Genomic DNA, 72,089 nt, shown 5'->3' on the forward strand with positions numbered 1-72,089 from the left:
TCTTCAGGGACAGCTCTTCACACTGTATCCATATCTTGATGTAGAGGGCCCTGCCTCTGCCCCTCCTTCCTCACCTGTCCCTTCTGAACAGCCTGCAGCCATCGATAGCCACATTCCAGTCATGGGATTTGTCCCACCAAGTTTAAGTAACAGCAGTCCGTCATAGCACTCTAACAGCACCATAGCTTCCAACTCCTCCTGTTTGTTTTCCATGCTGTATGTGTTTGAGTAGAGATATTTCAGCAGGGCTGTGGGCCATGTTGCCTTCTTAGTGGGACACCTCTTCTTTCCCTTGAGGTGTTTCACAGAAGTTTCCTTGTTGGTTCCTACTACCTCAGAAGCCCACAGCTCATCTCCTCAAGGCTTTGGCTGTGCTGCAGTTTCGCCAGCACACCTCTGGGCAACAGGTCGAGGGCTCATACTAGCAGCCCATCCATCTAAGCCTTATGTATCATCCCACAGCTTGTCACAGGCAAGCCTGATATGTTCTCCCTCCTGCTTCGCCTCTAGTTTAAAGCCCTGTCAATGAGTCCCACAAGCTCCTGAGCAAAGATCCTTTTCCCCCCTCTGTCATGGTTTTAGCTGGGATAGAGTTAATTTTCTTCACTGTAGCTGGCAGAGTGCTGTGCTTTGGACTTAGTATGAAAACAGTATTGATAACACACAGAATTTTGAATTCTCTGTTACTGATCTCTGTCATGCCAGGGAGCCCAGCCCTGGACACAGTACACCATCTGTGTCTCACCAGTGCTGAGTAGGGTGTCACCTCCTTTGGCTTGTTACTGTATTTCAGTACAACTCTAGGATTACATCATATCAATACATCAAATTCTCATGGTAGAATAATTCACTAAATGCTATCACATTTAAAATTAATTTTTAATTGTTCAGTTATGTATAGACTGTTCTGAATACCAGGGTCACGTATATCATGTGTTTTCCTCAGTTTTGACTTCAGCAGAAGGTATTGTACCTGGAAGCTCTTTCAGCCCCCAGGCTTCAGAAATTCAATTTTGAAGGGAGTGGCCCTTCCAAGACAGAAATCATGGCCCTCTGGTATCTGGTTAGTACAACTTGGGCTAGAGTGTTCATGCAAAGATTACTTTCAGGTAATTCAAAGAGAGAAACTCCTGTACTTTTTGATGCCACTTATTTACCAGCTCAGACAGTAGTTTATATAACTTGAGTATCACCTACTTAATCTTCATCTAGTATACACAGAGGGGAAAAAATACCTCTGAGAGTAAATATTTGCCTATACAGCCAGTAAAAAAGTTCATATCCAACAAACCAAGAAATACATGAAACAACCTCTCCTCAAATTACAACGTTTTGTTCTTTTCTTTCTTATGAAACTGAGTCAGAATCAATGTTATGTACAAAACTTTAATCTATAGGGAGGCTACCAGAGTATTGTAGAGCAATAATTGTTACACTTCAAATAGAACTGAAATACATTCAAGGTTATACATCTGGCACTTGCTGATTCTCAGGTCCCCTGTTATCAAACTGCAAGTCTAGCATTGGTTAATGCCCTTTTCCTGAAAATGAATGGGCTGGATCTGCATATTTTGTAAAATTTTCATTAAAGCATATAAATATATAAAAATATTTTATCAGTACAGCGCTGTCCCTCATCATCTCTAAAACAAGTACCAAATAATTTGGACTGTGTATTAACAAGTGAATATCTGGAATACTTATATAAAAAATCAAAATACTTAACTAGATTGCATAGAATTATCTCAAACTGCTTTAAGATATATAGCTTTTTGTACTTAATTAATTGAACCTGATTCCTGAGGATGTTTTTTCTGTGAATTTCCAAGGAGATAATGAATTATTCTTCATATCTAGGGAGACTCAATTCTACTTCAGGTTCACTTTAAACATCTCACATAGGTCTCAAAGTGCCCATGCTCAGGAGGCCAGACTCCATGTTTGGCCCAGGAAGAGGTGTAGGATGTTGCAGGGAGCAGTTCAGAGTGATAGAATCATAGAATCATTAAAGTTGGAAGAGACCTCTGGATCACCAAGTCCCACCATCAACCCAACAATCCTGTCTCCTAAACCATGTCCTGAAGTGCCATGTCTACATGTTTTTTGAACTCCTCCAGGGATGGTGACTCCACTGCCTCTCTGTTCCAATGCCTGACCACTCTTTCAGTGAAGAAATTTTTCCTAATATCCAATCAAACCTCCCCTGATGCAACCTGAGGCCATTTCCTCTCATCCTATCATTAGTAACTTGGGAGAAGAAACCGACACCCACCTCACTAGAACCTTCTTTCAGGTAGTTGTAGAGAGCAATAAGGTCTCCCCTCAGCCTCCTCTTCTCCAGGATAAACAACCCCAGTTCCCTCAACCTTTGTTCATAAAACCTGCTTTCCAGGCCCTTCACCTTCTTTGTTGCCCTTCTCTGGACACACTCCAGCACCTCGATGTCCTTCTTGTAATGAGGGGCCCAAAACTGAACACAGTACTCGAGGTGCGGCCTCACCAGTGCCTAGTACAGGGGCACGATCACCTCCCTGCTCCTGCTGGCCACGCTATTCCTGATACAAGCCAGGATGCCATTGGCCTTCTTGGCCACCCGGGCACACTGCTGGCTCATGTTCAGCCGGCTGTCAACCAACACCCCGAGGTATTTTCCTCCAGGCAGCTCGCCAGCCACTCCTCCCCAAGCCTGTAGTGTTGCATGGGGTTGTTGTGACCCAGGTGCAGGACCAGGCACTCGGCCTTGTTGAATATCACACCGTTGGCTCTGGCCCAATGATCCACCCTGTCCAGGTCCCTCTGTAGGGTCTTCCTGCCCTCCAGCAGATCGACATGCCCACCCAATTTGGTGTTGTCTGCACAATCAATGTTAGATGCCCCAGGTTAGACAATGCGTCTACACTACCTTGTTATTCACTCAAAATACTGACATAGGGAGTATGGATGTGGTCTCTTTTGACCATAGGCCAGAATTTTTTGTTGACAAATGTAGCAACGTACTGAAATGAGTACAACTGAATATATTTCTCCACCAGGGAATGTATCCTATCTGCTCTACAGATGAGAATCTTCTAAAAAAATAATTTACAGCATGATTCCCTAGGGATAAAGGCAGACCAAGGATTTTCATTATTATAAAGAGGAGTTTGTCTTGTAAAAATAAGCAAGAAGTACTGATCCTGCTAAGCTACTTGAGATGTCTGCCATGCCAACATCTGTGTCTGAGTTTAGGTATGTAGATTCAATCTATAGTCAGTAGGAAAATGCAAGCATTTGAGTATTTAGTTCACTTAGAAAATTTTGAACGTCTACTTTCATCCATGAGATGAATCGTGATTCTTCTTGAAACATAATGGAAGTTTAGGATGTTATATACATTCAGGTGAATTCCTCCTTAGCAATAGTCCATGTTTCTAGGACAAGTGTTTCCTAATCATTACACCTGTAAAGCTGATAAAACAACCTTCAAATTAGATTGGTGGGTGCAAGAAAAAATAAGAGTATCTGCAAATATTTCTTACAGTCTTGTGTTCCTGTTAGACCAACTACTCATGTTGAGTAATATATTCAGTGCAACATTGCAACTGGATAGGTCTCTTGGTCTTTTCTAATTGCCTTTATAAATAACAACTTCTTGTTACTGCCAGATTACACTAACAAAGGCATTTGTAACCTCAAAACTGACAGGAACATAACACTTCCACCACTGGGAAACCACTGGTATGTGAATTCCTTATTTATACAAATGCAACTGGTTAAGTTATGTGTTTCTCAGATTAAAAATGGCAGCTAATGTAGTTAAAGTAGAAATTTACAGTTTTTTATTACAAATCTAAAAAGCAATAAAAAAGTGCACTTCATCAAAGTGATTGCCACAGGAAGATAGTAAAATATAACCTCGAACGTAAAGGCTGAGATGATCTTTTTGGGGTTTGTTTGGTTTTGGGTTTTTTGATTTTTTTTTTGTCCCTGCTGTTATTTAGGAAAAAAAAAAGGTAAAACTTTACATTAATAAGATTGAGTAGATTTTGTCATTCCTCACCTTTCACACTCATAGCCCTCTCTCTGCCTGTCTCTTCCACACAAAAATAATTTGTGAGATAATATGCAACAAAGAAAGGAAGAATAACACATTTGGAAGAATAAAGTGAAGCTTTTATATGAGTTATGAGGTATAACAAGCCTTGTGTATTTTAAAACATAATGGTCTCATTTCTGGATCATTGTGGAGATGCCTTATTTTGCAAGGGCGGCATAAGAGTTTTACAATAAATACAGGATTGGACTCTGAATATTAAGCAAATGTATATGTGTGTATTGTGTGCTTATGTCTATTGGTGCTTTGAATTAAGAAATTGAGGGAGAAAATTCTATTTTAAAATCATTCTTTTGTTTCTTTCTCCTTGTTTAATAAGACCTCTGATTACAAATCATTTATACATACTTTGAGAGGTACCTTTGATAACTGATCAAAGTGAGATTAAAGAAAATAACAAATTTCTATTATCTGACTGCAATAATGTTCAGTTAATGATAATGACATGACACTTTTGAAATTGTATGATAAACAGAAAAAAAATCATGAAATGAAAATAAGTTGGGTCAGTGAGGATAATTATATTCATCTTATCCAGTTCAATTTGTCTTTCAAAAGAGCTTATAAATGGTCTGATATTTTGTTTCCAGTCACCATGTCTTTGAGCCAATATAAACTAAGGGCAAACTGGGTTACAATCTCCCCCTTCTCCCTGCTGTTTATCAAAAGCTTACCTGACTGAAAGATTCCAAGCCCTCAGACACCTTTTTGGGTCCTGTTCATATTGCCGTTTCCATCAAAAGGTAAAGGTGTCAGTGTTAAGGGAACAAGGGAGCTTCTGTCTGAGGGGAAATGATACCCCAAGAGGAATAAATGCCTTCTGGTTCCAAAGACTGTCTGAGATGCAGGCAATACGCAAGGTACAAAGTGTGTTCCTTGACACAGCTTTTGAACATGCTGTTAATTTTTAATGTTCATCATTTTCCTTTCTAATTGCCGTAAGGCTAAAACAGTAATTTGTGTCCACAAAATACATTTCAATAATTTTCTCCATTTCATTCAAAGTAAAATGGATTAGATTAGTTTAAATGTCAGGACTCATCTCATCTCTATCTGAGGTATGGTCCAGGAGTGGTGGTACCCATCCTGTTACAAAAACAATCTCATTTAGGCACCATAATTACAATAATGACTAACATCCGCTGCTGCTTAATTGTAAGCTCCTGAAAAATTATTTGGAAATTAGCTAAGTTTCAGGGTTTTTTTTCACCTTTCTTAATAAGGTGTCATAACTTTGTAAGATTATTTTTATTCTTCTAAAGTTTGAGTGATCACGTACTGTCAGCTCAGAAGTGTGCTTTCTCATTTCCTTCACTATGTCTTTATATTTTAAATCATATTAAGATCTGTTCAATAAAGATGGCACCCACTGCAGTAACTTCTAACATCTCCTAAGTCGGTTTTTTTGGTACAACTAATTCTATGTGATTCATAAACTATCTGATTTAGGTAATATAAATATCACAGTTATACCACCAGAATCAGAACTGTACTGAACATAATAAAAGAATTGGGGAATTCCAGCATCTGCTTTAAGGTAACACTCTCCCAAATACATCAACACCCAACTCGCACTTCTGACCAATCTTATTTTATGCATCTTTCTAGTAAAGGTTTATGCAAAACTATACACATATAATGCTTCTTGAATCAGTACCGGATTTAATAAACATTAGATTTCATGATGCAACTTCCCAGGAACATTGAATAGATATTAAATCAGCTGGGGAAAAATACCAGCAATCTGGGTGGAGAATGGATTGGATTTGTGCAATACCTCATACAGTGGAATAGTAATTTTGAAACATTTAACTTAATCTGTAATACATAATAGGCAGTGCTTTGATTTTTATTCTATTTATGAATAGAAGTTTAAAAAGATATTAAAAACAGAAGTAACACAGGTTTACTAATAACATCAAAGTTGCATTATTATAAGGAATAGTATGAGCACCTATTTTCTTGTCAGACTAAAAATATGAACTGAAGGGATGTTTATTATATATGTTTTATTCATATATTAATTATTTATGAACTATATGAAGGTTCATTTTACATATAAAATGTGACTGTCAATAAATTCTGACAGCAACTGGAAGAAATTTAAATGTCTCTCCTAGAAAGCATAGTCATAAAATGCAAAATGTGGGCCTTTTCTTACCTGTGTCTCTAGAAACAGTAGTTTTTCATTGCTGACATGTCTGCTATACTTTATTTTGTTTTCTTTTTTCAAATTCATAATAATTTTCGGTAGTAAGGTCTTTTCTTAATAAGTACTGCTTGACATTTACCTTTACATACATGACAGATATTTGAAAATTAACATCTATCAATGTTATGGTGTCAAATTTAAACTTATTACTCATGCAAATAACATGGCCTACAGATTTCATCAGCACCTTTTAAAATTTTCAGACAAAAAAAATTTAAAAACCCTAGCAGAACTAAGCCAAACCAGTTCTCCCCCTTGGCAGCATTAAAGAATTGCCAGTTAGAAATTTGCACACTTATTGCTATGACACTAAAGATAATTAAAAAAGGATGTTTAAAGGTTCTGATTATATTAATTCACCTTTTCTTCTTATGAATTTAAATTTAAATTTTAATTTATAACAATGGATTAAAGAATGGATGTTAGCTGTTAGACATGTAGTTTGATCAAAATCCGATGATGCTATTTAAAGGACAAAGTGAATTAATCTTTATCCAAGTGTTTTAATGTTACGTATTTTGTCTAACACTCAGAAAAGATACCTCAGAGAAAGTATTAATTTTGCAAGTTGGGGCTTTTTCTGCATTAAAGATTTTCTTTTTCTTGAATTTGAACAAATCTGAAAGGGAGCAGACAAACATTTCTTAAAACATCTGTCACTTGGGAAACAAAAATATTCAGATGTATTTTATTTCTCTTTTATTACATTATATTTGAGGTTTCTAAATATTCACAAGCATTTAATTTACAAACCTTTTGTGGAGTGGGGACACAAGGAGAAATATTAAAGAATTTAAATTTTAGGGTTTGATTCAGTTTCTTTTTGAAGCACACAACTAATTGTCCAAAAATTGTTACATGAAGTTGAATCAGTGGTAGTATTTGGAATGATGAAAGCTATCCACATATGGGGCTGCATTAATTAAAATGTAGCCAAGAGTTTGAAGGATTTCCCTTAAAGTATTTATTTCTATTTGGCACTAAGGAGATTGCATCTGGAGAATGTACATAGTTTTAGGCTCCGTAATACAAGAGGGGAACTGCTGTACTGGAGCAAGTCCAGCAAAGGGTCACTGAAATTATTAGGGAGCCAGAGCACATATGAAAGGAAGCTTGGAAAGTTTGCTCAGTTTGGAGAAGGAAAAGATATGTTGTTTGTGTTGCTGTCTTCAACTACCTAATGGAAAATATTGGAGAAGGTAAAGCCAGACTCTTCCAGGAGATGAATAATAAAAAGGTAAAAGGCAACAGACACCAGTTGTTTGAAGGGAAATTTGCATTAGACATTAGGAAAACAGAATTTATACTAAAGTTGTCAAACACTGGAAAGAAATTTCCAAGAAGGCTTAAAGAATCTCCAGTATTTGAGAAAGTCTTCCTGAGGAAGACTGACTATAAATCTTACAACCTAGAGGAACATTAGAAGAATGGATATAAAACTGATGAAAAGACAGAGATACTAGGAAGTTTATATATTACAAATTTAGCTGTATTTTAGTGAGAATTTTCTGTTTATTTTTACTATTAAGCTTTTAAAACATTAGTTAGATTAACAATAATTTTTTGGCTGCATATATATAGTGTGTTCCCTTTTGCCCATAATAAAAATAACACTGGGCTAGCATATTAAGAATACATATACCAAAAGGGTTTCCATTCAGCTCTCTGCTTGAGTCATCAATTTTAATATATATATAAAAAATGTTTTATTAACCTGACCTTAAAACCCATGCTTTTCCACTGGGAATTTATACTGCATTTTTAAGCAGCATTGTACAAGTGAAAATTCACACAGCTGAGCAACAAAAAATAGAGAGGAAAAAGGCAAAGAATGGTAATCGAGATGTTCTTGATACGGTTTTCCAATACTTAACCATGCTGTTTCCCTTGCCCCACTGTTCTGACTAGAAATCTACTAAAAATTACTGCATTTGTAGTGACTAAGAGAATCAAGTACCACTTGCTAAAGGGTAAAAGTATAACTGCCACTACAGACCTTCAGTAAACAGATCTACATCTTTACTCTTATAATTTTACCTCACTTCTAGTACTAAGATTAGGAAGTACTACAACCAGTCACCTGTGACAAATGAGACTGCATCACTTCACGAGAAAGAAAGAAAATAAGAAGCCAGAGAGTAATGTAATGTTTATTTTCCAACAGATTCAGGTAAACTGACTGCTTTGTGTGTAGCAACAACCCACTTATAAACAAGTCATATGATTTGTACCAAATTTTATACCTATTAATATACAGAGTAATTAAATTCTTTCATGTGGGAAACACTTTGGAACTTATTAGCAGGTAAAACAGTTATTGTTTTACAGGTTGGTGACAGTGGCTATCATTCATTTGTCTGAGATTTCCTGAAGAGAAAAAAAACATCACTGTGTGCTGAAATCCATTTAATCAGTATAGGTTCAGTGTATCCAGTATTTTCAAGTTACATGAGTTTCAGGTTTTTTATATACCTGTATCACCTCTACAGAGTGCACAGGATAGGCCACATTCCTGTTCAAATGGGGAGAATGACTATGTGTGAAAAGACCCTTCTGAATAAGAAATGCTTCTACCTTAGTAAGTATTGCACCTATTGAACAAACTGATGCTTATTGACTGTGAACCTACCTGGTACCTCTGGGTCTACAAGTTGCTTGTTCTGAGCTACTGTGTAGTACCAACCAAACTGATACGGCTGCCAGACATCTGGAAATATTAGACAAATATAAAAAATGCCCAAAAGCCAACTCAATTTATGTCTTAGAGAAAGAAACCTCTCTGAGAATATCCAGGTATGAAATGGCATCACCAGTAACAGACCAATGTGGTACTATTAAAGCCAGGGAAATATAAACATTTTAGTGTTATTTTCAGCACAGAACAGGACTGAAGAGTTGAAACATTGCAAATTTATGCATAATAAAATAAAAAATAATCCAGTTTAATGAAATAATTTTCAGATACTTCTAAGGTAAGAATAACTATATTTCTTTTCAGTTCTGCATTTCTTAGCGTTACCTCCATTTCCCATTTTGATACCAGTATTAACTCTATTCTTACATGGTTGCCAGAAAGCATGACACAAGTTCAAGGAGAAAATAAGATAGATCAAAGGTAAATTTAGGAGGAAAATGGATGAAAGTTGAGGATGAAAAAATTGATACAATGAAAAATCACTGAAAAACATGAGGATTACTCCCATGAGCTAAAACAGAACTTGTAGTAGCCTGTAGACGTCATAGAATCATAGAATCCTAGAACAGTTCGGGTTGTAAAGGACCTTTAAAGTTCATCTAGTCCAACCCCCTGCAGTGAGCAGGGATATCTTCAACCAGACCAGGTTGTTCAGAGCCCTGTCCGACTTGACATTGAATGTTTCCAGGCATGGGGCATACCTCTCTGGGCAACCCACTCCAGGACTTCACCACCCTCACTGTAAAATATTTCTTCCTTATAACCAGTCTAAATCTACCCTCCTTTAGTTTAAAACCATTACCCCTTGTCCTACTGCAATAAACCTTTATCAAAAGTTTGTTCCCATCTTTCTTATAGCCCCACTTTAAGTATTGAAAGACCGCAATAAGGTCTCCTTGGAGCCTTCTTTTCTCCAGGCTGAATAATCCCAACTCCCTCAGCCTGTCCTCACAGCAGAGGTATTCCACCATGCTGATCATTTTTGTGGCCCTCCTCTGGACCCTCTCCAACAGGTCCATGTCCTTCATATGTTGAGGGTTCCAGAGCTGGATGCATTACTGCAGGTGGGGTCTCAGCAGAGCAGAGTAGAGGGGCAGAATCACCTCCCTTAACCTGCTGGTCACGCTTCTTTTCATGCAGCCCAGGATATTGTTGTCCTTCTGGGCTGCGAGCTCACTTTGCTAGATCATGTCCAGCTTTTCATACCCCAAGCCTTTCTCTGCAGGGCTGCTCTCAATCCCTTCATACCCCAGCCTGTATTGATACTGGGGGTTGCCCTGACCCAGGTTCAGGACCTTGCACTTGGCGTTGTTGAACCTCATGAGGTTCTGACAGGCCCAGTTCTCCATCAGTCAAAAAAGGAAATATTTTGAATTAAGTTATAGAACCCAAACCAAGTTACTCTGTAACTATTTTCCTGCTGGTAATATGAAAATAATATTCAAGAAATCTACAAATTTTATCCAACTAAAATAAATTTCTCCAGATGATAAAGAATACCTGAACTTTTTACAATGTATGGAAATACTTACTAGGCCCAGTCAGTAGTTGGGGTTCCACAGCTGAAAAGACATCTCTGTCCCAAGGAGCTTACAACTTTTTACATGAGAGATGATAAATACAAAGAAATGTCAAAAGCATATGATAGGAGATGGTGGAAGTCTGAGATTTAAAAAATATCTGTTTGTAGGGTACAAAATGTCCCATTAGAAGTTTCCATCAGTACTGCCAGAAGTTTCCATCAATATCACCACTGTCTTTTCTTTCATCCCCTCATCCCATCCATTTTCTACTCTCTCATGGTCATTTTACATGCCTCAGCTTTTCCTTTCTTGTTCTTTTATGTTCCCATCTTTTTGGCTGGTGTCCTTGCATTGGTTGTAGTTTGCCTTCTCTGCTTTGCTATCTTTGAAATCCTTCACAAATATTTCTACTTGTTACCATAAAAAAGCAGTGTGTGGTTGTACAGAAAGCAGGTTATAAGACTGAAGAATAAAGGAGAGTGAAGGAAGAGGAGGATAGTATTTCATACTTCTTTTTACTTACAGCTCTGCTATGCTTACACTGACTTGTTTTAGTCATGCCAAATGTAGGCATACTATGGAAGTATGAAAGAGATGTTTGTACAGGACAATGCATAGCTCCAAGCAGCCTGAACCCTGGGGAGGGAAAGCAGGATGTCACCTCTACCTCTCTCCCTCTTTAGAAAACTTCTTACATTTCGTGAACTCAGAAGCTAGTGGGAAGAACAGCTTTAAGCTGTTGAACTGCTGGAAGCATTACAAATTCCAAAGAGATCTTCTAGGGTCCTACCCCTCTATGTGTTGGCCAAAATGTTGAGAACACAACGTGTTTTTCCGTTTGTACAGCCAGGGCAGTTACTGCTGCTTATTATGTTCCCAGAGCTCTCCTGCTGACATTACACCTCACATAGGTAGAATATTTCTCACCACTGCCAGGCCTGCAAAGGTGGTTGCCAATTCACACACTCAGCACAAACACCTTGGCAGCCTGTGCCACAATTTACTACTTGTGTGGAAATAATATGTCTGTATAGAAAGTCCACCTTTTCTCGTGTGAGTGGAACTGTTATTTATTCAGTTGAGTAAGCAGCATTTGTATGCAGCCTTCATCATGAACATTTTGGAGACTGGCATCAGGCACTAAGTACAATCCTGTCAAATAGCTGGCAGTGGATTAACTCCGACACCTAGAAACACGCCAAATTCTGACAGAATAAGAACTCGTTGTATACCCAATGTCAATCATTCACTGAGTGTCACTCTAAATGCTTATCCTGTTAGTGATGACTTCAATCTGCATTGGCATTCAAAATCCTGCTGCCCTTTGAATATAGAATGGAAAGCAATGGACAAAACCCCAAAGTGCATGCATTTTAGCAACTACCTGTCCTTCCTTAAGAGCTGGTGATCACCCCTGATGTGGAGATGCTGCTTTATTAATGGGCCAGTCAATTTACACAGCTGTTTAAAAGAAAAAAAGGTATCTTTACAGTATGGTTAATCTATTGCTCTACAGTCAGGCGCACTGCAACCAGTCAAAGTAATTTCCGTCATGCACTAAGACTTCACAGAGCTATTTAGGTCTGATTCTAGTTACATCCCGAGTTGTAAAAATCTACTCACAGTAACACCTAAAAACATATCACAAGGTTCACACATACTTTTTATATGCTAGCCTGGCTAGCACTCACTTTGTAAGTGAGAGAAGATACCAGGGTTCAACCTGAGGGATTTAAAAACTATAACCACTAGATGTTTAGTTTTCAATTTATTTGATCTTGCTTTGTCTTCATAAATCCTGTATTTCTGCTTGCACAGTGACCCAACCCAAGAGTAACTTTCTATTATCTTTTTCCCATTTTTTCTCTGTCTTGTTCTATATAATCCACCAGAGTGAACAGGACCTTTTGAAGCAGGAGAGGAAGCTGAAAAGGAAATTTAATATATCTATTTCCTAGGCAAGTGTTCTAACTATTAAACTGTTCAAAAGAGGAGTAGCTCTGCACCAGTACTGACAGATTAAAAAGTAGGCTATGTTTAGTTAAGTCCTTGCCCTTAGGAATGGACTCCACTAACCGGATCATACCTGTCTAGAGATCATTAACAAGTTTCAGGCAAGTTCTTAAGCTCTTAAAAAAGGCTAAACATTCAGTGAGGATATCTGTCTTATCCTTCATCTTGCAAAGTTACTCGCAGTGGGGGGTGTGTGTGGGGAGGAAATACTCCTAAGGCTTAACTATAGCTGGAAATATGCTTTCCAACATGTATTCCTGTTAGCCATTAGCTTGTTCAGCATGGAGCAACCACGAGTAATTCTTTGGAGACATGTCCCTCTTGACAGAAGACTTGGTGTTTGATCACCTGAAAAAATAATCTCAGACCCTGCAGCTGGTTTTTGTCTTTCAGAAACATAAAGTGGGAATTCATTTTAGAGAGCTTACTTGTAGAATCAGACCATTAAATATTCTTATGAAACAGTCTATCACAAAGAGGAGGAACTGGATCTCTGTGCCCAATCAGAAGGGTATGACATCACAGGAGTAACTGAAACATGGTGGGACAACTCAAATCACTGGGGGATCGCAATGGACAGTTACAGGCTCTTTCGTAAAGACAGGCAGGGTAGAAGAGGTGGAAGAGTTGCACTCTACATCAGGAAACACCTTGAATGTATCGAAGTCAACTATGATGACTGTGACTGCTCTATCAAATGCCTCTGGGTTAAAGTCAAAGGGGTCATCTCCAAGCAGGACCTCACAGTGGGCATCTGCTATCGACCTCCTAACCACGGTGACAAAGCCGACAAAGCAATATTTAGGGCACTAAAGCAAGCTTCTGGCCAACAGAACCTGGTCCTGATGGGTATCTTCAACTACCCAGACATCTCCTGGAAAAACAATACAGCAGCTCGCATGTCATCCACCAAGTTCCTGGAATGCATAGAGGACTGTTTCCTGATACAAATGTTAGATGTGCCAACCAGGACTGAGGCACTGCCGGACTTGCTATTCACAAACCAAGAACACCTGGTTTGTAATATCTTGGTTAGTGATAGCCTTGGCTGCAGTGACCACAATATCGTGGAGTTCGGGGTCCTGCTGAGCGTGCTGAAGGTCAGCTCTAAGACAAGGGTTCTGGATTTTAGAAGAGCAAACTTCAGTTCACTCAGGGCTCAGTTGGGAGGGATTCGGTGGGAAGTTTCCATGGAAGACAAAGGAGCTAGTGAGTGCTGGGAGTTCTTCAACAACTCTCTATTGGAATCACAAAGCCAATTTATCCCCTACAAAGGAAAGGGAAGTCAGCAGAGCAAGAGGCCCCCTTGGCTCAACCATGACCTCCTGGGCCTACTCAAATCCAAAAGGGAAGCACACCAGAGATGGAGAAGTGGAGCATTATCCGCCGAGAACTACAAGGGCATAGCGAGAGCGTGCAGAGATGCAGTTAGGAAAGCAAAAGCCCAGCTCAAATTGAAACTGGCTGTAGATGTCAAAAATAACAAGAAAGGTTTCTTCAGGTATGTCAACCATAAGCAGAAAAAGAAGGAAAACATCGGCCCACTGTTAAACAGAAAAGGAGAGTCAGTCACCAACGATGCAGAAAAAGCAGATGTCCTCAACACTTTCTACACCTCTGTCTTTATCAACGCTGTTGGGTCGCAGACTTTGGGAACAAAATTCCTGGATGATCCAAACACCAACCCACCACCAGTGAAGGAAGAGTTAGTATATGAATTCTTACAGGAGCTTGACCCCCACAAATCAATGGGCCCTAACGCCATCCACCCAAGGGTGTTGAGCGAGCTGGCTGACATCATCGCAAGGCCGCTCTCCATAATCTTTGAGAAGTTGTGGGGAACAGGGGATGTCCCAGAGGACTGGAGGAAGGCAAATGTTACCCCTATCTACAAGAAGGGCTCGAGGGAGGATCCAGGTAACTATAGGCCCATCAGCCTTACTTCAATCCCTGGGAAAGTTATGGAATGAATCCTCCTGGGTGCCATCACAAGTCAAATGAAGCACGTGATTGGGAAAAGCCAACAAGGCTTCACTAAGGGCAGATCGTGCTTGACAAACCTGGTGGCCTTCTATGACAAAGTGACTTGCCTGGTTGACATGGGGCGGGCAGTGGACATTGCCTACCTGGACTTCTCCAAGGCCTTTGATACGGTTCCCCACAGTTTCCTCCTGCAGAAATTGATGCGTTAGGGCCTAGACAAGTGGTCTGTGCAGTGGGTGGGGAACTGGCTGACAGGCCGCAACCAAAGGGTGGTGGTAAATAGCTCTTTCTCAAACTGGCAACCTGTCACAAGTGGAGTCCTCCAGGGATCAATATTGGGCCCAATGTTATTCAATAGCTTTATAAGTGATCTGGATAATGGCATCAAGTGTAGCCTGATGAATTTTGCTGATGACACCAAACTGAGTGGGGAAGTAGACACTCCAGAAGGGAGAGCTGCTCTGCAGGAAGATCTGGATAGGCTGGAAGAGTGGGCACACAAGAACCTTATGAAGTTCAACAAGGAGAAGTGTAAGGTCATGCACCTGGGAAAACATAATGCAGGAGTGCAGCACAGACTGGGATCCACCTGGCTGGAGAGCAGCTCTGTGGAAAGGGACCTGAGGGTCCTGGTGGACAGGAAGCTCAACATGAGCAAACAGTGTGCTGCTGCAGCCGAGAAGGCCAACAGGATGCTGGGTTGCATCAACAAGGGCATTGCCAGCAGAGAGAAAGAAGTCATCATCCCGCTCTACTCAGCGCTTGTCAGGCCACACCTGGAGTACTGTGTACGGTTCTGGTCCCCACTGTACAAAAAGGATGTGGACAGGCTGGAAGGGGTCCAGAGAAGGGCCACCAAGATGATCAGAGGACTGGAAAGCCTGCCAAATGAGGATAGGCTGGGAGAACTGGGTTTGTTCATCCTTGAGAAAAGGAGGCTCAGGGGGGATCTCATCACCATGTACCAGTACTTAAGGGGTAGCTACAAAGAAGATGGAGGTACCCTTTTTACACAGAGTCCCATGGAGAGGACAAGGGGGAGTGGACACAAGTTGTTCTTGGGGAGATTCTGATTGGACGTGAGAGGGAAATTTTTCACATTGAGGACAGTCACCATTGGAATAATCTCCTGGAGGAAGTGGTTGACTTGGCCACGTTGGACACTTTTAAGACTCGTCTGGACAGGGTGCTGGGCCATCTTGTCTAGACTGCGCTCTTCCTAGAAAGGTTGGCCTAGATGATCCCTGAGGTCCCTTCCAACCTGTGATTCTGTGATTCTGTGAAATCATGCACTTGTATGACTGTTTAGCTGCTACAATCCAGTCAGAAGGTAAGTTTCAAGTGGCATATTCAGGCAAAGCACACACCAGAGCTACTGTGCAACTACCAAACTCAAACTGCAACAGGATTCCTGTTCCTCTATCATGCCAGCAGATCCTAATTCTAAGGCATTTTCAGGCCCATTTAAGCCATCTCAAAAAAATAGTAATGCCTTAATCTGGACTAGCTAAGTAATATGAGCATTCACTAACACAAGGCAGAAGTGTGTTCTCAAGGAAACTAGATCTTAGACCATTGAATACTGTCCCCTCACATTATCAGGCACAACTGCATATAATTCTTTTCATAAATTTAGTAACCTCCTTCCTAAAACATGTTTTACTCTATTTGACCTTTTAGGAGGTTATTCAGGAAACAAACTTCAGCTGAGGAAGATCTAAGAAGCCTGAAGCCACTTCTTCACAAATCAAGGATCAAGGTAGCATGTCTGTATCACATCATGCTGTGCAAATATTGTAGCTTACTTAGAGTTATCTGAGGTATTGGAAAAAAGTCAACACTGCTGTAAGTTTAGGCACCAGTCAACTTGGAGGTTTCATAAACTAAATGTATTTTTTTATTTTTTATTTGCCCTTGATAATATGCATAACTGATCAGTCATTTACAAATCTTATTAAACACCCAAATCACATAAGGAGTCTGAGCTTCTGATCTGAGTATGATAATTCCACTGAAGAAAAACACAGTAAATGTTAGATATTGCACTGCCAAAGTACTTCTAAGAAGCTGAGCTTAGTGTGTGCAACCTAGCATCAATGGCTCAAAACAGTATCTTTCTGCAGCTGTCATGTAGAGGTCAGTGTTGGCACTCTAGTAAATAGCTGTGATAAAACCTGAAGTATTACTGACTTGTTTAAAATTCAGGCAACATGGAACAAGTGCAACTGTCAGCAATAGGAGGCCTTGAATAGCTGTAAAGGTTAAATATCAATTTGTTTAAAAAAAGAAGTCAAACTCATTCCTCTACCATAAACTGTGAATCTGATGGCATTCAACCCATTAACGTTCCTGTCAGACATTTGAATTTAAAGTGTTTAACAACCCTAAAACCCAGAACACACTCTTATTCAATATAGATTACTTCGTTAAAGTTTTTTAAAATGGGTTCTTAATTCCATACACAGAAGCTTATAAAACCTTGTTTAGGAAACAAAATTCTATGTTTGAGGCCAGTTCCAAAGATAGCGAAGGTTTTCTATTAATTTCGGTGAGTTTTGGATCAGGCCCTTAGGGTTTCTTGAACACATCAAGAAAAGGGAGGACTGGATGCAGAAAGGACACGTTTCTGACTGACCTCCTTGCTTTTGTCTTATGAAATTTTTAGATAATTTTTTGCCTTTACATGAGAAGTTACCAATTTTGTTTCCTATAAAGAAACAGAAAATGTTGTTTCTATAGTAATTAATATTCTCTTTTAACACGAAAGGCATATGCAAAATTTTTAATGGGTGTTAAATTCACTTAGGCTTATGTCTAATTTTTACTTTGTTTTCCATGAAAGATTAAGTGATGAGTAGAAATTGAACTTCGAAAAGAGAAAACTTTTTAAAAAAATGTTTGTGGAAGTTATAGAATGTTTGATGTTTAAAGCTCACAGGTTAAAATCTGATTCCGGTAAATCATGGTAATTAAAATAACATCAGCAACAACAACAAAAATAGCAGATACACTGAGTCTTCCTCTACCACTACAAGACTAGAAAGTGTTGAGATCTGAAATCAAGCAGAAGTTTATTTTTCAGTATTCTAATCAGTGACTGCAACACACTAGTTTTCTGAATTTATGTAAAAATACATGATTCAGTTTCACCCATTGATAGGGTGAGATATTTCTGTATCTGTTGGGTAGAATACAGCATTTCCTCCTCAGTTGCTCAATATTCCTTTTAGTTTTTTGTTTCTAATATTTTCTGTATCATAAAAGCAACCTACCAACTCTTGTTGGTATCTGCATTCATTGATTTTCTGCCTTTGAAATCTGGACAGAAGCTGAATGCTTTCTTTGGTGGATACTTCAAATTTTTAAGGTATTTTATATTTTCTTGTCTTGTGGTAAGAAGCTGATTAATGGAGAATATTTATTTTCCAGTAAAAATAGGATACAATTGTTTATTTCTGATATGATTCCTGAGTTGCTTACAGATTATCTTGCGCTCTTTTAATTATAAATTAATCTACCCCCTTTACTTAGCAGTATTAACTTATCATACAGGCTGCTAGCAGCAAAAACCTTTGTTATGCAGCTTCTTTGAACTCCTCAGATATATCGGCATGTAAGTCTATATCTTAGATTAAAACTACAGTACATATGCATGTAAATCTCTTGTTTTGTAAGTATATAGATTAGACTTTTCTCAGGAACAATACCATTATTAATGAATGGGTGAATTCATATCTGAGCTCTTCCTGCCTGGACTTCTAGGAGAATTTATACATGCAAACCCTGTGCTGTGGTGGCTGTTTCCCAACTCTGTGTCCACTAGGGCATGTCCTCCCACATCCCTACATGAGTTTGCCCACCCAGCTCCAGTCAGTTCCCGCCCTTTTGGACCCTGTCCTGGTTTATCCTCATGTATGACCTGGCATCAGCTTTTTACTCTTCTCTCCTCTAGGTGGCAACAGAGGAGAGAGAAATACAAAGTAGTCATCTGGCTTTAAAGGAGCAAAAGGATGAGGATCAAGAGAAATAAAGAAAAGGGAAAGAGAAGGAAAAATGGGAGGGAGAAGGGAGGAGCTTAAAGAGTTGTTCTTTCCTTGTCCTCCTCTCTTCTACAAGTAGCACTGTTCCTGACCAGAGGATAGCAGCCAGCTTTTTATATTAGCATTAGTTATCCGATGTTCCTGACAAGAAGGGATGGTGGAACAGTCTTCTATTAGATCAGTATTTTTCTCAACAGTGGGCTGGAGCTCCTTATTTAATTTCTACTAACCTCAGACCTGACTAGCCTTGCCTGGCTAGAGAAGTAGCTGTGAGAGCTGAGCTAAGCCATCAGGAAACACTGTGGAAAGAAGGTGAAACACCTACAAAACTTTAATGGATCCGTATTTTCTGAACACATTTTAAAGACAATCTTGATATAAAAGCCTCCTTTTAAAAACACTCTTGCACACAAACTCTGGTATCTTGCAAGAAAGTACCATTACTTAGTGTTAAATTTTACTTATATCTTAAAAAAACCCAACAACCCCACAACCTTTTTTTACTCATCCAAAGAAGTTATTAGATGACTCCATATATATTAGAGCTATTTCTGTAGATTTTGCTGTGTCATAAAAGCAGACAACTTTACATGTAGCAGTACCGATTATCAATAATTACAGTTCACGTCACAATGCTATTGTTAAGGCTCTATCAGTGTTCCCATAATATCCTAATTAAAAAAAAAATTGTCTTTCTGATAAGAACTAAAAAATAATTCTGCAAAGACCTAAAATTGGATAGTTCTAAGTCCTAACTAGTAAGAATGTCAAACTTCAGAGAATACTTTGAATTCATGTAGACAACTGAAAATATGCTGTTAGTATTTTTTAATGTATTCGATTGTTATCTAGAAATGTGTATTGTTATATCAAAAAGAGTTACAGAAATAGGGTGGGAGGGATGAGTCTGGAGCTTACGTAACACTCCTACAGCACCCAGGTACAAACAAGGGGTTTATGGTGATGAGGAGACATCACACCAGCTAGTCCTGTGAACAGGAGTATTGCCAAGGGTGATTAAAAAGGACTCTAAGGAATGCAGGTATGCAGAAAGCTCGTTAGTAAAGAGAGGTAGAGAAGACTGTGATCAGTCACTGTAGGATGACACAGACTATAGAAAACAAGTTGCAACAGTACATTAAGAATTAGGCTAAATCAGGTTTTCCTTCTAGATTTAAGAAGACAGTCATACACAGGTGTGATATATGTCTTCTTGGCTACACCTAAAGTGAGGGACCCAGAAGGACATATAAACTAGTGAGTGCAGTTAAATAGTAGTCTAACTGTAAAGCAGCTCCAGAAATGGAACATGTTGGAGTATATCCCTACCAACATCTCCCAGATCTGTCCCCTGATATTTAAAGCAGTTTTTGACCACTGTGCACTTCCTGGTAAAATAAATCATACATTTTTTAAAAAAAAAAAAAAGCTTTCTCTTCTCTGAATTCTGTATGTGTCTGTAACTGCTAAACAGGAACCACTTACAAATGCCATGTTAATTTGACTTTCTAACTGACTGTCCTGGTTTAGCGGCAGCTCAGCCCCACACAGCCACTCGCTCACTCCCCCACCAGTAGATGGGGGAGAGAATCAGAAGGGTAACGCTCATGGGTTGGGATAAGAACAGTTTAATAATTAAAATTAAAAGAAATAACAACAGAAATGCAATGTAAAGGGGAAGGGACAGGGGAAGGGACGGCCAAAATAAACCACACGCAACGCAGCCGCTCACCACCCGCCGACCCGACACCGCGCCGCTCCTGAGCCACAACCTGCCCCCCCTTAATGTACTGGTCACGGTGTCACATGGTACGGAATGAACCTGCCATTGGCCAGTCGGGGTCAGCTGCCCCCGCCATGGCCCCGCCCCTCCCAGCCCCCCCCCCCCCCCGCCACACGGCAAAGTGCAGGAAGCTGGAAAGGTAGCCGACCCCCACAGTGAGAAGAATTAACCCCTTCTCAGCCAAAACCAGCACACTAGCATTGTTAGTAGCCATGGGAAAATCGTTCAGAGGAAAAGTTGGAGAGTGGCTGTTCTCTGGTGATCCATGATTGCATCTCCAAAAAGTAGTGGAGAAGAGGTCTGTACTTGTAGGGTCAGAGAATGGTCTACCAACAAAAGCAGTTTGCCTAGGGATCATGGTTAATGAAAACAAACTCAGGTAGATAGACCTTGCAGACCTTCATTCCTGTAGGTGTATTGGTAATGACAACTAACTGTACATGTAAACGAGTAAAGACAGATTTAGAATTTCTGGAATATTTCTGATTATGTGATATTATAGGTTGGGCTTGAGTATTCATACTTGAGGATTATGTGATTTTGGACTAAAAAAAATGTAGAATAATGATTACATTGAGAAGGCCTTTGCAGCTTTCTTCTTTATCAAGACTTCTTTCCTTGGACGACATTCTTCACTTCTGCAGAATTTATCTGTTAGGATCGTCTGCTCCCTTTCTGACATGTTTAATGTGCACTTCTTATAAGTGCACTTCTTATAAAAGCCTCAGTTTACTCCTGCAAGGTTCAAATGATTAGAGAGACTTTCACATGATACTTCCTCTGCATAGCCTTCGCAGTTAGGTCCAGCACAGGTGCAAGAGACATATGTCTAGAACCAGGTGGGAGAGGTACAACATCTCATCTCCTGATTTCATTAAGACACAGCACAGTCTATAAAGGATTTGTTTACCCTTCAGGGCAGGATCTGACTGTACCAGAGTAGCTGGACAATATGAAAGATTGGAATAGAAAGACAAACTGTTACTGTCTGTCTTTCTAACAATGAAAGCTATTGTTTTCAAGCTTTATTAACACTACAGCTTTATATGTCCAAGCATCACAGAAGGGTTATACTACCCCTTTATGAGTATATGAGGTAATTCCTGTCTTTGATGATCCCAAAAGATAATTCAATAAGAAGAACATATCTCACTGGCTGAAGAAGAACCTTGTTAAATAAGCAGAGAAATGAACTCCAGTTTCTCCAGAAAGACATCGTTGTGATAATATAGAAGTGTCCAAGTGAAAAATCATGTCTCTGTGATATAACGTTTTCAGCCTAGAAAAGAAAGGAAATTATACACAATCCTTACAAACATACACATCTTTGGAATATGCACTTTTCAAACTTCCAAGCTTCAAGAGCCTGTCCTTGGGCAGTCATTCTGCACCTTATGAAGTCTCTACAGAATATATTTGTATACTTATCTATGACAGGCATCCTAACAGATTCGTATGTGTGCATTTATATCTTAACTGTAATCTAAACAGGTTGAAGTGCTGGTGTTGATTGTTCACAGTGTTTAATTCTTAGCTTGGTCTCTGTTACCAGTTTGACCTTGGCCAACTAGCTATGTCTCAAAAATTCCACAGGAAAATTTTGGAAATTAATGCAGATCAAAGATATCCCTACTAGGTAGGTGGAATATGCTATACATACATGTCTTAGTGAGGTAAGAGAATTTGATTGCATGAGCATGAGTCATATTGTGCTAGATGGACTTAGGGATGGCGAATAGCATCTTATCCATTATGTGCACCAGTATAAATTAAACTTTTGTCTATTTATTTAAACTGAAACTTGGGAGACTTTTTTAGTGAGATCTGATACTGTACTTTTAATTTGGACAGATAGTCCTTAACAAGTGTTATACCATTGCTAACATAAGCATATTCAGTTTCTCCTTCAGTTGAACTTTAAAGTCATTCTTTAAAGCAGGGTAATTACGTGCCCTCTTTTGAGAGCTAGCAAATATCCATTAATTCAGCAGTATGCGTATATTGATCTTCTGATCTTACCCTATTCTGTTTATTGTCCTTTAACGGAATTCTTCCATGTATATTAGTGCTCATGAGATAGTAGAAGAGAGATTTATGTTACCTAAGTGATTTAGATGCCTATATTTAAAGATTAAGACTCCACACAAAGATATGACATCATTGCCATTAAAAATTGCCCTGTAATGTATCTGTGGATTTTATCATAAAGTGCAGGATAGGTGTGCTTACTTAAATGTTTCTTTCTCTTTAAGTAAGAATAACTACAGATACAGCATACTCTCCATATCAATAGTTAATGCAACATAATTATAGAAAATTTTATTGAAATATTTAGATTTATGAATATATTTAGGCAGAATTTACTAGGCTTTAGCATAGAAGCAGTTACTATGGATTTTCCTCAACATATACTAAAACAATCTCTAATTTAAGAAGTAGATATGAATTATTCTGTGATTTAGGATGCATTTTATGACAGGTGATTGGCAGGTCGAGTTCTGCCCAAAGTCTGCAAGCAAGCTGAAGTATTCATTTTAACAGATCTGTCAACCGTATCCCTTGAAGGACAGGCAGAAAGATATTTTTCTGACCAAATTGTTTTACCATTTCAAGGAATACCCTTGGAGGCAGAATGCAGAACTTCTCCGGAAATACAGAAAAGATGTGAATACAAAGCTCCTTTATGAAAAAAACTAAACAAACAAGCAACAAATAACTAGTATCTTGGTCACTGTGTTGTCTGAGAGTTATTTGTCTTTCAGGCGGGTACCACTGACATTTCTAACATCTGAAATAAATGTAGAACATTGCTTTGTTCATTTCCAAACAAGCTGATCAACACCTATCAGTTCTTGGTAATAATATCAACTGCATTGTCTTTAACTCTTCGTATCTTCCCCAGAAACATATCTATTCAGGCTACAGTGCAACTTCACCAGGGTCCAAGAAGCTGAGAGGCAGAAGTGCTGGGCTACAGAGGTGTGTAAACTTTGAGGCAGAAAACAGTAGTGAAGATGGAAAGAAAACCTCATTTTGTTCTTCCTACTACATCCTCTGCCAAACACGCAGTACAAACATCACAGAATTTTGTGTCAGGTAGCTCCAGGAAGTACCTTCAAAATTATAGTGTTTCCTCTCATAAAGTATATGTCCAAAATATAGGTCCTATGAATAATCCTCTAAAAGTAAATATTTCAATTAATCATTATAAATAGATGATTGACAGATAGACAGACAGACAGACAGATCTGATAGCAATCTAAACCTGGCATTTATGTACTGTTGACAGTTTCAATGAGATGTCTTAAATCCTACCCTAATTTTTCTGCTGGGGCTTTTAGTGAGTCATCACATCTCTCTGTTATCTCAGTATGCAGTCATACAGCTAAAGCATATTTTTTATTGTTATGCAATATTTACAGTTCACTGGAGATTCTACTGAAAATTAAAATGATAAAGAAATTTTATTTTTGTTTTTCCCATCAATTGATATTTTCATATTCTGTTAATTTCTTACATAACAGTATACAGCTTTCTCTTTAAGGAGACATCTCTTACTTTTCACAACACTAACTAAAGTGCTTGAGCATTAGTGTAACAAGACAGAAAATCACTCATAAGACTTTAATAGAGTACTATTAAGGGAATATTCCTCCTACTCTTTGCAATTACCTTCCAATTTTAGATGTGTTAGAAAAGATAACAAAGTATTTTCTTTGTTTCTATTTTCTTCATGTTTCTCTCTAACTCCTGTTCATTCTTGCTTTAAAGATTTTCCTGTTTTTAATGCTTAGATCAACATCACCACTTCTTCGTTTTTGTTGCTCTGTGAATTTAGAAGAAAATAAATTTGTCATACATACTTTTATTTGTTGAAGAAAATATGGAACAGGTTTTCCAGAACATGAACAAAACCAGCAAAAAACTGGTGTAGATTTTAATTCCTGCAACAAGTTTAATTGTGACATTAAAGAATGTTTTTTTTTTTTTCCTTTGTAAGAACAGTTCCAAAACTAGATCTAATTGTACTTCTTGTTCAAGGAAACAAAAGAACCTTTGATTGTTAATTTTATATATAGATATATATAATTTAAATATATAATAACAATATATAATAATTTTAGTAGGATATATTTAAAATAATATACATAATACATTTTCTAGAACTTGTAATATAGTATATAATGTACTGTGTAATATGAAATGTATCATATATAATGCATAATATATATAAATATTAATTTTTTATATTCCCAGAAATGGTATCACAGAATCATGGAATCACAGAATCACAGAATGATTGAGGTTGGAAAGGGCCTCAGGAGGTCATCTGGTCCAGCTTCCCTGCTCAAGCAAGGGCAACTATAGCAGGCTGTCCAAGACCATGTCCATACAGTTTTTGAACACTGCTGGCAATACCCTTCCTACTGCAGCCAAGGATACCTTGGCCCCTAGCATGTACTGGCTTATGGTGCTGTTCCTTCCCACGTGCAGGACTTTGCACTTCTCCTTGCTGACCTTCTTTGTTGAGGTTTCTGTCATCCCATTTCTCCAGCCTATCAAGGTCCCCCTGGATGGCAGCATGACCCTCTGGTCTATCAGCCACTCCTCCCAGTTTTACATCACCAGCAAACTCATCAAGGGCACTCTGCCCTATCGTTCAGGTCATTAATGGAGATGTTGTACAGGATTTGAACTGATATTGACCCCTGGGGTAGACCACCAGTTACTGGCCTCCATGCTTTAGATAATGATGTCAGGTTCACATTACAAGTAAGCAACTATATTGTGGATATAGCTTACGTGTTCTGTTACAGTGAAATGTGTACAACATTGCACAAAATATGGTTGGAGGCCATGGAACCTACTAACAGCTGAAGTAGTTCCAAGCATAGAGTTGTCAATATGGACTGTCCTACTTATGGAATATTACTTTTTGATTTATGAGATTTTGTGTGTATAAGTATTTTCTAAGGATGTCTAACATTCTTGACAGATTAGTATATTAATATAATTTATATATAATATCTTATAGGATAGGGCTTATGTATATAATTGCATTGGTTGATTATTTAATAAAAATCAGAATATTATTTATTTCTTAGAAAAGACACTATAGCTGATGATGAATATAAAAACATATGCATCAAAGTGTGCTGTTTGTAACAAGTTTTGTTAAGGCATACGTTAAAATAGAAGATAGGTTCTCAGACATATGTGTCTAACAATTTCTGTAAGGACAATAATTATAGTTTTTCATAAAGCGGAGCAAAATAGAAAATCTTATTATTTCCAGTTTTGTAATTTGTAATTTGTCTTTATTTTTAGTTACTTTCAGCAAAAAAATAAATTTATAAAAGGAATATTTCCACTTGCAAAAATATCTTCTGTATGCTTTAATTTCCTTAGCTCTGTATCTTGCAGTTAAAAACATGTTCATTAGTAAAAATAGCTACATTTCAATTACCTTTATTCATGCTGACTAATGCCATTCTTCAAATCATGCTATTGACTTCAGAGGGTCTATTTATAAAGTACTATTCAACACAAGCGAGAAGAGAGGAGCCAGATGCCTAATGCCCTGTCCACATCAGTGAGTGTAAAGATGTGACGTGAAATCCGTACTCTATTTTATTCCATAGGAATTTTGTCTATGACTTCAATGAAACCTGGATTTCATCCATTATATATTTATTTCTCTGACTTTTTCAGAGTCAGATCTTTCATTTATTTGTCTGACATATTTGCATTTGCCAAAGTCAAATACGAGCTTCATTTGCAACACAGTAAAACTCTTCTGAAGTTCAGGTTTTTTTTCCCCTGACAAATGTCAGTCTTAGGTTGATGTTCAGCAAAGGAGGTTAGCAGGTATTTAGTTAAAGCACCAATTTAGGCTAATTGTTCTGTAAGTAACAGTCTTTAAATTTAAACATGTGCTAAAGTGTACACTGAAATAGAGATCCTTTGCTGAATTAGGTCTATGAACAGCAGACGTAAGTGAGAATCCGAATATTTGGAAGGAGTAAAATTTGGTTTCATGGCACTGCCAGAGCAAGTTCCACAGGCTATGAACTGAAAGCATTAGGGCAGTGCACCCACTGAGCGTGTTAGCAAAGGGAGGGCTGTCATAGAAAAAGGACTTGGTCAGTGGACCAGTTTATGTTTTAGGAAGTTGAAGTCAGGCTTTCAAGATTTCCAGAAGGACAGGTGAAATAGGACAATGGGATGAAGGGAGCAAGCAGAAATAGGGAAGATGACCCCTGGGAGGGGTCTTTGTTCTTTCTCTTTCCCTTCTTTTCAGAAGGGAAGAGGAAACAGAAGTCCCATGGCATGCACCAGCTACAGGAAAGATGGAAAAGGCAGAACCAGTCAAAAGCAAGGGATTCTTGACAGCTATTACTTCTGTTGTCAGAGGTGAAGGGACAAGGAATGCCATTTTATACCACACAGCTGAGTCTGTGGCAACAGCAAAACCAGCTGGTCAAATATGAGGAAAGTGCCCTTGATGGAAAGGCTAATCACCACCTCCTCCGACATTAACAAAGGAAGAAGTCTACTGTACTAAGTAGCTTTGAACCCAACCCAAGGAAACTAATTCTGTATTAAATAGTTTTCTGAGTCACATCTCTAGCTGAGATTTTCCTTGTCTGTATGGAAGACCCTAGAGAACTATAATGGTCCTATGCTTTCTTAATGTTTTTCTTGACTATGATTTTTTTTCTCTTCAATTTCAGCCCTTGTTTTACAGCTAAGATTTCTAAAATTGTATTTAATTAATTAGTAGGAAAAATATTACCTAGAATATAAAAATTGTCAGCCATAAAAAGAAAACATATCAACTATTTTAGTAATGCAGTAGGGAGTTTTGTCAGAGAAGATTTCTTAATATAACAAGAAAGCTTTATACATATTTTATGCTGAAGGTATCTCAAGAAATAAACATAACAAATACTAGTAATTTTTGTAGATTTTCATATATATTTTTTTGCCTAAGCTGCTGCTAAAACAGCCATGTGAAACTTCTTTGAACGTCAGCAATTCTCTCAACCTTTTCCATTTAATGAATAAAAGTTAAAATTCATAATTACTTATGTATGAATGCAATTAGAGGAGTTACATTAATAATATATGAGTGTCATTTTTTATGAATATCGTCCAGAAGTGATAATTAGGGGAAGTATCAAAAAAAAGCTGTAATAAATTTCACACTGCAATTATTTAGCCATTCTAAAGCATACACACTTTAAAACTGGTCTATCTTATGAAAATTTTTAGTGTGTAAAAGTGAAACTGAATTGAAAATATTATGTTTAAACTTAGGAACTGAGAAGTTCATTGATGCTGAAATAGTTGCTAATTAAACATAGACTCTTGGAATAATATAGCCTGGGAGTGACTTCTGGAGGTCATGTGGTTAAACTGGTTACTCAAAGCAGGACCAGTTTAGGTGAAGTTACTCTGGGCTTTGTCCAGTTGAGTTTCAAATACGACCAACAGTGGAGATTCCACAATATTTCTGGGCAACTTGTTTCAAAGTTTGACTACACTTAGTATGGAATTCTTTTTCTAATATCTGGTCAGAATATTCCCTTTTGAAAATTGTCATGTACTTAAGCATAATGTACTGCTGCAAGTGCAAAAGCACTCGTGATATGTCATTCATAAACATCTACACAAAACAGCGCAGTTTGATCCTTCAAAATATAACTCCTGGGAGCATCAAATTTTGTAAGTACTACTGCTTTATAACTTTAATTGACTATGGAAGAGCTCATTCTTGTTTTGTTCTATGTCTTGGCATAGTTCCCATTTAATCTGCCTGGAAATTTTTCATACTATTTCAAAATAATTGAAAAACTAGCCAATGTTCAAATTCTTTATGCTCCCTGCCCAGAAGAGTTTTACTTTCAATAAAATATTGTTGATTGCTGTTCTGGTCATTTGCACACAGGTAAGATGTAGCTCATTTGTTTTATATGCAAATTTCAAATGGTTCTTTTCATTTGCTTCTCTCTCCCTTCTCCAGAAATAAAAATAGTTAAATCATCTTACTTAAAAGTGGAAAAGGTTATTTTCATTTCCTTTCTCCTTTCCTCTCCTCTCCTCTCCTCTCCTCTCCTCTCCTCTCCTCTCCTCTCCTCTCCTCTCCTCTCCTCTCCTCTCCTCTCCTCCCCTCCCCTCCCCTCCCCTCCCCTCCCCTCTCCTCGATCCCTGGGAAGGTGATAGAGCAGCTAATCCTGTAGAACATTTGCAGACACAAGAGGAACAAGAAACTCAAAGAGGACAGAGAAATGCAAAGAGGACAGAGTCAGGATCTTTTCAGTGCTGTCCAGTGATAAGACCAGAGGCAATGGATATGGACTGAAACACAGGAGGTTGTGTTTGAACATCAGGAAACACTTTTTCACTGTGAGGGCAAGCACTGGCACAGCTTGCCTGAGGAGTTTGTGGCGTCTCCGTCCTTGGAGGTATTCAAAAGCTGTCTGGACATTGTTCTAGACAGCCTATTCTAAGTGAACATTCTTGACCAGAGCAGTTGGACTAGACAATCATCAGAGGTCCCTTCCAGCCTCAAGCATTCTGTAATTCTGTGGATCTGACTACACATAATTGGTATAGGATAATGTTGAATGAGCTCACATTTAATTCCTGTAACTGGGCATTTAGTTCAAAATTTCCTAAGTATAAATTGTTTTAATCAAGCCTTCATTGTTTCCAAATGGAAAACCAATGCAAATGTCCCAAATCAGTTTGGTTTAGAGGTTGTATGCAAAATATTTTTTTTCAAATGTAACATAAAATCAATAAGAAACAAAAAGGCAGAGGGAAAAGGAGGAAATTATTTTAGCAATTATACAAAGGCATTTAATGAAGTCAAATGCATTATATAGAGTGTAAGACAGAATTTATTAATTATTAAAACGAGTATCTAATTCACTTGATGAATCTTTGTAAATTAACTGTCTGCAGACAATGTAATTCAAACTGCCATTACTCATTATTACAGCTTGGGTAATACTGGGTATCTGGGGTTGTATATTGTGTTACATACCGATGTGGGTGTTTAGATGCTATTAACAAAATACCCCTCAGACACCTAGTATCACCCTTCCATTATCATCTTAGAATTGTGTCCAGAACTGACTTTTCAGCATTGTAATATTTCATCACTAAGCAGGAGTCATCAAAATGATTTTTATGTTTACTGATAAGCTATTAACTACATTTTCAAATACCATCATCCTGAAAAAGCATATTAATAGAAGTCAGAAGTCAGATAGGTGTTCCCACATTTCTTTTATTCTGAATAAGATAATTAAATATGCAAGCAAAGAATGTACTGGCAAATGCATACAATTACATGAAAACCTCTGTAGGAATTGGTTATCCTACATCCGTTAATTTTACACTGAAAGTTTAATGCCTTCGGTGTTTTAAAGATTCTAATCTTAATTCTCATAACTTAGACAATCTCAACCAAGTACAATAGCACTGTGTTATGAATAGTATATTTTATCTTTTATGAGGCACAGTAGTCATAAGACCTGATTCTGTTCACAGCAAGCCTCTGCCACCCCACTGAGCTCAACATATTTGTATCATTTTCAGTGAATACAAACTTTGGTCTGTGTATTCTAAACATAAACCAAAATATTATCTGAGATAAGTATAACAGAAATCAGAGGGCTTTTGTTTTGTTTTGTTTTGTTTTGTTTTGTTTTTTTGCCTGCAGGCATGACTACAGTGCTTTTTATTACTTCTCATATTCATCCTGATACATTAACCATCAGAGTTGTTGGAAAATCCCTTGTCACTGCTCAAATGAATGTTTAAGTAGAGAAGATGGATCTCAATAAAATAGGTAAAGACCAAACCCTAAGGATAATTTTATAGAAAATGCTGGTTATTTCAATTTATTGAAATATGGAAGACATGGGTCCAAAACTCATCAGATCCAGAATGATTAATTCTTTATATAATTAATCCCTGGTGAGACCTCTGCTGAAAATGGGTGGCTGTAAAAGGTTTTGTAATAATTTTTTCTGTGTGTATGTATCTTTGTCTTCTCTCTGATAGAAGGATTGCATCAGACTGCTGAAATCAGGAGGAATCTGAGGTCTATATGAATGCAAAGCAAAAAAGATGCCTTCCTTAAAACTCTGAATTAAGCACACTGCTCTCCTGAGAAAAACACCATCTAAATCTTTTGAAATATTTTACTGGTGTCATCCAAGCACTAAACAGAAGTAAAACAATAATTAACATAATACTAGATGCATTATTACAAAAAATCTGTTTTGGAAAACCACAAAATGTAGAGATGTACTGTCTCTGAGCAGGTACAGATGGTACCATGAAAGAAAAATAAATCTGAAACTCCACAGACTTTTTTCCCCCCAAAATTATGATCTTTAGACATGACTTTAACAGAAGATACAAAAACCCCCAAGCACCCGCTTTATTATTTTTCTTATTATGCTTCTTATTGCTGTACTGAGAGCCAGTATTAAAATACCCCAGTGCATTCTACTTCTTTCCAGTACAGCTTTTCCAGATTGTTTCTTAACAATTTACAGTGATAAAACTTCTGCCTATGGAGAAACTGTGAGAAAGCATAAAAGAACCAGGAAACTACAACAGCTTTTAATGCAATTTTTTTTTTTTTTTTTTTTTGAAGTTAGAAGCAAGAAAATATGAAAATTTTCTAGTATGGTAGACTTATATTTTCCACTTCCACTTTCAATTCTCTTCCATTTCCTCATGCAAATGTTGGCCAAAGAGGGATTGAGGTTAATCTTACACAGTTTTTCTAGTTGTCCTCTCCTTTTTCTCACTAGTTAAATACCTCAATGAATACTCAGCACCATTTGTACGTAACCTCAGTAAAGACCATGGCAGGCTGTGGCTGCTAATGTCTGTTATGTTGCTCTTGGGAATCTACAGAAAATAATGAAATACAGACTGACCTATTCCTTCATTTGATACCAAAGAAATTCACGAGTCCAAAGAAACACCCAAGGTCCAGTACCATTATGTAAAGCCCAAGAGCCCAGGATGTTTATTGTGCATTTGTGATTAAACCTTTACACATAACACAAGAGAGGCTCTCTGAGTTTTAAAAGTGTATAACAGAGCACTGCCCATAAATTTTATCTTTGTTTTCTATTGAAACATTAACCTGGCATTGAGAAGTATTTGTGTGCAAAGCTGTCCTTCAGAGTAAGCTTGTTAGCTTTATAGCTATTTCTTTCTGATCTAATAATACTTTAACTTTGCACATATGGATGTTCTCAGCTTGCATAATTTTTGCATCCTCTCCAATTTATTTCTCTATTTTTTCATTAATGTCATCTATTAATATTTAAAAATTATGTAACTGGCTTTTTATATTCTTTATGTGTGTGTATATGTATACATGTTCATACATCACCAGAAAGGTTGACACAATCACAGAATGGTTACGGTTGGAAGGGACCTTTCAGGGTCATCTGGTCCAATGCCCCTGTTCTAGCAGTGTCATTCATAGCAGGCTGCCCAAGGACAATGTTCAGACATCTTTTGAATAGCTGTTGAAGAGTTGGTAGGCTTATAGGGTGGGTTTTTTTGTTTGTTTCTATCCCATAACTAAATTTCATGAAGAAAAAAATATTCAAAAGTCTACATAGATTACAATCTTTTCAGCCTCAAAGAAATGAAAATCCTCTTAGGTTTACATTCCTGTGATTTAATAAATTAATAGTCTGATCAAGATAATGAATTAATAACAATTTAAACTTTTTCAACATAATTTCTTATACATTGTTATGTTTTTGTAAGTGAAAATTTTCCTTTATTGCTGACTTAGTCCCATTGACTAATTCATATTTCCTGGGCTGTTATAGGTAATCTATAAATTTGCCAGCCAAGGAAAATGAATACGATGAACCATCTTGCCTTCATTCAACATCTTAAGTAATCAGAACTGGCTAATTAAAAATTTGCATAACCACGAAATAAGCAAACAAACATTAAATAACAATAAAAATATAGTTTGTAAAAATAAATTTACTGAACGGTCTTAAAAAAATTTACTGTCATGATTCATGAACATAAAAAAAAAAATCAGTAATTTAAATTCTAAAGTCTGTGGAAAGTTATACTGAATTTCTTATAGTACAGCAGGCAAAATTTGTTTAAATGTCACTTTCTGTTGTGTAACATTATATACTCAGTTTGCATAGGATAAAATAATATCCATTTCACAAGTCAATGGAGAAAAGTGTCAGCTGGAACATCTGTGTTGACTAGAGAAATATTATTCAGACTTTCAAATGGAGAGCTCAATTTTTATTTCTATTTTATTATAATACACTCTTTTGGTATTCTGTTATTTTTTCTAAGAGCAGAAAATGCAAGATTGCAGGAGTCACAATATGTACCTGTTTAGTGAGTTAAAGAGCAATTGGCTTTATATTGCACGGGTGATACTCAGATCAAGCTGACGTATCAGACCAAACAGATTTCTCTTGAGGCAGGTCTAAATTAAAACGGTGAACAGAATAGAATAGAATAGAATAGAATAGAATAGAATAGAATAGAATAGAATAGAATAGAATAGAATTCTATTTGTCTTCAGAGTCGCTGAACAGAAACAGCCCTTCCCCATCCCTTATGATAGTGTGTTAGATCCTAAAATGAGAACTATGGGCTAGGAAAGACAGAATGAAACATTCTCTGGATGTGTGTGTCAGTTGTCATTGTAAACATCACAGGAATTCTCAACAGGTAAAATTAGGTACTGAAATAAAACCAGCAACCTAAGACAAAGCAACAACAGCAAATCTTATCTATTATTCATTTTATGAAAGTATATTGATCATATTCCTGCAGTATTAAGAAAATATAAAATGCTACCAATTCTTTTTGTCTTCTGCAATCAGATTATTTCATCAGGGATTCATTCAAAAAGGTATTTAGACCTGTGCTTTGTTTTAAACCCACAGAAACTGTAATGAACCAAAATTTGCACAACTCATTAAAGAGTCCAAGCAATGAAGCCTTTGATCATCATGCACTCAGCAAGCTTATGCTGCTTAATATGGTGTTAGTTTGTTTCTTTCCTCATTTATTTTTTTTCCACTGAGGAACTACAACTATTTGTGAACTCATGATGCTTGATGTCTTATAGTGCCTTGAGAAATGAAGTACAGAGTTTTTAATTCCGTATCATAATTATATATATGTATATACACTTATACAGTACAGAACATTAAGTTTTATATCCATTAGCCAAATTCAGAGAATACTCAGCTACATAATCTGTCCCCCTACATGGATGACATAAGTATTAAAATGCTACAACAGAAATATTGCAAGAATAATTTGGATGCTTCTTGGATTAATGTATTTCCAGTTCCTTCTTTGGATCCTTGTCACGTTTTGGCTGGGATAGAGTTAATTCTTTTCACAGTAGCTGGCATAGTGCTGTGTTTTGGACTTACTGTGAAAATAATGTTGATAACACACTGATATTTTAGTTGTTCCTGGGTAGTGCTTGTACTAGTCAAGGACATGTCCAGCCTCCCATGCTCTGCCGGGTGCACAAGAAGCCGGGAGGGGAGGGGGCACAGCTAAGAGAGTGGATTCAAACTGGCCAAAGGGAAATTCCGTATCACATGACGTCATGCCCAGTATGTTACCTGGAGGGAGTTGGCCAGGGAAGGCAGCAATCGTGGCTCAGGGTCCAGCAGTGTCAGGTGGTAAGTGGTTCCATCACTTGTTGGTTTGATTTTTTCCATCTCCCCAGGTTATGTGTCTCTCTCTCTCTCATTATTTTCCTTTTCATTATATTATCATTGTTTATTATTGCTGTTGTTACTGTTATTATTACTGTTTTATTTTCATTATTAAGCCTTTCTTATCTCAACCCACAAGTTTTCTTACTTTTGCTGTTCCAATTCTCTCTTTCTCTCTCCCACCCCACTGGGTTGGGGAGAGCCAGTGAGTGGCTGTGTGGTGCTTAGTTGCTAACTGGGGATAAACCACGACAACCCTGAATAAGTATTTTAATTAGCCTGACCAAATATGGAGAATTATTTTTGAGTATAAATATGTCACAGTTTTTAAATAGAAATATTTCAGTCCACATGGATGCCTCCTAAAAAAGTCCAAGCATCTGCTTAGAAGAATCCCAAGACAGTAAGTCACAAATTTGTCTTCTACAATCAGGTGCTTAATGAAAAAAAAAAATACAAAAGATAAAGAGAAAAATAAAAAGAAGCAACAGCATATGCACAAGTTTTCTTCTATCAGATGATACTTGCACAAGCTGTCTAGGACAGAGTATCCAGTCTTCAGTTTGAACTGCTCTAATGTGCTGACAGTGCTATTGAGGAAATAGCAAAACCATAAATTCTTCAACACTAATATAAAAACCAGGATGATTTACTAGAGTATTAAGGAACTTTGATTTTGGTCTGTATAATAGAAGCATGTGAAAGTGATTAACTCTGCTCACTGGTTCCTTTCAATGGTAAATACAAACGCATGGCAGAAGTAAAGAAAAGAAAAAATCTGAGTTTTCTTGCTTAACATCCTAAACTTATTGCTTGTGCTGGAAATCATATCTACTGGTTCTCCCAATAGGAGATGGATCCTGAGATGCTTGAGAGCAGCAAGGCAGAGGGAGAGTAGCAGGGAAGATAGAAATTATAAACTACCTAGTTAGACTATAGATAAACAGGATAAACGTATCTCTCTATTCCATTGGGTCAGTCAACAGTTCTCAGTACATCTGACTGCAAACTAGTGCGACTACACTAAAGATCTAACAAGAGCAGATAGCACCATGGTTATTACAATATGCCATCACAGAAATCCTAGAAAATTAAAGGGTTTCTGTTGTAATGGACATTTGTGCAAGGTTCTGTATGAGTCAGTCTCACTGGTTCTTTACAATATTTTGTGACCAATAAGAGAATTTTTATGAAGTTATGTAGATTTCAAAGATACATGGATTCTGGCTGATTTTTTTCCCCTTTTCTTAGTGCTTCAGCCACCTAAGTCTCTTCAATGTCATAGATTTTCCAGAGATTATGATTGCCTGATTCCTCTTCTGAGACATACTACTCTTCTGAGAACACCGGGTTGCTCTATTTTCTGAGTATATTTGTATTTACTGTTGCTGAAAGTAGTAGGCAGAACTAATTTTTTCAAAATTCTTCTGCTTGGATTCCTATGACCATGCCCATCCTTTTTTTTATTTATAGATTATTTGTCACCTGCTGATAGGCTTTCCAGCTTATTTGCCTGCACGGTGAACTGAAAGGGAGGTCTTCATATCAGTGAATGCTGGCTGAAGGTTAGTCTTAAATATAAGATACTTGTACTTACATCAGTGACCTAATAAACCTGCTGTCAGTTTATAATCAATGAAGAGTTTTATGTCCAACAAGTGACTTACCTCACCTGTCTGGAGATCTTTCTGAGGTTGCAATGATCTTTTTAAAGACTACTCTTTTTTTTTAGTCTAAATAGGACATATGGTGACTGATTTTTTTTATGCATACTTTAGGGAAAATAAATTCTATGTACAGTTATGCAGTCTAAAGAGATCTAAGGGCTTATAGAGTAGGCAAACACAAGAAATTAGAGATACTGGAAGAAGAGGACCACAGAAGATATAAGCTATCATAATAACAACACGTTTTCCTGGGTGTGACTATTTTGCCTTCTTGTAGATCTTTATTTAAGGTAAAAATCCAAAACTTGGGGGAGGGGGGGAAAGAAAAAAGAAAAAAGAAACTGCCTTTCAGTATGAAAAGCTTCCAGCAAAATTTTCAAATTTGAACTCGTCAGCAAGGTGAAATGCTAATTTTTAGAGAGTTTTCTTTGTTTCTTTGCTAAAACACTCTCCTCATACTCAAATATTAGTTTCATATTTGCAGTAGGCTCATTATCAGGAAAGAAAGCACATCTATCATTTCTTTACTGGTTACTGCACCGTGAGGAATTCTTTGTTCTGATATAATTTCTGTCTTTGTTTTTGTTACTCTCGTGTTTTTGTTGGTTTGTGAACAATACATAAAAATGGGATTTCAGTTCAACCTGAGACATGAAATATATTGTTATATAAGAATATATATCTCTGTCTCTTTACTGTATTTTCAGAGGAGCTTCTGGGGAGCCAGTTATTAAAAAATTTATGGTTTTAGCTTCAGTTATTGAACTTCTGCTAAATCAAAGGCATTCTGTCTATTCCGTAATGATAGTGGCATCCTCTGTTCCATGTTCCTCTTATTGCACCTTGATGACTACACTAAAGAAATCTCAAAATGTGACTTTGTAACTAGCAAAACAGGAAGCTAATGACAATGTAGACAAAGGAATTCTGCTTTTAGTTGGTTTCCTTGCATGATATTAAGGCTGACCTTGCCTCATTTCTTCTTTCTGTTTTTGTTCGGGAGGAATATTTATTTTTTTCATATGTGACCTGTTAGTAATAATAATAGCAATAACAATGACTTTTGAAAAATAATCCTTACCTGGAGACAAGGTAAGTGATATATACAATCTTGTTAATTAAAAATAATACCAAAGATGAGGAAATAAAAGCAAACCAGGGAGATATGGTTTCTGACATTGCAATCCAGATCACAGAAGTGAAGCGTCTGCTTCCACTAGCTGTTTAGAAAAATATTAGGCAAAAAATCTTCCTTCACTTGGCATGCAGATTGCCTGGTCTGAGGACAAGGGTAATAGCCCTGCATATGCATATACATACAAGATACACACATGTACACACATGTGAATATGTACGTGTGTGTGTGGGTGGATACCTACTTTTTAAATTAATCTAAATTATTAAAACATTTTCACAGCAAGTGGAAAACCTGGATTTTTTTGTTTGACCTTTACTTCATTTATGGTAAAGGTAGGCAGTTTCACCAAAGCCAGAAATATACAGGATCATAGGGTAGATGCCTATCTCCTCACTACTGGGCATATCTACATGGTTTTGGAACCATGGTTTTTTATATAATCAGGAAGTTTACAAGCTAAACAGCAAAGCACAAAGGGATTTTAGCATCTTCAGGATTAAGTAATGCCAGCATATATGGGGGTTGGACAGTTGTCAGAGCAGCAGCTGGAATGCAGGCTGCTGAATTCTAGCTTAAGTGGAATGTATTTGGACTAATAAGACAGGACACTTGGAAGACAGTAAGAGAGGTAAGATATCTGATAGAAAGCTAATGAAAAGAAAGTTTTTATTCTCTGGAAATATGCTAGTCTAACAAAACAGAAATATTTTACAGGAATGTTGGTTTACCTGAATATTTCAAGAGAATCCAGACATTTTATTTAGGAAACCTCATCTCATGTTGATAATTTACCTACGTAGAAAACTATAAAAGAGGTCTTTGTACCAAAGAATTCTGGCTGAAACCAACCTTTCTGCACTTTCAAGTGCAGACTGCAGACAGTCTGAAAGCCTGACTTGTGATGGAGCTTCAGAATTACTTCATCTCCCTCTTTTCAGAAGACAGGCTAAAAAGCCCATTCTAATTCCCTGGTATGAAATAAAGATTCCTGTTGCTGATACACCTTTTCCAACACCCATGCTTTTTTGGCTGTCCGTTGAGAGGCAGGAGGAATGATACCGGTTCCCAAAGATTTTTGAAAGAAATGTACAAATATCTTTTTTTCCCAAAGACAATTACTGAATTTCCAAAGAGAATTTCTATCACTAGGAGATTTTACAATCTGTGGTACTTTTTGCTAGTGTAGAAGCAAGACTCTGGACATTTATTAATTCCTTGGGAAAATGGGTATCTGGAGATTGACCAGGATTATGCTGTTTGCTTTTCTCCCCAGCTGTTTCTACACAGATGCCAAATAAAAAAATCACTAGCCATGCAGTTCTTGATGACCAAATGTGAAAATTAAAAGTAACAGTAAAATAGTACAGATGTTTTCCATAGCATTGTTAATGTTATACCATGTCATCCTTTCAGAGCCTACAGATATGTGACTGTTACATTCCGTGAACATGAAAATATCCAGACTGTGAGAAAAGTTCAGAATCTCTCTCTTTTTGCTTTTCTTTGGAGTGATTCTTTAAGTGACAACTCTTTGCTGAGCTTTGACAACTTTTATCAGACCATATGCTACTACTTGGAAATATCTCCTGACTTCCAATATGTACATATTTATCGTCTCAAGCAGTATTCCATTTTTACAGGCTCCATTTTAGATTTAAGAAAATGTTTTCAAATCAATGAAATTGTAATTTAACTTAATTGTAAGTTAAGCAAATTTTAATAATTCTATAATTTATTTTAAAGTTATTTAATTTTTAATTATAAAATTACATTTATAATTGAAACATTCAAGGTCAGGCTATACAGGGCTTTGAGTAACCTGATATAATTGAAGATGTCCCTGCTCATTGCAGGGGTTTTGGACTAGATGGTCTTTAAAGGTCGCTTCCAACCCAAACTAGTCTATGATTCTGTAATAAGAATGGAAGTCATTCCCTGGCATTATAGCAATATTTATGAAGAAATTAATTGTGCACATTCCACTACCAGTGGCGTTCACTTACATAAACAAATGGAATGTATTTTGGGTTGTCTATATAGGTATGGAAAAAAACAGTCTAAGAATAACTCCAAGGTCAGAAAAACCTTTATTTTCACTCCTTTTTGTCACTAATTCCTTGGTAGCTTTGATTCAAGCTTCTCCTATTCTGTCCCAGTTGTATTCCAATTTATTCTCCTTTTCAATAAAGAAAAAAAGTAGTAATAACATTACAGGATATTCTGAGAATTCATTGGTTATGCTCAGTTCCTCAGTGCTCACTGAGTGCAATGGTGGTGTGCTTTTCTGGAGCACATCTTCTGCTTCAACATCCTCCCAAAGGCATTCAGTTTGCATGGTCTGAGGCTGTTATACAAAAGGAAGTGTGGTAAGTTTGACGATTAGAGAATTTGCCTGAAAGCAAGCCCCTGATCAGAACTACTATAAAACTAATTTAGACACATCCTTAGGATTAGTTTTCAGTTCCAGTAAAGTATTATAGAAGCTGTCTGGATTTGACAGTCTGCTAATAACATAGAGTACTGAATGATTTTGAAACCACACTGTAGCAAGACATAAATGGAAAAAGTACATAATTATTTCATTGATACCTCTTTCCAAATACAAAAGCTAATTCCTTAAAATTCACATTCCAGTTAAATAAATGCATTTACACTTTCACTCACATCATGTATTGGTTTTCACTCTTTAAGCATATGACATAATGTGAGGTGCCCAGCGTAATAGAGGTAGATTTGGAAATAAGAACATCCTAGAAAGGAAGTAAATATTAACTAGAAGCAATAGCCTGACACGTCATGCCACTGAGAGCATTTCCTGAGACTTCATGATATCTTTGGTTCTATGATAACTGAATATGTGAAATTGTGCCATGGGATTATTTGAATAACCGTTTTCCGCTCTTACTGTAAAACTCAACCAAAACTTAGCTAAGATTTCAGCCTAAGAAAATTTCTAATGACTCATGTTGAGATTTGGAGTTTGGAATATCAATTATTCAGTATTCATCTGTACTTGGGATGCTCCAGGCCCAAACAGCTTTGTTATACCTAGAGTGTACACATCCTCCTCTTATAAAGGAACTGAGCACACATGGATCATGAGCCTGCAGAAACTAGACTGGTCTGTCCTTGCATGTCATTTTTACTGCAGGTGGGGTAGCTTAAGTGTCAAGAATAAGGACTGAAAATAGGAAGAGTATCTCTCCTAGATTGATGATTAACGCACAGATGCTAAGAAAAACAAGAGAAAAATTGCCTGTTCTCTTTTGCAGGATACAGAAAAAAGCTAAAGGGACTGGGAGAGGGGATGTGGGTTTGCAGAAGGAGAAGTAGAAAATGTACGATGATCCAGTGCCAGGTAATTAGTACAGCTTAATATACAGACAGACTTTTCTTGTCACAGCAGTTCTCCTCCTCATCCTGTATACATGGTATAAAGAACCTACAAAATGTGCCATTTTAAATCTCTCCACCACCACCACAAGTGCTATAGGGAGGAAAAAACCCCACAAAACCCAAAGCATGTAAGCATGTTTTAAAAATATTTTTAAATAAAATAATTTTTATTTTATCTTTATTATTTTATTTTAAATGTAATTAAATTACTAAAAATATATCATACTATACATTAAACAAATATGTTTTATAAATATATCACAATATATTGTACATTGTATAAATGATATAACATATTAAATATAATATGTAATATATAATATATTCTATATATTATATATTATAAAATAATAAAATAAACCATTAATATATTAACTTAAAATAAAATTAAACCATAAATTTATTATTATTTTAATAAAAAGTTAAATAAAAGTTAAACAAAATAAAATTTTAAAATATTTAAAATAAATTTAAATAATAATAATAGTAATATTCATTTTTCATGTAAGCAAAAATTGTACTTAAAAATTAAGAGATGAAGATATGGATTGTATTTGTATTTGTATTTGCACAAACAAAACCCATTCAGATTAGCTAACAACCTCAAATTTTGCATTGTCCTTCTGGGGTTCAACCTTATAATATTTTATTTTTAACAAAGAGCTCTGCAACTATTACTATTTTTTAAAAAATTTCTACTTAAAAAATTCCTGTTGCATAGTTCCTGTGCATGTACTTTTTTCCCTTGAATTTCTCTCTATAATGTGTATTCTTTACTTTCTTCTTGTTCCCTAAATCCTTTTCCTTTATTGTGTTGAGCCTTCGAATTCTCGCCTCTTATCTCCTTTCCTACCTGCGGGGTATTTCCTCTCCAGCTGTGCTCTCAGTGCTCCCTGGAGTGCTGAATCTGTGAGGAGATAATACAGATAAAAGAAAAGGAGCCATCCAGCTAGGCAAAAATCCAGGCAGCAAGGACTGGATCAGTGGCTGCATCTCAGCACAAGGGATTTCATGTTGATGCTTTAATGGGTGTATATAGTCCCTTGCACAACTCTCAGCATTCTCTGCCAGATCTTTGTCCCTTTCTTCCCACCACGTTCGCCATACAAATATTTTCAAAAGAATTACACTTTAAACATTTCAAGATTATGGAATGATTTAGACAGCAGTTGCTGTCAGAGTAGTTTCATCACTTTTTCATGTGTAAGGAAGTCCAAATTCCACCTTTGCCTCTTTGAAATGATTAAATCATTAGAAATTGTTCCTGATGAACTCCTCTATTGAAAGGCAATTCTTGGCCATAGGAAGACGTCATCTTATCCAATAGGTGGGCTGTACTAAGAATCTCATCCCACTGCATGTTAGAATTTTTTATCTCACTTTCACAGTTCCTTTCCAGGTATCAAACTCATTCTCTTTGATTAGATCTTGCTGTGCTTGACATTTAAGTCTGCATGAGACAATTTGTGCCATACTGCATACTTCACCTCATGGTGAAGAAATTTAATGACAACTTCCTGATACAGGTGATGGAGGGGCAAAGGAGAAGACTTGTGCTGTTGGACCTCACACCTGCAAACGAGGAACAGCTGGTCAAGGACATGAAGATCAGGGTCACCCTTGGCTGTAGTCATCATGAGGTTGTGGAATTTAGGATGCTGAGAGTGTGGAACAAAGCAAAGGGAAGGACCACAGTCCTGGACTTGAAAAGAGCAGATTCTGTCTTGTTTAAGAGTCTGCTTGCAGGAATGACATGGGAGATTGTCCAGGAGAGCTTGTTGATTTGCAAGGTTCACCTCCTCCAAGCTCAACAATGGTTTATCCCAAAGACCAGGAAATCAAGCAGAGGTGGCAGGAGACTATCATGGATCAATAAGAAGATCCTGATTAGACTCAAATGCAAAAAAGAACATTCAAAAGGTGGAAACAGGGACAGGTGAACAAGCAGAAATTTAGAGACAATGTGCAAGTGATCAGAAAGTGGTTAGGAGATCCTACTTGGTGTTGAATGTGGTAGGGACTGTGAAGGGCAGCAAGAAGGGATTCTGTAACTATACCAGTAGGAAAGGTAAGACTAAGGAACATGTGGGCCCACTGCTGAATGAGGCAGAGGAGCTGTTGACAACAGACATGCAAAAAGCCAGGGTACTCAATGCTTTCTTCAACTCTGTCCTTACTAATAATATTTGCCTTCAAGAATCTCAAGCCCCTGAGACCTGTAAAGGCTTACTCTAAGTGGAGAAAATATTTGAACTAATTTGACATACACAAAACCACAACAACCTGATGAGATATACCCATGAGTGCTGAGGGAGGTGGCCAGTGTTGTTATGAGAACACTCTCAATTGTCTTTAAAAGTTCATGGTGACTGTGGAGTACTTCCTGAAGACTGGAAGAAAGCAAATGCCACTGCTGTCTTCAGAAAGGCAAAAAGAAGAACCCAGGGACTACAAACTGGTAAGCTTTACCACAGTCCCTGGAAACAGGATGCCCCAGATCTGAGCTGAATATAGAAAGTCAGGTTGATGGATGGGTCCCCTCTATCCCCACAGGAGTCTCCCTCTACTAGCACTGATCACGTTGTCTTGATGCAGATGTGTGTTTCAGGTTCTGCTGGCTCTGACTCTATCTCAAACATGGTTTCCTCCTTCTGGCCTACTACTAGGACACTGAAGATACTCTGCAGTTACAGATCTGCAGATGCAGAAAATAAAAAAAGAAGATAGGTACATATTTTCCTTCTACCTTCTCAAGGTCATTTAATACTCTGTTGCACTCTGCCATGTATATTTTTACTTATTACAATAATTCTTGTTTAAAGATGATGTGGCTTAGCTGGAAACTCAGCCCCACACAGTTGCTCACTCACTCCCCCAACAGCAGTATGGGGGAGGGAATCAGAAGGGTAACACTCATGGGTTGAGTTAAGAACAGTTTAATAATTAAGATTTAAAAAAACAACAAGAGAAATTCAATGTAAAGGAAAACAACAAGCACAAAACCCTGGGTGGGAAGAGGAATGAACTGCCAAAACAAACTGCACACAACACAGCCACTCACTGCCAGCCAACCCAACACCACACCTCCCCCAAGCTGGGGACTCCCCCCCCTAAATATACTGGTCATGGTGTCACATGGTATGCAATGAAAATCCCATTGGCCAGTCAGGATCAGCTGCCCTGGCTGTGGCCCTGTCCTTCCCAGTCTCCTGCGGTAGAGCACAGGAAGCTGCTGGAAAGGTAGCTGAGCCCCACAGTGAAGAGAATTAACCCCTTCTCAGCCAAAACCAGCACAAAACAATATTAACTTTTGAAATTCCATGCATTCTTGTTTTTCTGGTACGCTCGTTATTTTGGTTTCTTTCTAGGTCCTTGGAAGTTTTGACATCAGTTGTTTGGTACTGTCAAATGATTCCAGGTAAAGATTTGTGATTGATTTCTGTAAAAAACAGAATATTTTGGAGGTAATTCTTTCTCCTACTATTTGTGTTTGCTCAAATTTTGTTAGTATTTTAGAATGCGTATCTTCATTGAACAAAAGTATTGTTAGTGAAAAGACTCCTAAAGAAGTCTGGAATCATGATACAGCAGGATAAATGCATGAAATTTCCCTGGAGTCCAAGGCATTCTCTTGCTTTAATCCTGTTATTTTTTCCTGCCTGTGTCTGTTGGCTATGCTTATTTTTTCTTTGCTTGCTTTAGAGGTAAGAGTTGTTCATTTGCAATTTGAAAGTCTACCCTATCACCTGAATCTATGGCTTTATCATTCTCTATGATTCTTTCTCTTACAATGAAGCAGTTTATTTGATATATCATTTGGAAAATCATTACCATATCAGAGTTTTCAGTTTACAGGTTAAAACCAAATTGTGAATAGCGTAGTGTGTCATATGTCATACCTCTTGAAGGATCTCTATTATGATCAGTGGTTTGATGCATTAGGCGATGGATGACTTTGAGTTATTTTTTGATTGCTTTTTTCCTGGTGGTGAAAAACAGTATGTGTAGCTGAAAACAGGTTTTTGTTGGTTCTTTTTTTCTTTATACTTCTTTTCTTATTCTTTATACTTCAACAAAGAAAAACGAAAACTAAAGCAAAAAAACTCAAGGTCATGAACAGAGAAAATAAAGATTAAAAACTCCAGCATTCAAAACTCTTTTTGCTCTTTCAAGCGGTATCCTGCTTCCCCAAAGTTTTAAGTGATTGTTTTATTCACTCCATCATGATCTAGAGAGTTCATGGTTATCCCCACTGCCTTTTATCCACTTGAATCCATTTCTGTTTACAAGTACCTTGTTGGTCCTATAGATATGTCTGTGCATCTTTGGAACACTTCCATTATTAAATTATCTACAGTCCTTGATCTATTATTAAATAAGCACTACTTTACTGAAGTCAGAGCAGCCCCATAGTCACAGAAACTTATTAGTATAACAGTGTGCTTGTAAAAGGTGACAGATGGGAAATACAGCTACAAGGACAGGGCTGGACCCTACTAACCCACCAGAGATTGAATCCATCAATCAGAAAAGACATAGTAAGAGTGGAAAGAGGGAATAAAGGAAGAGATCTCTCTTAACTTTTATTAGGCTTGTTTCCTGTCCTCCTTCATGCTTGTACTTTCGTGTAAAGGAAGGAGGGGTACACGTCCCTGTGCTTCTCATGGTAACACCATGTTTGTGTTTTGAACTGTTTCTGAATTCATTCATCATTCTAACCACAAGGAATTTTCCCCATCAATTTAAGACTCAGATAATGCCCCAAACCTAATCATTCAATGAATCTGTGCGGATGACTCTTACACCTTGGGAGGTCCTTTAAGTTTCAGTGGGATTTGGCAGCCTTGGTAGTATTCTTGCAGCCTCGCAACCTTAAAGTAAGATTTTATTACATCTAATAAATTAAAACAGGAGTGCAGAAGTAATAAATGAAATAAACATTAAAGATATCTAAATTGCATAAGTGTTCATCAGAAACCATAATTAATAACACAATGTCATAACAAGAAATTATTATTCAGTCCCCTTCTTTCTCTTGCTTTCTCTGAGCAGGTACGCTAGAAAAGTGCAGAAGTCACTTTGTTAAAGGACTACATTTATTAAACTTTTAATTATTCAACTAGAATGAGCTTTTTGTTTTCCTTCAGGGATTAAATAGAGAATTTATAGCTATTAGTTTCACAAAATAGGAGTAAAGAATACAACTTTATCCTAAGAAGTAAATAATGACCTCATTTTGATAAATGTTTAAAATGCTTAGATGAAGGTCTACTGTGTCACTAATAGAATGGAAAAAATTCAAGCTAGGCTGTTGCTATATTTTCTTCCCTTCCATGTCTTTGGATCTATCTTTTAATAAGTGAGCATTCCGATATGTTCTGTGCGTGTGATTTGTATGAAACCCATCACATTGCATTATTTTTTGTTGTTATTTTTGAAGCACCATAATTATTTGAAAATACAGCACTCCAATGTTGTGCAAGCTCCTAGGCTTCCTTTTGGGGTTAAAATAATATTTGGGATTAATGAATCAATTGAAGGCATCAGCCTTAAAATTTCTGTAGTGAAGGGTAACATACAGGATATTTATAGAAAGCACTAGGAAATGGAGAAAAAATGTCATTACATTTACCTATATTGGTTTTATGTCTATCATACAAAAATATGGACTGCAGAAAAATGGTTGCCTAAGGACTACAACAAATCAGTGATGCAGTTAGATGTTTAATCCCAAATTATCTAGTACTCTTGCTCTCGCCTTCAAATCATACCGTACTCAGTAGAGTTTACTGTTTCTAGTTTGTGGTGTCTGACACCACTCAGTAGTCTTTGTGTCAATTGGGGCCATATACATACACAGAGAAATTAACATTTAAACAAGTCTGTTATATTGGAGTTTAAAGTGCATAGAAGAGAGTTGATCAAGTGATTAGCAAAGAAGACAGGATGCTTCAAGAGCAAGTTACACACTTAGACTCTGAGCATTTGCAGTCAGGAATTAGAAGACTGACACTCTTGTTCGTTAAACTCCCTGTGTTAAGGCTCCTTGGAAGACATGCAATGTGTTGACCAGACTCTGGGTTTCTATACTTTTTCAGATCAGCTTGTCTTGTTTCCTAACCTCTAGGAATACTTCTCATACTATAATTAATATTATCAGTATGAGACAATTTCCATGTCCATGACTCTGGGCTCCATCTGTTGTATCAGTCTTTCCGGGTGGGAGAGATGGTGTGTGGCGTTGGGTTGCTGCATACCGAGTCAGTCATCGTTCCATCACTGCTGCACGGCTTGTTTCATAGTTGATCTTCCATGGGTTGGGAGGCTCGTACTCTGATATCATTGATACAACACAGAGGTGACACACAATATTATATAGCAGTTCACATTGTGCCATTCAGTTCATTGACTGTTTTCACCCAAAATCAAATCCCCTTGAGGCACACATCGGATTTCTCCATCCTCCCGCATCACCCACCAAGTGCACCCAGGTCCTCGAGCAAAAGCAATCCCACGAATGGGTTTGCCTTTGCCGGAGGCAGGAAGAACCCAGACTGTTTTGCCCAACACACTTTTTGTGTGCACTACAGGGACTCTATCCCCTTCCACAGTACGTAAGGATTCTGATTGGGCAGGGCCAGCTCGATTGGCAGATCCCCTCGTGTTGACTAACCAGGTGGCTTTTGCTAAATGTGTATCCCAGTGCTTGAATGTTCCACCCCCCATTGCTCTCGGTGTAGTTTTTAACAGTCCATTGTACCGTTCAATTTTCCCAGAGGCTGGTGCGTGATAGGGGATGTGATACACCCACTCAATGCCGTGCTCTTTGGCCCAGGTGTCTATGAGGCTATTTCGGAAATGAGTCCCATTGTCTGACTCAATTCTCTCTGGGGTGCCACGTCGCCACAGGACTTGTTTCTCAAGACCCAGGATAGTGTTCCAGGCAGTGACATGGGGGACAGGATATGTTTCCAGCCAGCCAGTCGTTGTTTCTACCATTGTAAGCACATGGCGCTTGCCTTGGCGGGTCTGTGGGAGTGTGATATAGTCAATTTGCCAGGCCTCCCCATATTTATATTTCAGCCATCGTCCCCCATACCACAGAGGTTTTACCCTCTTGGCTTGCTTGATTGCGGCGCACGTTTCACATTCGTGGATAACCTGTGCAATAATATCCATGGTCAAGTCCACCCCTCGATCACGAGCCCACCTGTATGTTGCATCTCTCCCTTGATGGCCTGAGGTGTCATGGGCCCACCGAGCTAGAAATAGTTCACCCTTATGCTGCCAGTCCAGATCCACCTCAGCCACTTCAATCTTGGCAGCCTGATCTACCTGCTGGTTGTTTCAATGTTCTTCAGTGGCTCGACTCTTGGGGACGTGAACATCCACATGCCGTACCTTTACAATCAGGTTCTCTACCTGGGCAGCAATATCTTGCCACAACATGGCAGCCCAGATGGGTTTGCCTCTGCGCTGCCAGTTGCTTTGCTTCCACTGCTGCAGCCAGCCCCACAAGGCATTTGCCACCATCCAGGAGTCAGTATAGAGATAGAGCACTGGCCACTTTTCCCGTTCAGCGATGTCTAAGGCCAGCTGGATGGCCTTTACCTCTACAAACTGGCTCGATTCACCTTCTCCTTCAGCAGTTTCTGCTACTTGTCGTACAGGACTCCATACAACAGCCTTCCATCTCCGGTGCTTTCTCACAAGGCAACAGGCCCCATCAGTGAACAGGGCATATTGGTTCTCATCTTCTGGCAGTTTGTTATACAGTGGGGCTTCTTCAGCACGTGTCACCTCCTCCTCTGGTGATAATCCAAAATCTTTCCTTCTGGCCAGTCCATGATCACTTCCAAGATTCCTGGGCGACTGGGGTTTCCTACTCGAGCCCGCTGGGTGATCAGTGCAACCCATTTACTCCACGTAGCATCAGTTGCATGGTGTGTAGAGGGGATGTTTCCTTTGAACATCCAGCCCAGCACTGGCAGTCAGGGTGCCAGGAGCAACTGTGCTTCAGTACTAACCACTTCTGAAGCAGCTAGGAGCCCTTCATATGCTGCCAATATCTCTTTTTCAGTTGGAGTATAGCAGGCTTCAGACCCTCTGTATCCCCGACTCCAAAACCCTAGGGGTCAACCCCGGGTCTCCCCGTGTGCTTTCTGCCAGAGGCTCCAGGTAGGGCCACTCTCCCCGGCAGCAGTGTAGAGCACATTTTTACCTCTTGTCCTACCTGGACTGGCCCAAGAGCTACTGCATGGACTATTTCTCGTTTAATCTGTTCAAAGGCTTGTCGTTGCTCAGGGCCCCATTTGAAATCATTCTTTTTCCGGGTCACTTGATAGAGAGGGCTCACGATCAGACTGTAATTTGGAATATGCATTCTCCAAAAACCCACAACGCCCAAGAAAGCTTGTGTTTCCTTTTTGCTAGTTGGTGGAGACATGGCTGCTATTTTCTTGATCACATCCATTGGAATCTGACGACGACCATCTTGCCATTTGATTCCTAAGAACTGGATTTCTCGTGCAGGTCCCTTCACCTTATTTTGTTTTATGGCAAAACCAGCTTTCAGAAGGATTTGGACTATTTTCTCACCTTTCTCAAAAACTTCTTCCGCTGTGTTGCCCCACACAATGATGTCATCAATGTATTGAAGGTGTTCTGGAGCTTCTCCCTGTTCCAGTACAGTCTGAATCAGTCCATGGCAAATGGTAGGACTGTGTTTCCACCCCCGGGGCAGTTGATTCCAGGTGTACTGGACGCCCCTCCATGTGAAAGCAAACTGTGGCCTGCACTCTGCTGCCAGAGGGATTGAGAAGAATGCATTAGCAATATCAATGGCCGCCTTGGACTCCAGTTCGTATTGAAGTTCTATCATGTCTGGCACAGCAGCACTCAACGGTGGAGTGACTTCATTCAGGCCACGGTAGTCTACTGTTAGTCTCCACTCTCCATTAGACTTCCGCACTGGCCATATGGGACTGTTAAAGGGTGAGTGGGTCTTACTGATGACTCTTTGGCTCCTCAGTTGGTGAATGAGCTCATGGATGGGGATCAGAGAGTCTCTGTTGGTGCGATATTGCTGCCGGTGCACTGTTGTGGTGGCGATTGGCACCTGTTGTTCTTCGACCTTCAGCAACCCCACCACAGAAGGGTCCTTTGAGAGACCGGGCAAGGTAGACCGCTGTTCAGTTTCCTCCATCTCCAAGGCAGCTACACCAAAAGCCCACTTGTAACCTTTTGGGTCCTTGAAATACCCTCTCCTGAGGTAGTCTATGCCAAGGATGCAGGGAGCCTCTGGGCCAGTCACAATGGGGTGCTTCTGCCACTCATTGCCAGTTAGGCTCACTTCGGCCTCCAATACAGTTAGCTCTTGGGATCCCCCTGTCACTCCAGCAATGCTGATGGGTTCTGCCCCTGTATAGTTTGATGGCATTAAGGTGCACTGTGTGCCGGTGTCCACTAAAGCTTTATACTCCTGTGGGTCGGACATGCCAGGCCATCAGATCCACACAGTCCAGTAAGCCCGGTTATCCCTTTCCTCCACCCGGCTGGAGGCAGGGCCCCTCTAGTCCTGATCATGGCAGTCACAACTCACTTCCTGTAAATGTGAATCAGGAGTCCCTCTATTACACTTAGAAATAAAATCTACGCTTCTACTCCTCTGTCTGGGGACTTGCTCGCTGGAAACTGGAGCAGCAGCTTTCCTGGAAGAGCCTCCCTGAGTGACTGTTCTTCCTTGCAGTTCATGTACTCGTGCCTGTAGGGTCGAAGTAGGCTTGCCATCCCACCTCATCATGTCCTCTCCGTGGTCACGCAGGTAGAACCATAGGGTGGCCCGTGGTGTGCATCCCCTTCTTTGAGCCAAAGGATGCTTATTCCTAACAGCTGAGACACTGCTCTGTCAAGGTGGGGAGTAGGACAGATCTTCTTTGAGTTGCTGGACCTCTTGGGATAGTTTCTCCACAGCAGAGACAAGCGAGGAAGAGATATTTGTGTCGTAATCCCGGAGTCTATCTATCACCTCTGCCACCGTTGGTGTCTCGTCATCTTTCCAGGACATCACTGCCAATGAGTTTGCATGCGAAGATGGTGCGCTCCGTACAAACTTCCGCCACATGGGTCGTGTGCACTCGGCTTCATCTGGATCTTTGGATGACCATTGATCGTCCAGGTCACCATAAATCACCTCAAACACAGCTAATTCCCTTAGATACTGGATGCCTTTCTCCATAGTTGTCCATTTTCCTGGGCGATATGTAACATCTTCTTTAAAGGGATACCTTTCCTTCACTCCAGACAGGAGTCGCCTCCAGAGGCTGAGGGCTTGTGGTTTTTTTCCAATTGCTTTATCAATGCCCCCTTCCCCAGAAAGGGATCCCAATTGTTTGGCTTCTTTTCCCTCTAGTTCCAGGCTACTGCCCCCATTATCCCAGCATCGGAGCAGCCAGGTGATAATGTGCTCACCTGAACTACGGCTATAATCTTTTCGCATATCTCGCAACTCGCTTAAGGACAGGGATCGGGTGGTCTCTATTTCATTTATTACTTCTCCCTCCTCTCCCCGCGATGGCCCTGGTTCTTTATCATCCCGTTCTAAACGAGTTGATGTCCGCTTCCAATATTTCGTCTTGTGTATGGGGGCAACTGATACTGGTACGGGTTTATTTTCTGAGCTAGATCCGGTACTTGTTGGGGGGGTTTGAGTGGCTGCAGTGCCTGTTGTCAGGGCTGGATTGTCTACAGTGCCAGTCACTTTGCATTTCAATCCAGAGACATTCGCTTCCCCCTGGGGGCACTGAATACTGTTGAGCAGGGCTCGGTATGCATGGGCCAGACCCCAGCATGTTGCAGTTTCTGTGTCTCTCTGGAGTTCCCACCGTAACAACATACTTTCTCCAAATATTCTACTAGTTTTTTAGGATTCTGCACTTGTTCAGGGGTGAAACTCCAAAACACTGGCGGTGCCCACTGCCCTAGGTATTTGCCCATGCTATCCCACATGCCCTGCCACTCGTAACTATCAAGCCTCGGGGCAGATTTCTGGGTGATATTCTTAAATTGCTTAGTCAAAACCAAAACAACATGCCCAAAAAACTAACAATAAGTGCACCTTAACCACCCAAGGATGTTCAAGATACAAAAACGTTGTACAAAGGCACAGACATCATAGAACAAAGTTGCAAAGGTACTATTCTGTATTTCCTCCATATAAAATCTCTCAGAGGAGGAGGTATAATTGCTAATTGCCTCAACAAGGTGGTATCTGAAGTACAGTAACGGTTTCAGCAAAAACCCCAAATACCAGATAAAGCTGAAAACGAGTGTTTGTATAACAAATCTTGTAGGCAAAACATTACTAATCACAGCAGAACACAGCAGACTCAACAAACCAACACCGATTTTTAACACCAGCTGCAAAAAGGACAACATGGTGCTGTGACCAGCAGCTGTTGTTATCTCCAACCCTTGAGCCCCACGTTGGGCACCAAAAAGACTGTTGTGGTTTAGCGGCAGCTCAGCCCCACACAGTCGCTCGCTCGCTCACTCCCCACCGGTAGATGGGGGAGAGAATCAGAAGGGTAACGCTCGTGGGTTGGGATAAGAACAGTTTAATAATTAAAATTAAAAGAAACAACAGTAGAAATGCAATGTAAAGGAGAACAACGAGAGGCGCAAAGCCCCGGGGGAGGGGGGAAGGGAGGGGAGAGGGGGAACGAACCGCCGGAACAAACCGCACGCGCCGCAGTCGCCCGCCGACCCGACGCCGCGCCGCCTGCGCGCTGCCACTGCCCCCCCTCAATATATTGGTCATGGTGTCACATGGTATGGAATGAACCTGCCATTGGCCAGTCGGGGTCAGCCGCCCCCACCATGGCCCCGCCCCTCCCAGCCCCCCCCCCCCCCCCCGCCACGCGGCAGAGCGCGGGAAGCTGGAAAGGTAGCCGACCCCCACAGTGAGGAGAGTTAACTCCTTCTCAGCCAAAACCAGCACAGTATCCGGCAGAGCATGGGAAGCTGGAAAAGTCCTTGACTAGTATAAGCACTACCCAGCAACAACCAAAACATCTGTTATCTCAACTGTTTTCATACTAAGTCTAAAGCACAGCACTCTGCCAGCTGCAGTGAAGAAAATCCGCTCTATCCCAGCTAAAACCATGACACCTTTGCTATTGTGCAGCAGGTTTTTTTCCCCCTTCTTAAATAAGTTATCACAGAGGCACTACTGCTGTCGCTGATGGGCTTGGCCTTTGCCAGCAGTGGGCCCATCTTGGAGCCAGCTGGCATTGGCTCTGTCAGACATGAGAGAAGCTTCTAGTAGCTTCTCACAGAAGCCACCCCTGTAGCCCCCCCGCTACCAAGCCTTGCCACACAAACAATTACGACAGGTGAGCCCAAGCCTCGTGTCTGAACCACAGAACATGGAAGACAGTAGAAACACAATAAGAGAATAGGCAGAAGCCTCTGGAGTCTAGGGAGAGGAAAGGAAACACCTGTTAGGATAAAGGAGCATCTGAGGACATTGGAATGACATGGTGCACAGTGAAGGGCATAGGGTATAAAAGGAATCTGAGAATTACAGTTACCACTGTAAGGTAACCCCTAGGTATCTGCCGGAAGAGAGTCACAGATGCTGTAGGACACATAGAATACAATTCTATATAGGACAGACCAGGCTTCATTAATGTAGCTTCTGACAGTATAAGTGAATTTATTTCTTATTAAAGAAACAAAGGTAGGTGGGATTGGGAAGGGGAGAGCCGTTTGTCTTTTTCTACAAGGCGACCTTTATTTTCCTAATTAATTTCCAGGATGCTTAAACCATATCAAGGTATGTTCCTCATCAATTCTTAAGCACATTTTTCTGTTTCTTAACAGGTAAAGAAATAGAATTAACTCTAGTGAAGACTAATTGTATTTTACATGCTGTAGGTCTTTTTGTTATTGCTATTTATTCTTTGCACTTATTTTTAACTCTTTTTCTTATGAGCTGTCAGAAGGCAGTAATTCATGATCTTGGGACCTTAGCTCTCTTACCCTTTATTGAATGTAATAACTGCCAGATTCTCCTCCAAAATACAAATACATTTCATAATATTTATCTTCAGGACTAAAGTATAGTAGGCATGAATTAACAAAGTTTTGTACTTCAATCAAAATCATGTTATTATGCAATTAGATTGAAATTAAAAGAAATGTTCAATTTTATGTGAAATGTTACTTTGATGAATGGTCTGTACGCATTTGGAGAGCTTTACAGCTTTCAAGTTTCACAACATTTCTGGACTTACCTGTCTTTTATGCCTTGAGCAGTACAAAGTGTTTATTCTATGGATTACATTGAAAAGTTATGGGGATCTACAAGGAATTTTCATTTGTTATGTTATCCCCTGCCCAACAGGCAAACTGCAGAAAGCTTGTAACTTAGAAATGGGCATTTGTAGGAGCTTGAGTCTCTGGCAAACAGCTCACTGCAGCTCTAGTTTAATCAGTACATTCTTTGGCATTTACTTGCTGCTTTCTTGCCTGAAGGACAAACACTATCCTAATGAAGCACACAAGGACAAATGGTTTTTCCAGGCTGTGATTAATTTTCACAAGCTGACTTTAATCACTGGTTAATTAATAGAAGATCTGTTGATTTACAGAAAAGCACAGTGATTATAAGCAGTATTATATTGATTTGTTTTTCATGAGTTTAATGCATTAACAAGCTTTTATTTAGAAACTAACTTAATGTGTTGAGATTCCATAGTAGAAAGAATGATATTCTACTAGAAAAGAGTACAGAACCTATATAGAATACTGTGTTTGCCTGCTTGGCCAGGTCTTTTTAAAAGCAGAAACAGATATCAATACAGCTCTATCTCAACTCTACCTGTTGGCACCCCCCACCTCCACTTGAAAACCATGATTAAGATATTAGAATTACCTTCTATAAGATATTATATTTTACAGGTAATAGATTATATATATAAGATATATAAACACTATAGAATAATATTCTAATACACATTAAAATATTATAGAATAATTCTTTTTGCAATATTCAAATATTTTTTGCCTTTAAAAATAAATGCTGGTTAGTAGTAGTATTCAACATAACAGCTACAGCAAAAGTCACACAGGGTTCAACACAAATCAAACAATTCTCCCCACCATGGTGTATTTTCTGCATAATGTTTTTATATCATTATGTCAGCAGCTGGAAATTTTTTAAAGACAAGATTTCATAGGAAGTATTTAACAATATATTTTAAACTGTTTATTTCTGCATAATATTCTGACAAAAATAATTATGTGAATTGTATAAAATACATGTTAATGGGTTTAGATCTGCCTGATGAAGCACCCCATCGTGATGCAGTAGGGTGAGCCATAGCAAGAATCTGTGACTAGGGTCTAAAGGCAAACAAATTAAGATTAAAAGCAAAATACAAACTTTTAAGAGTTATGGGGCAATCAGTCTAGGAGATTGAATGATCTCTCTTCTAATTTCTTTAATGGAAGAATAGTTGCCAATCTGTAAGATTTACAAACGCAACTTTGGGAACCTAATATGAGAACAACATGGGGAATGTACTGGCAACATGGCCTACAAAAGATCAGAACGGAGGAATTTATGGTCTCTTCTGGACACAAAATCTATAAATCCTGAGGCCCATTGAAATTGCCTGACAGATGACACCAGACTTTTTTGGCAAACTCCATTACTTACTATAATCCAATGAACATTCTTTCTAATATAGATATATTTAGTGATAGCTTAGAATATGTTAGACTAATTCTTATTATATTCAACCCTTTTCTGCATAGTTCAAAAACCAACTGACAATGGTAGAAGTCTTACAGTACTGTAAGCAGGATTTGTTCTCAAAATGGCGTTTTTTCTTTTGCCTCTTAGAAACAAATATTCCCCTTCCACTTATACAGAGTGGGGGCCTTGTACAATTACAAGATTTTTTATCTACACAGTGGCTCATGGATTTTTTCCTGTGGTTTTTTTTTGTTTTGTTTGGGTTTTTTTGTTGTTGTTGTTTTTTTTTTTTATATTGCAAAGACGTATAATTTGTTAATATTTGGTGTACAAAGTCCTGTTCATTTTATGACACCCTTGAAAGCGTCACATTGTATAAGCTGACTACCATGTATTCATGAAAAACAATTATCTAGAGTCAATTGCATGCTGAAATCTAGGATTATTTGGAACAAATCTGGCGTTAGTCTTTGATTCTTCAGTCAAAGGGGATAATGCTCACTTAGTGACATTGTACCTGGGATTCTTCACAATAACACTTTTCTACCAATGACAGCAGCAGGAGGCTGAAAATGCAGTTTAACACATCTCTGTGATAGCGAATTTGAATAGCCTTAGTTGAGAGGGAGCATTACACTTCCACTGGGCACTATGCGCAATTCCATTACATAATTAAGCATCAATTAAAATGCTATTAAAATAAAATGTTATCCTGTTGTCTTTTCAATGACATTATCTTGGCACTTCATCTGCCTAATGTCATCAGTTAGCATACTAAACCCAGTGCCATTAAGGTTAATGTGCAACATGTTTATACTGTACATTAGCATGTCATAACATATGTCAAACATGAAAACTTATAATGATGATGATGATGGACTCACAAAGGAATAGACAAAGAATAAGGAAAATATGTGAACTGACTCCTATCTGAGAGATTGAGTTGGCTTTCAGTTAGGTGCTTGATGATTTCAAACATCCTAAAGGAACAAGGTAAATAAAACTGAAAATGAATGAAGCTTGAAGAAGTCTGTGTAGAGATATGACAACAGGCAAACGTATTCAGGGCTTAACTTTGTCCTAGAGTCCTCAAGCACACCTCTAAAAGCAAATGGCCAACACTTTCTTACAGTCCTCCATGATAATTCCCTGGAAAGACTTTTTTCAACACAATGGATAGCAAAAATTACAAGTGGCATCCATGTGTATTTCAGAATGTGCAGTATACAGCCTAGGTAAGGGTAAATGCTGGGCAGCCCATATTTTTTGCATGATCTCAAAAGTAGTCTGTTCTTACTGAGCTAACAGCTTGATTCAAATACTGTTGGAATAATTATTTAAGAGTATCACAGACAAAATTCCTTTTTTTTTTTTCAAGACTGCTTACAACTGAGATGAAGAACTGTACTAAAAAGGCACATGCAGGTTTAAAGTCACTGTCACTTTTTCTACTTATGTAGATGACATACTGAAAAAAAACTTGCTGTCTTACAGCAAGTCAAAAGTAAATTTCTACACATTTCTCCGACAGCTATCATCAATCAAAACATAGATCTGTAGTGAAAAGTTTAACCTCTTGAAACTTTTGAAGTTTCTCTATTGTATTAAAATCTTTCAGTATGCAATGGATAGCTCAGCATACTCTTCAGTGAAAAACAATGCAAAAAAAATCATACAGAATGCTAGCTAAAATAAGTACCTTATATACAGTGACAACTAGTTAAGAGCTAAATTTATATATTTATATATTTTTAAATTCTTTGTGTCACAACAAGAGATTCTTTGCTGATAGGGAGTTCATAGAGGAAAATAATATCCAGTAGATACTGTTACTTGCAAATAGGAGCATCGAGTTTATTTGCCATATAGCACCATCTAAGCAAATCTGCAGAGATTGTTCTTTTTTTTTTTAATGAATGACTGGAAACTTAATCTATTAGGGAACGATGACTGAGAAGTGAGGAGGAGATAAAATTAGATCTATGACTTTCCATTTAAATTAATCTTGAACAGAAAGTTTGAAAAACAATGCACAATAAAGGGTCTATTGTATATTGTTAGGTGCTGCTCCCAAAGTGTTAGTGACAAAAATCCCACTGATTTACCTGGAAATCAAAGGAAAACCTAAATGTGATGTCTGAATTCTAGTTAATTCAATATTCTCATTTAAATGCTTGATGTTAGACAGGTTTGGGAGACAATCACCTAGTTTCATTGCTGTCCAAAGGCACTTTTGGTTTTAATCCATTCTTTTTATGCACTCAAAGGGACTTAGATTCCTGTGTCAAAACATCAGTATATTGCTCGTTGTGTGTCTCTAGAACTAGTATTCATTAAAGAAGGAAATCAAACAGATGCGCAGCTTTTTGGTCACGCCGTCTTTAAAATAAGAGATAAGAAATTGCTAAACAAAATTCAGACAAGATATTGTTGAGAGCAACACTCATTTTAACTTCCCAAACACTGAAGTAAGGAGCTTGATAGGTAAAAGAAAACATCAAAATCCTGACTCTACCATTCAGTAGTAGAACTTTCAGGGGGTTTATTCTTTTTCAAAGGTTTTACTTGCAGAGATAAGACTCTTCTTTACTAGGTTTAGAAATTAGGAATCCAATCTAGTTGTACAGTCAATGAATATATAGGTCAATTTATCTCACACTGAAACCAATATATGAATTGCCTTTTTGAAGATTCCCTGTATTACCATCTAGGGAGACAAGACCAATTACCAAGGTGAATTTGATGTCTAATTTTCACATAACAAAATTAGACAAATCCTATCCTTAGCGTTCTCAATAAGATGAACTTTCACCCAAGAAACAGATTATTTTAGAATCTGAAATCTTCTACATCCCTGTTAAAGTAAATGTCTTACAAGCTGCTAGAGATTTTGAATTTTTTTACCAAACAGAAATATAACTCGAACAGGAATAGATTTGTAATGGTCATAACTGAAATAGCCACTGGACATTTACAAGAGACAGAGAGGTTTTGTTTTGATAAAACCATCCCACAGTTACTTCTCAGAACAGAAAATCTGTGATTGTTAATCACTACTACTCGAAGACTTCAGATCTGTTAACATCAGTGAGGATATACTGCTCAGGCTTCATTGTAGTTCAGTCAATAACTCTTTGCTTTCTTCAGGAAAACATTATGATGCAATGGAGCACCTTTCTTATGAAGAAAGGCTAAGAGACCTTGGTTTGTTTAGCCTGGAGAAGAAAAACTGAAGGGGTATGTCATCAATGCTTATAAATATCTAAAGGGAGGGTGTCAAGAGGATGGGGCTGGACTCTTTTCAGTGGTGCCCAATGACAGGAAAAGGGGCAATGGGCACAAGTTGGAACACAGGAAGTTCCACCTAAACGTGAGGAAAAAGATCTTTACTTTGAGAGTGACAGAGCAGTAGATCAGCCCGCCTAGAGAGGTTGTGGTGTCTCCTTCTCTGGAAATATTCAATACCCACCTGGACACGGTCCTGTGCACCCTGCTCTAGGTGTACCTGCTCAAGCAAGAGTGTTGGAGAAGATGATGTCCAGATGCTCTTTCCAACCCCTGTGATTATCTGATTCTGTAACATGGATGGCTGAGAAAATACTAATCTGCTTCTAAGTTTTAACCTGCATCAAGAGACCTCTCTGGTAAATAACACTATTCCCGACATAAGGGAAGAAGTATGGATTTCAGGATATTGAATACTGTGAAATAATATTTTAAATTAGAGTTGATGAAGAAACACCCTGAGAAACAACTGTAAAATATAGAAGAGAGAATTCTCCAACTGGCACCTCACAGTAATGATGATCAGGAACTTCCTTCAATCCTTTGGCAAGTAGAGAAGAAAGAAGATCTCCCAAATGCTTAGGTAATTATCATTATCTTTTTTTAATACATAATCATCTGGAGTTTGTGCCAGGAACCATCCATCACCCATCTGTGGCCACGCACAGAAGTTATCACAGCCTAAAAGCTGGCATAATACACTACTGGCTGTGTGACAGCTGGTTGGAAGACAGACTACAGAAAATCTGTGATCAGAGGATGGAAACTGGAAGTTAAACCTACAAACTTATCCTAGCCTGTTCTGTAACTAGCCATGGTCGACCAATTAATTGACTTGTAATGAACTGGCTTTCCATTATAAGCTTAACATTTTCCTAAACACTGTAACCTCTAGGAATTCAAAGCTATGGCCTCTCAGATCATTGATGAAATACAAGTCTAAGTATAATTTTGTTTGTTTATTTAAGTCAACATATTATTACAATTGTTATATTGATCCTATATGCTTAAAATGCATCTTTATGTAAATTGTAACATATACTACCAATTTTATTTTTACCTGTGGTGGGTTGACCTTGGCTGGATGCCAAATGCCCACCAAGCAGCTCTATCACTCCCTTCCTCAGCATGATAAGGCACGGAGTAAATATGATGGAAAAAACCTTATGGGTCAAGGTAAAGGCAGTTTAATAAAGGAAAGGCCACACACAGAACCAAATGAAAACAAGGAATTTATTTTCTACTTCCCATCAGCAGGCGATGTCCAGCCACTTCCCAGGATGTAGGGCTTTAGTATGTGTAGCAGTTGTTCTGGAAAACAAACGTCATAAATAACAAATGCCACTCAGCCCTTCTTCTTTCTTTTAGCTTGTATTGCTGAGCAGATGTCATGTGATGTGGAATATCCCTTTGGTCAGTTTGGATAAGCTGCCCTGGCTATGACCCCTCCCAAGAACTTGCCCACCCCCAGCCTACTGGTGAGAGGGGATTGTCGGAGAGACAGCCTTCATGTTGTGCAGTAGCCAAAACACTGGTGCGTTATCAACATCTTTCCAGCTACCAATACAAAGCACATCACTATGAGGGCTGCTATGAGGAAAATTAACTCCATCTCAGCCAGACCCAATACATAACCAAAAAAGAACTTAGAATGGTGATGAATTCTGAATCCTTGTTCTGCACAAACACATCAGCAATTTGAAATAAATATTTAGACATGGTGAGAAAACAGTCTGACCTTTCGGTAAGCCTGTTCCACACAAACAAGACAGCTTCAGTGAGAAAATGGAACATTCCAGAATGTCATCTTCATAGTTTTTGTGATTTCAATAAAAACCAGGTTACTACGTTTGACATTCATTATCACTAAGTTTAGCCTAAACTAAGCTCTTCAAGGACTTCTTTCATTCAGTAGAAAGACGTATATTCCTCCAAGGGAAGACAAAGCAGGAACTGAGCTTAACAAGGTCTGAACTACATTGGTGGTGAAACAACCTTCTCTCTGTTGGCTGCAGAGAGCCAAGGGAGCTGACTGACATCTGCAAATGCTTCTTCACTCTCTGTAGCAAATGTTACTTCTCTGTGTAGGTGGGTCTGAGTAGGTGCCAGAATGAACACACAAATTTTGCTACTTACAGCCTACCTTGGGGCAATGTCCACAGTCATAAATTGTGCCTTTGATGTCAGTTCAGATGCAGAGGTTAACGCTATCTGCGGGTGTAGAAACTGTAGTTTCTACATACTGCAGGATGGAAGTTCAAAGTAGAGGAAACTAGATGGAGCAACAAAACCATGAAACCCACTGAAGTGAAAGGATCAGAGTGAAATAGGAGGGCAGCACATGCTGCAATCTCTTCCAGCATTTTTCTGAGATGCATTACTCAATGACTGCTCAGTCAGTGGGTCATGCCAACAGACAGATGTGGGGTCTTAGAGTTGTTGTGTGATCTCGCTTGTGTTCATACAACAATCCTGCTATCACTGTCTGAAATTTTTGAAAATCTGGTTTGACTTGTGATGGCACCCAGGAGGATTCATTCCATAACTTTCCCAGGGATTGAAGTAAGGCTGATGGGCCTATAGTTACCTGGATCCTCCCTCGAGCCCTTCTTGTAGATAGGGGTAACATTTGCCTTCCTCCAGTCCTCTAGGACATTCCCCGTTCTCCACGACTTCTTGAAGATTATGGAGAGCGGCCTTGCGATGATGTCAGCCAGCTCTCTCAACACCCTCGGGTGGATGGCGTCAGGGCCCATTGATTTGTAGGGGTCAAGCTCCTGTAGTAATTCATATACTAACTCTTCCTTCACTGATGGTGGGTTGGTGTTTGGATCATCCAGGAATTTTGTTCCCAAAGTCTGCAACCCAACAGCATTGATAAAGACAGAGGTGTAGAAAGTGTTGAGGACATCTGCTTTTTCTGCATCGTTGGTGACTGACTCTCCTTTTCTGTTTAACAGTGGGCCGATGTTTTCCTTCTTTTTCTGCTTGTGGTTGACATACCTGAAGAAACCTTTCTTGTTATTTTTGACATCTACAGCCAGTTTCAATTTGAGCTGGGCTTTTGCTTTCCTAACTGCATCTCTGCACGCTCTCGCTATGCCCTTGTAGTTCTCGGCGGATAATGCTCCACTTCTCCATCTCTGGTGTGCTTCCCTTTTGGATTTGAGTAGGCCCAGGAGGTCATGGTTGAGCCAAGGGGGCCTCTTGCTCTGCTGACTTCCCTTTCCTTTGTAGGGGATAAATTGGCTTTGTGATTCCAATAGAGAGTTGTTGAAGAACTCCCAGCACTCACTAGCTCCTTTGTCTTCCATGGAAGCTTCCCACCGAACCCCTCCCAACTGAGCCCTGAGTGAACTGAAGTTTGCTCTTCTAAAATCCAGAACCCTTGTCTTAGAGCTGACCTTCAGCATGCTCAGCAGGACCCCGAACTCCACGATATTGTGGTCACTGCAGCCAAGGCTATCACTAACCAAGATATTACAAACCAGGTGTTCTTGGTTTGTGAATAGCAAGTCCGGCAGTGCCTCAGTCCTGGTGGGCACATCTAACACATCTGACTGAAGTGGAAAAGTAAATTTTCTTTTTTGTTTTTTGCATTTAAACTTCCTGATTTTAAAAGAACTTGGAGGCAATGAATTCAAAACATATGATGAACTATTTTCACATTTATTTTTTGCTTTTCCCTAAGAATCTCTTGCAGACCACTTTGGGAACAGGAAAAAGTTTGACCCCAGGGAGAAATTTCTTACCTCTAAAATAGGAAGAAATCTAGCTATAACCTTTTAAAATACAACATTAACTTTTGCTTCCTTTTTCCTTTTAACACTCAAGGTCATAATACAGAACAGCTTCCTATTTAAAATGTACAACTGGGAAGGCTTATGAAACTTTTGGACAGGTACATCCTGCAATATCATTAAATAATATTCTCTTCTGGAGGTATTCTAATTATAATGACACAAATATCAAAAATCAAGGTCATATGTTACTGGCAAGAGAAAACTTTATGTTTAACCTTTCATTGATGGCAGATTTCTAGGAACCTTCCACTAATAAAATGTAATATTTTATTTTTTTTCTCAATTTGAGCATAAAATTTACACTAATTAAACATATTTTAGATAACAAAATATCATGTATATATATGTAAATTATCCACAGGTAAAATAAATAAAGTTCAAAGCAACTTTTTGACAGATTTTTTTGGTATCTTTATTAAATTAAAACAAAATCCCAAAACAAAGTTTTGAAAATATGAAAATATGCTTATATACAAATATTTTTGTGAGATGTCTACCTACTGTCATGCTGTATTAGGTATAATAATTGGAATACACTACTACAATATTGTAATACTTAAATAGATTAATGTAAAGCTCTTACATGTTACTGATGTCTGTATAATTAGAACAAATCTGAATTGCGACATTTAAAATGTAACACATGATGATAATAACTACTTCCAACTGTCTGGATGATTATGGATATATTGTAATTAATTATAATACTAATAATAATTATAAAATCATTAATTTTAATAGATTATGGATAATTAATAATTTCATTCCATGAGTTAGTTTTGTGTAGACACGGAACTACAGATAGAAACAAAGTTTTTTTTATAGATTCAATTAGGATTCAATGTGAAAACTTTAAGTGTCAAGTGGTGTACTTCATATCTTTTGGATCGAGATGGAATCAGTGCGCTTCACTAAATTTGTAAGACCTTTTGATTTTCCTATGAAGTTTTATGACAGTATTACATATAATATGGGTTACTATAAAATATAAATATGTCAAGTTTGAAGAGCCTTTCAGCTTTGAACTTCACAATCAATTAAAAATGGAGTTTAAAAATATTTTAACACAACACTTCTCCTAGACTCCTTTTCTCATCACTATATCACAACAAAAATACTTTCACAAGTGGAAATATATAATTTTTTTTTTAAAGTAGAGAACTAATTATTCAAGAACTAAGTATTTAGTTATAATTCAATTTTAACAGCTCTTCTCAACCAAAATATGTGAAGCATCACTTACCATAGTAATTCTTAGAATTGTGTGGTTTATAATGGCGTACTGAGGTTACACAGCATTTATCATCTAAAGAACAACATCCATCATGACTTTCAACATTATTTTTCATTAATGGGGTAGCATTATTAATAAATACTAGTGATATTAAAGATTGCATTCATCTGATCTTGTGTACCTACTGTTCTGGTATGTTTCTAAAAATACCCTGCAATATGCTGATGTTTTATCTATAGTATGGTTTAGTTCCACTCCTTGCAGAAATAGACATTTATAACTATGGAAAGTTTGTTGATCTTTAGTGTTCTTCCTAAATTCTGAATTTTATTTGGCCCATATATTATCCTCAAATACTCCCCCTTTTCTTTCCCCAATTTCTGAGTATGTTCTGTTTCTGTAATGATTTTCAGCAGCAAAGGTCAGAAACAAAGTCCATGTGCAGAGAAGCATGTATGCAAGCTTTCAGGCTTCTTACGATTTTCTTTTTTCACCCTTTCCATATGTACATTATGAATCAGAATCAGTCTTAGCCTCTGTTGTTCACGAAATCTTATGCCCAAGAGAAAAGCACATATTCAGAGGATAATACTGTCAATGATTGTAGAACAAAATATTGCAAAAGACGACCAAAGTCAATTCATCTGAGATGCAGAACTTTTAATCTCTAATTTGCCAGTCTTAATCCAACCAAGCTCAGAAATATCTCCTGTCAATACTGTCTGATGAGTGTTTGGTGGCCTATGAGAAATGGATAAATGGTCTATTTCAGTTGCTTCTAGGCAGGATTTCCTGTTTCAGGAAAATACACTAAAATATCACTTGCAGCCTTTGATGGAAAGATGAAGAGGACTAAGTATTTAGAAAAAGTAATGTGCTGTGGCGAAGTTATATCAGTTACATCATACTTTTAACGAATGATGCTTTGGTAAGAGCAGCTAAGGGGATACTGGGAGAGGGAATAGAATAACAATGTGACAGGAACAAAAAAGGGATAGGGAAAAGGGAATAATTCATTAAAGACATTTCAGGAAAAATTGACAAAAAACATGTTCATAAATGCATGTTAACAGAGGTGTAAAAGTAATCTCACAAAGATAAGCATCAGCCAGCAAAATATTAATAAAAATATTTTAAAAATATTTATTATTATTTTGATTAAATAAAAAATTAATACAAAATATTAAAACATGAGCATTCACCAAAAAAGAGGCAACTGTTCTGAAATCAATGCTCAAGGAAGTACAGTTTATGGATGGTTAACATCTAAATGCTTGAAAGGATTGAATATGATGCAGTCTTTCCAGTCTTTTAAAATGAGAGGCTCAGGTCTGATTATTTTTAATAAACAATTTAGTTCCTATTTAATTTATAATAGAAAGATTTTACAACAGGAAAAAGAACACCAAAGACACTCATACATGTATAACAGATATATATAACTAAAGAAGTCTTAACCCTGTTAATCTAAGATCAGAATATACCCAACAAAACTCTTTTGATAGTCTGACAGACCTGAACCTGGCTAAGTATCTATAAAGATGGTATGAAAAATCACCCTGTATGGAGATTTACTGCAAAGTATTTGCTAGGGCACTGTAGGAATCAGTGTTCACTCCCATTGTATTTAGTATGTTCTTTATTAATTACCTGGAAGAAGCCATGGCTATGCCACACATTAATTACATTTACAGATAATGCTTCTGATTAATCAATGAATGTTTGTAAATCTCTTTGATTAAAGGGTTATTTTGTATAGGGTGTCAAATATTATTACAATAATGGCTACAGGAGGTGCTGTAAATAGGGTAACAATAGAACATTTTAAAAAATCCCTGGAGGAATGAAAAAAATGTAGTCTAAACACATGAAAATCAAGACATTAGAGTTACACATCTACAACATACCTACTCAATATGATGGAGTTGCTCATGAAGCAACAGTGTACAAAAAGACCTCAAGGCAAGAGAGGACAACAAAACAGTGTCAATAGTTTATAAACAGTTGCAGATTTAGAGATGCATGATGGCTGTTGGGATAGCTGAGTGGGCTGCAGTACTTAGTACTGTTGCCTTCCTCCCCTCTGAATTCATGAGAAGTTTAGAACTGCAGAGCTGTGCAGACATCTTTCCTACAAAATATGGCTGTTTAGCAGTAACACTACAGGTACTAAACTCCAGGAAAGGGCAATTAATTAGTAAATTGGATATAACCATAAGGATTCACTTTCTTAAAAAATAGAAAAAAGTTAAAAAAGAAAAAATATGTAATACTCTTGTAATTTTATGAACTTGTCTGAAAAATTTCTAATTCAGTGTTCTAGAATTGTTTTTAACTCCTTAAGAGATGCAACACCAAGATGTGAAAGTAATTTCCTGAGGTGTACTGATACTCCGAAGTATCAGTCACTCCACCTCTGGATTTAGGCTGAGTTTCCTGAATAATTCTGGCTGTGAAAAATGAATTCATAACTCAGTTAAACTTTTTTTCACCATCCCATTGATCATTATACATGCTGAGGACACATGCTGTTGAAGCCCAGCTTCAACATCTTTATTAACAGGGTTTCTGAAACTAAATATGAGATCTCCACTACTGAGCTCTCAAGCATCAAGGTGACCACAGATAGGAAAGCTGAAGCTCTGTTATTAACACTGCTCCACTTTATAGGGCATCAAGACTATTCATAAATCTAGAAATTTAGAAGTCTTGTAAAAAGATTGATTTTTACCTTCCTGTCAGAACAGTCACACAGGAGTTAGAAGATATGGACTCCAGTCTTTAATTAATGATCAAACATCAAAATACAAAATAGAAAACCAAAAAGAGTAAAAATAACAGACATTCTCATGAAAACCACCTTGTTATTATATGGTTAAAGGACCTAAATCACATGAACTCATTTGATTAACTTTTTCTATTTTTTGCTTTGTGGAAATAAAAGACTAAATTAGTAAATTTTTTTTCCTGCTTTTTGTTCTTAGAATTAATACTTAATTTTTACACTTTAATTTCTACTGTTTTATTTTCTTTTTAAAAGTCTCCAAATGGAAGCCAAATACTTTGTTTTGAGTCAAAAACCACACCTTAATCTTTTGTTATAAGTAGATCTATGCATAAACAAACCACTTCTCTCATCAAAAGAAAATAGATGAAAACAGTTAATTTGGTTTATATTGTACCAACCCTTATGTAATTTTTCAAGTTCGGCATTCAAAACAGAAAATAAAGTATTTTCCCAGGCCTAATTATGACAAAACCCTCCATTATTCTGAATAGCTTTCTGTCTTCTTTAAACTTATTTATAACTTCTTTTGTGATTAGTAGGAATCTGAATTAAAGGCCTAGTTTGATCTTGTTTGTATGAGAACTGTGTTTTCATGGTCCTCAAAATGACCTGAATGATTTATGTCAGAGAATTGGTACAAAGCTTCACTGCAGGTCTAGTTACGTATTCATACACACTAGTAGTTTACAGCATCAACTGGGCTACTGCACAGGATTGTACTACACTTCCAAGTACTTTAGAGAGATTTTTTTTTTCCTCCTGTTGAGGCCTCTGACATGTAAATATTCAGTAAAAACAAAATTCAGCTCCTCATCTACTATAATATGTATTAGCTTAATGGTAGACAAGAGTATGCTGATATGCAAAAACTGGTCTTCTAGCACTTGATGTTATTTATGCAATAATTCAAAATATATTACATGCAGATATGAAAATTTCCCTGTTTACAGGAAGAGTAGTTAGTGCTTTCCTAATTAGCCATCCTAAAACACCAAGAGTGTTAGCAGTACCAATCTGTCTCATCTAGGACTAGCTTAGGTCCTTCTACCACACAGTTGTGCTAATTAGCTATATCCATTTGTTGTGGTTTAAACCCAGTCAGAAACTAAGTACCATGCAGCCGGTTGCCCAACCTCTGCCACCCCACCCCACCCATGGGGACGGGGAAGAGAATAGGAAAAAAAAAACCAAGCAAAAAAAAACCAATACAAACCATGGGTTGAGATAAAGACAGTTTACTAGGACAGCAAAAGAAGATAAAATAATTATAATAATAATGATAAAAGAAGGTACAAAAGAAGTGATGCACAATGCAATTGCTCACCACCCACAGACCAATGCCCAGTCCATCTCTGAACAGTGCTCGCTGTCCCCCGGCCAACTCCCCCCAGCTTATATACCGAGCATGACATCTGTTGTGGTTTAGCCCCAGTCAGCAACCAAGCACCACACAGCCACTCGCTCACTCCCCTCTGGTGGGACAGGGGAGAGAATCGGAAGAGTAAAAGTGAGGCAACTCATGGTTTGAGATAAAGACAGTTTAATAGGGAAAGCAAAACCTGTGCACACAAGCAAAGCAAAACAAGGAATTCATTCACCCCTTCCCATGGGCAGGCAGGTGTTCAGCCACCTCCAGGAAAGCAGGGCTCCATCACATGTAAATTACTTGGGAAGACAAACGCCATCACTCCAAACGTCTCCCCTTCCCTAGGGACGGATCCCAGATGTTTGGCTTCCTTCCCCTCTAATTCCAGACTACTGGCCCCATTATCCCAGCATCGGAGCAGCCAGGTGACAATGTCCTCACCTGAACGATGCCCGAAATCTTTCCATATATCCCACAACTCACTGAAGGATAGGGACTGGGTAGTTTCCGTTTCTTGTACACGTTCTTCCTCTTCCTCCTCCTCTTCTTGTGATGGCCCTGGTTCCTCATAACCCCTTTCTAAACTAGTTGACTTTCTCTTCCAAGACTTCTTCTTGAGTATAAGGGTGACTGATACTGGCATGGGTTGGTCCTCTGGTTTAGCTGCAACGCTTGTCACTGGGGTTTGAGTAGCTGCAGTGTCTGTCGTGGGGGTTTGGGTTGCTGCAGTGCTTGTCACTGGTGTTGGAGTAGCTGCAGTGTCTGTCGTGGGGGTTTGAGTGGCCGCAGTGCTTGTTGCTTTCTTTGTCTTTGTCTTTTTAGATCCAGAGACCTTCTCTTCCCCTTGGGGGTACTGAATAGTGTTAAGTAGGGCTCGATATGCATGAGCCAGGCCCCAGCACATGGCAGTGATTTGTATCTCTCTGGAATTGCCAGGGTGACAACATACTTCCTCCAAATGTTCTACTAAGTTTTCAGGATTCTGCACTTGTTCAGGGGTGAAGTCCCACATCACGGGGGGGCGCCCACCATCTTAGGTATTTGCCCATACTATCCCACATACCCTGCCACGCATAGCTATCAAGCCTTGGGGCAGATCTCTGGATGATATTCTTAACTTGCTTATTAACCCTAGACAGAACTGACACCATCTGCCAAAGCAATACCAAAAGATGTATCTTAACTACACAAGGATGTTCAAGATACTGAAAAGTTGTTGTAATGAAGGAGGAGACATTATATAAGATGGTAGCTAAGGTGCCATTCTGTATTTCCTCCACAAAAAACCTCTCAGAGGAGGAGGTATAATTGCTAATTGTCTCCATGAGGTTGTAGCTGAAGTACAGTAACAGCTTCCATGCAAGAGCTAAATAACTGATAACGGTCAAGGTCAGTGTTTTAATAACAAATCTCCTAGGCAAAACATCTCTAATCACTGCAGAGCACAGCAAACTGCAAAAACCAACAGCAATTTTTAACATTTACTTTACAATCGGCATGGTAGAGACTGGAAAAGCTAATATTGAGAACAGATGAATCAATGCTGTGACCAGCAACTGTTATTATCTCAAACCCTCTGAGCCCCACATTGCGTGCCAAAATGGACTGTCGTGGTTCAGCCTCAGCTGGCAACTGAACACCACGCAGCCGCTCGCTCACACCCCGCCCCCGCCCCGTGGGATGGGGAAGAGAATCGGACGAGCAAAAGAACTTGTGGGTTGAGATAAGCACAGTTTAATAATTACAATAAAATAATAATTATAATAATGATGACAATAATGGTAATATAATAAAAAGAAAATGATAAAAAACCCACAGAAACACAAACAATACAACCGCTCACCACCTGCCGACCGACGCTGCCGGTCCCCAAGCTGTGCTTGCTTCCTCCCCCGCCCCGGCCAGCCCCTCCCAGGTAACATACTGGGCATGACATTACATGATATGGAATATCCCTGGTCAGTTTGAATCTGTTCTCTTGGCTGTGCCCCCTCCCCTCCTGGCTTCCTGTGTATCCAGCAGAGCATGGGAAGCTGGAAAAGTCCTTGACTAGTACAAGCACTACCCAGCAACAACCAAAACATCTGTGTGTTATCTCAACTGTTTTCATGCTAAGTCCAAAACTCAGCACTATGCCAGCTAGAGTGAAGAAAATTAACTCTATCCCAGCTAAAACCATGACAACATCTTATGGAATATCCCTTTGGCCAGTTCAGGTCAGCTGACCTATCTGTGCCCTCTCCCAGGCTTTTGTGCACCTGTCAGAGCGTGGGAAGCTGAAAAGTCCTTGATTAGCGTAAGCACTACTTAGCAACAACCAAAATATCAGTGTATCAATGTTATTCTCAAACTAAATGCAAAACACAGCTTTACACTAGCTTAGAGAAAGAAATGTAACTCTATTCCAGTCAAAACAAGGACACCATTTTATGGTATTTCATGGTTAAAGGAAGTATTCTGTTGAATATTCTATTTCATCAGCCATAATATATTAAAGGTTAACAGTAGGTGAAATTTTTTTAGTAGACAAGGTCTTTTTTACCAGTGTCTAGGTTTCAATTAATTTGCCATCCCCATAAGGTCCTAAAATGTGATATAGAACCTAAAAGAGACACACCATTTTTTGGATTAACTACTAGAAGCCATGTAGGTCACCTTATGATTTTCTAGATGGTTATAAGCACCTACATTAGGACAACTCTATCAAGTTGCTAGAAAGTAGATGCCAATATACAAATGAGTTATCCATTGTTCTTAAGTTAAATGGGGTAAAAGAGATATCATTCAACTGACCTATTTTGCACATCCGCATTAGGACAAGACAAATCACATCCTGCATGCACCTCTGTCTTGCCATAATCTCTAGAAGAAATCTATATGACTAGCTCAGCTCAGAGTATATACTATGTAGTCAGAAGTTAAGTGAAAAGAATCCCACTCATCATTATTTTCTGGTATGGTTAGGTTTTTTGAAAGATCTGTTGTTTATAAACCAGCCTGCATAGATTGACACTAAAAGCCTTTTCCAGTTTTGGGAAAACTGAAATAGTAGATTCCTAACAGAACATGGCATCAAACTTTCTATTCTAAACCATCTAGTTAAAAAGGATAATCTGGTTTATCTTCTGAAGAGCTGACTCTTGTTTTTACATGCTAAATATTACAGATCTTCCTATTTATATTAAGCAGCGGGAAATATACAATATCAGTACATATAAAAAAATCATGGATTGCCATGTATATGGTATTGACAGAAAATTACCTTCCTATTAAAAATTCCCTATCAATAGATAGCTTTTTTCTACTTTAGACTCAATCTGCGATTAAATTGGCAATCTCCAGTAGCAGTTCAAGAGGACTACAACAAACATGTTTAAGTGACAGTCTCAAAAACACTAGCGCTTCAAATAATAGCTGCAATTGGATCAAACGTGTTGTGGTTTTTTTTGGTTTTTTTGTTTAATAAAAGCAAATAGAAGTATGAGAATGCTAGAATAAAAGTATCTCAAACTGGGTTGAATTGTGAATTTTATTTGATCCTATGCCATAAGGAGAAATACAGGAAATTAATCTCCTATCACAGCATAACCCCAGCAGGCAGCTAAGCACCACATCTACTCATTCTACACTTCCCTCTGTGGGATGGGGGAGAGAATTGCAAGGATGAGATAAAGACAGGTTAATAGGTTGTTGTGGTTTAGTCCATGTCAGCAGATAAGCACCACACAGCCACTCGCTCACTCTCCCCACCCCAGTGGGATAGGGGGAGAGAATCGGAAGGGCAAAAGCAAGAAAACTCATGGGCTGAGATAGGAACAGTTTAATAATTAAAATAAAAGAGTAATAGTAATAATAGTAATGATAATAATATTAATGATCATAACAATTATAATATAATGAAAAGGAAAATAATGAGAGAGAAATGAAACCTGGGGGGGGGGGGGGGAGGAGGTGGAAACAAGTGATGCAACAGCTCACCACCTGCGCCAACTGATGCTGCCAGACCCTGAGCTGTGATCGCTGCTTCCCCAGGCCAACTCTCCCCAGCTTATATCCAGAGCATGATGTCATATGATATGGAATATTCTTTTGGTCAGTTTGGATCAGCTGTGCCCCCTCCCCTCCCAGCTTCTTGTGCACCTGGCAGAGCATGAGAAGCTAGAAAACTCCTTGACTAGTGTAACCACTACTTAGCAACAACTAAAACATCAGTGTGTTATCAACATTATTCTCATACTAAGTCCAAAACACAGCACTATGCAAGCTACATTGAAGAAAATTAACTATCCCAGCTAAAACCATGACATAGTTAAACCCAAAGTGGTGTGTGCAAGCAAAGAAAAATAAGGAATTCATTCACTCCTTCCCATGGGCAGGCAGGTGTTCAGCCATCCCCAGGAAAGCAGGGCTCCATCACATGTAACAGTTACTTGGGAAGAAAAAACACCATCACTCCAAATGGCTCCCCTTCCTTCTTCTTCCCCCAGCTTCTATTGATGAGCACAACACCATGGTATGGGATATCCCTTTGGTC

This window comes from Phalacrocorax aristotelis, chromosome 1, assembly GCF_949628215.1.
Source record: "Phalacrocorax aristotelis chromosome 1, bGulAri2.1, whole genome shotgun sequence".
NCBI lineage: Eukaryota > Metazoa > Chordata > Aves > Suliformes > Phalacrocoracidae > Phalacrocorax > Phalacrocorax aristotelis.